A 66,267-nucleotide genomic window follows, 5' to 3' on the forward strand; every position below is an offset into this window, starting at 1 on the left:
GGTCATCCGGAGATATTGCGACGCTCCTCCAGCTTCTCGTAGGCCCTCGATAATGGTTTCCCCGCCTTTGTGTTTGCTCTTGTGGCCACTGGTCAACTATCGGCTCGGTGGCACAGTTTGCCACATCTTGGTCTGTTTCATTGAATAGCTCTCATCGGCCAAACGAGCGCGATCGCATTATCGGCGACAATACAGAGAGCTCCTTCGTTCTATCCTTATCCCCTATGTCTGGGAAGCACACTCCTGCCTAACGGAGCGCTCAATTTATCCTTTCCAGGGCCGGGCGATGAACTATCGGCTTGCGACAGCAGTCCCGTGTCTTCGAGACGAAGGCCGCGGAGTCCGCTGTGCTACACCGCACCTAGCGAGTCCCCACCCTCGCCCCCTGCAACGCCTTCAGGTTCCCCCAGCCATCATAATCAAGCTCACAACAAACAAAAGTTCAACTTCAAATCGAAGAAAATCGCTTCCATGATTTCGACGCTGAAGAAGTTCGCAACATCGCCCCGTAGAAAGTTCCACGACCGTTCCCTCCAGTCTACAGGTACGTGTGTTCGCTAGCAGCTGTCTCATCTCCTCTTCCGTAAGACCTACATGGGGGAAGCCTCAAGCTACCGAGCGCCGCTGATCGAGCAGCTGTAACCGACAGCGCAATTGGACTTAGTTCATCGCTAATCGGATTGTTGTTATGAGACCGGCGCGGCTGTAGCCAGTCATCTGTCAAAGCCCTCGCTCAGAGACTTCGACGATTTCGAACGGCGGTCGATTAGCCTAGTAAGAGCCCGCCCATTCGTCTTGATCCCATCGTCTCGGGTAGCAGATCTCGTCGTCACGGTCGGCGATTTCCCGCATCTGGAGAGATTTGCGAACGGAACGAGAGGAGGAAGAGTTCGCGTCTCACGATCGCTTAATGATCTCTGATGTGCGCTTCTAGAAACGACCTTTTGCGAGTCCCTCCCGAAAGGTTTCGTCAAAAATATGAGACACGCGATCGCATCCGCTATTGATCATATGTCCCCGAAAATGCAGGAACCCATCACGAATCAACTTTTTCTCCCCCATTCCTCCCGGGCCCCTACATACGAGCCAAATTCACAATTAATCCCTTCTGGGGAAGTCGAATATCCGATTGGGACAAAGGGCAGTTTACGTAAGATGATGAGATATTTCATGTGGAAAGCCTAAATGTGGTGTTTACCTTATCGAAACCGGTTCTAGAGACAGCACCGGCTAGAGACCTTCCGATCTGGAAGCCGCTTCCCCGATCGATGCACTCGCTCGGTGAGTTCGTCTGACCGACCGTCTGACCGGAAGGTGGTCCTGTCCTACCTACTCTAGGCGGTGAAGGGTTCTCCGCAGATCTCCTCTCCAACCCGTGGCTCCTTCACTTTTGTCTACCGACTATTCCCGCATTGTGGTGGTTGTGGCTGTGATCCCTCTTGGTGCTCCTCGACGACTCTTGGAGGGAACTTTCTATGTCCGATGGGTCACATTCGCTTTCAGCTGGGGAGGAATCGTCGTCGACAGACTCTGCCTCTCGACACGTTTCCCGGCTCTGCCGCTAACGCGAGATCTCGTATCACTTTCGCGCTATCGAACTCAGAGTCGAATGTTTCCGCAGGACGTCTCAGTCAAAGTCACCCGAACGTCTCGCGGAGCAACCTGGCGGCTCTCGCGGCTGGAGCCCAAGACGACAGTCAAATCGACTCGGCGGAAATCTGTGACAATCTCGCCTCGACGAACTCGCAATCGGACACGACGATACACCGGTGGAAATGGCGGAAGGAATCACGGACGAAAACAGAAATCATTCAAGAGCGAAAACTTGCTCACCTTCGAAGGGAACATCGGCTCTCGGTAGAAAGCACGGGCTCGACGCAGGCGCTAGCCGATGTGCAAGAGGTGAGCTCTTAAGCACTAGAGATCTCATTAAATCTTCCGGGCCAATGGCTCCGGGCGATGAGGTTGGAGAGTCTCGAACTCGACGAACGGGCCTATTTCGTGACTGAGCATATCAGCTTTCTCGGCCATCGCGACGAATGTGTGTTCCCACTTGAAATGCTCCGAGAAATCGAGTGCCGAAGGATCCTGGTCGGAGCGGAGGAGGAGTTCGAGCGGGGACAGCCTGTGTGTTTTCCGTAGACGTCAAGTTCACCCAAATGGAATCGGTGAGAATCGATCGTCGATACTCGTCTCGAGTCTAAATCGCTCCTCGTGATTTCAGGAACCTCATTTGAGCGGGCAGGACCTACGCATGTCTTCCACAGCGGCTAGCGGGAAACCGTTTTACGTGTTGGATGTTTGTTTGCGCTGCGGGAAGAACCTCATTGCCAAAGACCCTTGCGGTACGAGTGATCCCTACGTTAAATTTCGGATCGGCAGCCGGCAGATCTACCGCAGTCGGACGCTCACTAGAACGCTGGAACCTTTCTGGGATGAGTCCTTCAGTGTTCCTCTCGATGACATCTCGCTGCCCTTGCACGTGAAAGTTTACGATTATGACTTCGGGCTGCAAGATGACTTCATGGGTGCTGCAGAAATAGAGATCGATACGCTAGAGCTAGATAAGTGAGTACAGCACACTTGCCTGCCCAGCTCTACATTATCCGTCCGATGTCTCGGGAATAAATAATTATTGAGCATAATTTCGCTCGACTTTCCAGACCTACGGATTTATTGGTGAACCTAAGTGAGACGGGGAAGCAGGAAGATGCGAACGCTGCACAGGACCTCGGGTATTTAATGCTCATCCTCAGTCTGAGTCAGAAACCCTTCGAAGAACGAGCGCATGTGAGTTGGTTCTCGCTAAAATTGTCCGTTCGCTCATTATCATCGAATAGCCATCCCGCTCGCAGACGTAGAAATGCGTCGACTCGCCCGAATAAGAAACTAGAAACTAGTCGTAGAACTTGATAATCGCAGAACGAGCTTGAAAAATTCATGATGCACTCGCAGCGAATTCGTTCCGAATTATGATGGAGGAGACAGTACGTATCTGGCAGTTAGAGACCTGCGTGAGCATAGCGGCGGAAATTCCGCGAGATTTGAATTTGGTCGGCGAGAGGAGTTCCTCCCGAGATCCTCAGCGCCCTTTTTGCCTGTTCCGGAAGGGTGTACCGAGTGCGCTGCTATGGGAGAGAACGCAGCCGATCACCCTGTCGTGAATTGTCTCCATATCGATTGAGGGAATCTCTCGGGGAGCATCGAAAGGGATGCGACGTTACGCGGTCTTCACGTGCCGTCAACTCGTTCCTCCTACGCCGCTGCATCCCGAAGTTCTCGGAGCGGAGCTCAACTGCCTCGAAATCCCCGCGTTTCGCTGACGACAATGAGCCTTGAGCACGTGCGGGACACAAGGCTGCGATGTTCTCGCTGCATGGAAGCTTGGACTTACTCTCGTTCCCACGAGACGACGACGTCATTACGGAGCTCCACCGCAGAGGAGCGCTCGCCATGAAGAGCGTAGACGGTGAACGTGTGCATGCTTCACGTGATACGACCGGAGTCGAGCCAAGCGAGTGAATCATCTGGTTCATCTCGGAGAGATCGCTCTCCGACACTCGGGCTAATCTCCGTACTCCCGTACATCGATTGATCGAAAAAAACTCAATTTTAGACGGAAGAGTCTGATAGAGCTCTCGACGAATATTCCGCCTCGGATTCTGACGGCTGGTACAGCGGAAGGATGAGGAGACGACAAGAAAATCTAATTTGAATTCCCCATAGAACCCTTTCGGATCAATTTCTCGCTCGAGTCTCTCAGCGAACGATTCACAATCTTCGTCCTTCCCGGTTTTCTCTTGCCCTGTTTTCATGGTTCTCCTTTCACGGAACCCTTCTTGATCTTCCTCGCGAACCCCGAGAACGACGTGTCACAGAGACACGCCCCGTCGTTCGACGTCGACAGCGACGTGATAACAATGGAGCGGATGTTGCTGGAAACATCGGAACTGTTTACCGATCGAGTCACGCTGCTGCTCGGTCTCTTTTTCGTCTCTCTCGGACATTTTCTGTTTGCCTCTTAATTGCCGAATCTCCGCTGCCATGTTCCTTCGATCACTCGCTGGGTACCGCGCGGCGTTAAGCCCCGTTCGCATGAGTGTCAACAAACAATATCCGAAGCTCGACTGTCTCTGTCAACATCTGTGTACTTGGCTCCCCTTGGGAACAATTTTATTTCACTCGAGCCAACACGCCTTGTCTGAGTGAGTTCTGTTAGCTTCGGAAACAAACTCTTCGCTCTGACGGCGCTGCGTCGCGTCGCCGGAATCTCGCGGCGCGATGAAAGCGTGTTATGTCTCCGAAGTTTCGGGGGGAGCTACAGCATCGATTGCTGAGCATGCGGATGCGTATCGCCAGCAGCCGAAGATGAGTTCGCTTCTTCAGTTCGATGTTCGTCAGCGGGAACTCGAACTTCGATAGACGCTCGAGGATATAAGTCCGCTACAAGTCTCGCCGCGACGGCTACTGCTCTGTCGGGAATAGAGAGCGATTTGAGACAATGATTCCGACCTTCCCTGTGCGAGTTGTGTTGTGATCGTAGAATACGCAGTTTAAGGAATATTTTGACACTCGCTCGGACTGTCCCCGAAGCGATCGTCACAATCGAATACCGGGGTTGGCGAGCGCTCAGTCGAATAAGTCGCTGTCGGGCGAACCTGGAAGAAGAACTTCTTTTCTGAAGAGGGACTCCGAGGAGGAATAGCAATCGATGGCTCAGCTGATCCGATCTCGTCATTGAATAATTTTTCATATTCCGTCTCTGCGATCGCTCATAAGTATATGCTTCTCCGTAATGTCGACCAGTGGCGGGGCATCTCGAGGCTTCGCCGTGAATGGACATGGACGGATCCTTCCCATGGGCGTTGTCACCCTGAATGAATTCCGAAAACTCACAGGACTTATCTGTTTTCCAGTATTTCACGAAGAATAGTAACCCTCTCAAGTTGGGAAGCTCTCAAGACTCCTCTGTGATCGCTGGACCGGTGAATCGGAAGCAGAAAATACAGATGTGGGACTCTGTCGTAAATATTGTTCTGGTCGAGGGTAAGAATTTGTTGCCCATGGACGAAAACGGACTCAGCGACCCTTTTGTGAAGTTCCGACTAGGCAACGAAAAGTATAAGAGCAAGGTAAGGACGAATATCGCAGCCATATCCAGGAGCTGAGCATCCCTTGCTGGGCTTCGAAGACATTTTCTCGGACGGTCAGGATACAAATATTGTGGAGCGAGCTGGGCCTGTCCATTTTCCGACCTCTGAATCTGTTCGATATAAAATCATTGCCAACGAGACCAGGATGCAAATCGTTATTCAGATGGGCGAAGCCTCGCTTCTTCGCACATGCTCAGACAGAGCATGTTGGTTCGAGAAGAAGATTTATGACGCGAAGTATAGCGCATCGGGCGAGCCCTCATTAGGAAAGCGTTCCATCAGGTGTTTCGAACCGAGCTCGTCACACTCGAGGTTCGGAAGACCTTGGCCTGTTTCGAGCTTTTTGCTCGAACGCGATGCTCGTTATGAGAGCTCTCATCCCGAGTCAACAATCTTGCTCCGCTAGTCAGATGTCGGAATCATAACTCTTTGCACTGGTGAATAAAGCTCTCCTATTCTTTGCAGTTTTGCTTGAAAACATTGAATCCTCAATGGCTAGAACAGTTCGATTTGCACATGTATCAAGATCAGCCAAAAGTTCTCGATATCGCGGTTTGGGACAAAGATTTCGGAGGTCGTAATGATTTCATGGGAAGGTCAGTATCGAGTCTGCGGCGCAGAAGCACCATCTGAGTTCTGGGCTCTAGGTAGAGGTAGTTACGTCCCACGTCTCATGCAGATTCAATGTTGCGGACGGACCTCGATTTCTCGAGAAGATATCGAGCGAATGAATTCGTTTATCAGCGATCGGAAGCGGATCGGGAGCTCCGAGAGCATTAATTATTCTTGGGGGAGACGATGCGGCATGGGAAAACGAGATACCTATCAGCTTCGTCCCCAACTTACAGATGCAGTATCGATCTGAAGTCTCTAGAGCCTGAGACGACTCACCCAATTTGGCAGGAATTAGAAAATGGCGCAGGTCGCATATTTCTTCTCATTACGATATCAGGCACGCAGGGCTCATCATCAGTGTCGGATCTGGCTACCTACGAGCCCTCGGCAGCGCAGAGAGATGCCATCGCTTCAAAATACGTGAGTCGTCAATCAGGTTCTCTACATCGATACGTTGGGTTGGAGAGTGGGAAAAAATGCGCGCCCTACGAGATCGACCTTCCGAAACTGGCCTTGGAAGAGCTTCGTTCCACGACAGCGGTGGAGTTGGAACTCATTCCTGCTCCCGCAGGACCTTGTTCGTCTGCGCTTCCGAGGCAATGAATCCATTTTCTAGGACGGGACGGTTCCCTCACAAAACGATCCCAAGGGGACGCCCGGTTCCCTCCATACGGAGAAACACAAACGAATGCGCTCCCGACTGAGGTCTCGGATATCCAGGGGTCCAGCGATGAGCTGAAAATGATCTCCAATGGAGTTATCTGAGGCCCGATAATTTGTTCCGTTTCAGAATTTCAAAAACAGTCTACATAATGTGAACGATGTCGGATTCCTCGTGGTCAAAGGTGAGCAGTTCCCCATGAGTCAAGCTTCGTACCTCCTCGTGTTGATTTCAAAGCATCGATGAGCGTCGCGCCTTGATGTAGCCAGAGGAGCCGCCGCTGCGTTTTCCGTCCGAGGACGAATGAGCTGGGAGATATGTAGCCGCTATAAAGATTCTGTGACTCCAAGCTCTGCTGGAGCAATGAAGAAGAGTGCTCGATATAAACGCGCTGAGCTTTTACGCGGAGTTTGTCTCGGTCATTCTTCGTCCGCACGAGTAATTTTATGGCCGCCACAAGAGAAATCAGATCCTGGTCGTTTCTCACGCGCTCCCCTCTCGAACCGAAAGCTCAGCGAGAGCTTGGGAGTGGCGCAAGCATCGACATTATCTTCCATGGACCGGAGCCCACTCGCGTTCATTTTAAAACCCCTGTCCCCAACCCTGGGATGTCCCACCCAGTTTCTGATGAGCGCGAGACTAATTATTGTCATTCCATTGTCTGAACGAACTCATCTGCAGTCGTAACCGGGTGGAGACTTGGAGGAAACTCCGAGGAACTCGTGGATTCCGCTCCTAATGGAGAACCACGCGACAGAAACTTGTTTCTTTCTGTATCTCTCTGTCAAGAATCCTCGAATGTTGACTCTTGGTGATTTGGCGCTTAACGACCGACTCGGCTTAGCGGCAACCGAGCTCGCTCCGTTAGTGGACGTCACGTCCGATCTTCCTTCGGTTGGCAGCAAAGCCTGGCACCTTAACGGAGAGATTGCTCTCTGGGCTCTACTGATGGCACGCCCGACATTCCATCTGCCTTCTTTTCTCAAAAAGTGATTTTTCCAGTTTTCAAAGCGATGGGTCTAACAGCAGCGGACCTCGGAGGCAAGAGTGATCCGTTCTGCGTGCTCGAGCTTGTCAACGCTCGACTCCAAACTCACACTGAGTACAAGACTCTCTGTCCCGAATGGAATAAGATCTTCACGTTGTGAGTATCTTCATCCTTCAGGAAAATGAGAAAAACGGCGACTTCTCTAATTTGAGGGCTAACCCTCCGCTGGTCGAAAAACTAGTACACGGACATTTGGCGAATTCATCAGGTCTGAGGCAAAAATAAATTTTGGCGTTTCTCTCGCAGTAAAGTTCGGGACATCCACTCGGTGTTGGAGCTGACCGTCTACGACGAGGATCGCGACAAGAAAGTTGAATTTCTCGGAAAATTGGCAGTCCCTCTGATAGGGATTAAGAATGGAGAGAAGAAATGGTATCAACTCAAGGATCGTGATTTGAAGAAACGCGCAAAGGGCCAGATCCTGCTCGAATTCGAAGTTGTCTACAACCCGGTATGGATTCAGACATTCCGGGGGATTCGCGATCCCTCACATTCATTCGTCCGAGGAATGGAAGTTTTGCGATCCAGCTCGCGGAAGACCAATAATCTTCTGTATCCCTTGCAGATCAAAGCGTGCATCCAAACGTTCAATCCCAAAGAGGTCAAATATATGCAGTTGGATCAAAAGTTTAGGCGGGTGGTGAGTGGCTCAAGCTTACGCGGTAAGACGTCCAGACATGCCGGGGAATCGATCCTCGCGAAGCGATCTCTCACTCTCAATCGCTCCCGTCCCCAGATATTCATGCGTAACGTCAACCGTGTCAAGAGTCTTGTGATGCACATCGTCGAGGCTGGAAGGTTTATTAATTCCTGCTTTCAGTGGGAATCAGTACCACGTTCCATCATAGCCTTCGCGGTGAGCTGCCGGTTGCGAAATCGAGCGTTTTTCCCTAATTCATTCGATGCCCCACCCTTTTGTGGAACTCGAGCTTTCTGCGCAGAGATCTTGCGTCCTAAAAACGCTTCTTATCGTTTGCAGCTGTTCCTGATCATAACCTGGACTGCGGAACTGTACATGTTCCCATTGGCATTGCTGCTCATCTTTGCAAAAAATTATCTCCTCTTCCAGATGACAGGGTCTACCGGCGAAGAAGAGGTGAGTTCTGCGCCGTCATCACATTCAGTTTTAAGCTAAAAATATTTCGTAGCGATCGCGGGATCCACGCCTTTGTGCTCCTGTGTGCAATGCTCGCGATTTCCGCGACCCCATATGTTGGTCCTACGTAGATCGAATCTTCCCCGAAATCACCCAAAGTACCCGGCGATCGCGGAATTGAGTTCCGGGACAGCCGACGGAACCGAGTGAGCTCCGTGTATCGATGCAGCTCAGCGAGACGCTGTCGATGCTCAAGTTCCACCGCGAGCTATAAATACTTCGTTGAATGAGTAGCTGCTAGGAGGGAAACAATCGGCAAGCACCTCACATCGTATTCCGCGGTTTTTTAAAGCAATTCATAATTTATTGCTGAGATTCAGCCTGATTCAATCGATTCGTGGCCGCAGGAGGCCGCTCTGCAAATGATGCATGACCTCTGAAGTATGATTCGAATGCGAGAAGATGGTCATGCCCTCCGCGTCATATTTTGCGATTAGCGTAAGACCTTCGAATCGTCGGTGATGATGATCAATTTTCGAACTTGAGCGACGCTTTGATGGAATTTTCGCCTCTCTCAGGAACGTCCGGTGTTCCTGCAGATTGTCTGACTGTCTAGATTAAATGTTCATCCAGGATCCTGAGTATTGCCAAGTAGTCAATGGTTCTAGGAGTGGTCTCCCATCCGAGGAAACTGTACAGCTTCTGAGGGGAAAATTATTTTCCGAAACTTCTGAGAATTCAATCCACAAGGAACGGCTCAATCTAAGCAGCGAGAGGGAGCTTCCTCGGAGGGTTCCAGAGATCCTGGTCCCGAAACGAATGATTATCCCGCGGAAGTAATGCGGCTCTCCGCACACGGTAGAGCATCCCCTTTGGATCATGAAGATTCAAAACTGGGTCGTGCTGAGATGGGAAATGTTGATACGAGCCAGCGAGGCGGGCAGCATAGTCTTTCGTCCTGTGATAACTTCACGATCGACGAATCTCGGAGCGACAACTCGATTGTTTGATCTTGCTGACGATTGAGGATACATGAATTCGCTCGGACTTGCTGTCGGAACGGTTCGATCTCCGAGAATCGATTCACGCATGCCAGGAAGTCTTGATGTTCCAAGAGTCAAGTCATTAACCTTAGAAGAAGCTCGTAGAGTGTCATTTTCCTGAAGATCATCTAAGGAACAAAGTACTCATGAGGCCGAAAAATTCTCAATCTCCTTCGCTGAATTCTCCTGGAAGCTCTCCTCGAATTGACCGGAACCAGATCCTTCCTGAGGATGCCTAGCCGATCCGGATCGATCCAATACTGGTCGGTTCGATTCATAATGGATGGTCCAGCAGCACGTGGCTTCCCTCGAACGTTTTGTTCCTCTAGAAGAGGGAAGCGGAGACGGGATTGGGGAAGACCAAGGGGGGAACGTCGGGCCCCTTCTCGGCCTGCCGCCGACGAGGAAACCATGAATATGGTTTAAGAGGGAATTCAACCGTGCTTTTGCCTGGCCTTCAGGAACGCACGATCTCCCACTTTCGAAAAAAAGCCGGTCAGGCGATCACTTAAGGTTTCTCATTCCAATTTCCAGCTTTATGACTACCAAGACGATGATGATGATGAGGAACGAGACCGTCCGGTGAGTGGAGCGAACAGCTCATGCTAAAATAATCTATAGCGTTCAATATTAGCGTCTAGAGCAGGGACTCCCAACTACTCGCGCAAGGTTTCGGGTTATATTTCTGCATTTTCGTTCCACTGTACGGCGAAACCATTGAGTGCTAATGCATCAAATACGGTGGATGGATCAGAATGATCAGAATACCTACAACAATTCGATCTGATCAGGCAGAGGAATGGGAAGTCAGAATGGCCCAAAAGAGGCTCGCGGAACCCTAGGCGTCCGTGAAACTCCAGGCGGGGACCACTGGTCTGAAATATCGGTCGATTCCTCACGTTTGATTATGCTTTCCTTGGCCTGAAACCCCGCACGCAATGCAGGATCCCCGTCGACGACAGCGACTCATCACATTCGAGCCTTTCTTACTCTCAGCTTCGTTTCTTTTTTTAAAAAGCGAATTTTGCTTGGTTTTCACATCATCGTTTTCCGTTCCAACAGAAACGACCTAAACCTCCAGTGAGTAAAATCTAATTATTCTTATGTTCAGTCATTCACACTTGAATGGCCGTCTCCATTAAGAGTCTCGCCATGAGCTAGTGCGAAGGCTCTCCGCTTCTGTGAGGCCTATGCACTAGAGCGATGGGGTTACGCGGTCTTTCGTTGTTCCCGTAATTCTCCGTCGCGCTTGTACTCGTCCTCCAACGTAGGACGTGGATGTACTTAGGGCATGCTGTTTGTTTGTTCATCGTTGTCGTTTCGTCTGTCTACCGTCTGAGCGAGGACGCCTTCCATGGCCGTATGGGGAAATTCACCACCCTGGAGACGCTCCCTCCATGAGACGAACCGCTAGCCAGAAAATTAAATTCTCTGCAATTTAATTCTCATCCTTATTGCAGGAGGAGAAGAAGACGTTGAAAGAACGGCTCCAGGCGGTTCAAGAGATAACTGCCATGATCCAAAATGTTCTAGGTCAGGCGGCATCTCTGGGCGAAAGAGTCAAGAAGTGAGTTCCAAAAACATATATACATATGTATATCGGGGGGAGAGTCCCGCTCCAAATAGGGCCGGTCAGCGGGATTTCGAGAGCGTCGACTGGACGAGCATCCAGGGAAGCTTGTACTCATGCCCGAGCTCTGTTTTAGCGGCGGATCATTACCTTGCTATTACTGTTCTCCTTCCAGCACCTTCAACTTTAGCGTAACTTTCCTCTCCTGGCTAGCTGTGATCGCGCTCTGTGTGGCTTCATTGCTCCTGTATCTCGTGCCTCTGCGGTATATCATACTCGCATGGGGCATAAACAAATTCACCAAGAAGCTCCGAAACCCCGACGTGATCCCGAATAATGAACTCCTGGATTTCCTCTCTAGAGTCCCTGACAACGAGGAGCGGGTACGTATGCTCCATTATTCACGATCTTCCTCCACGGAGTCCCGAAAATATTCTCTAGCTGCTCGTGCCCGGGACACGTTGATGTCCCGTCTGAATTTACGAGGAGTAGATTCTGACAAAAAGACTGGTCGTTGATCGTCTACTCGGCTTCGATTCCGATTCTAAAATTCGAGATCCCTTTTCCTTCCAGATAAACAATCGAGAATTGAAACCGGTACAAACCGCTCAGGGCGAACCTGAGCGCAAACTGCGGAAACGAAAATGAACCTGGACGGCTCCAAATTGAGTCTGAGGTGGATTCTAAGTGATCGAGCTCTGCGCGCCGCTACCGCCGCAGTGTTCCCAAGAGTATCTCTCAGTTCATCCGCCGTCCGCGGACAGATCTTGGCTTCTGGTTTCTGAGAAGGAACTCTCGAATATCAAAACCCGCAGCTCTGCATGAAACCTCAGAATCTCAAACGGAGGATGTTCAGAGGAGGTTTTAGGAATCGAGGCGAGAAATTTCGTGTCTCACGTTTACACGCCAAGGAGGAGCCTTTTGAAACTCTCGAACTACTATCTATCTCTTAGCTGAAATCTCCCATATCTCTCTTCGGGACTCGCTACCGGATACGCGACTCCTGCCCATGCATTTCTCTATCTGCCATTAAGATAGCGAACCTCTTCTAGTCAGTGCCTTGATCGCAACTCTTTGCCTATGCTCTGTTCTCACCGTCGCGAGCAGAGACTATCGAAGCTCGAACCTCGGTTGCGAAAGCGTGCGAAAGCAAGACTGGCCCCTCGGTCTCCTCGGTATCGGAACGATTGGTTCTCCGTCGTCTCCGAACCATCGTTTGAGCGAATCAAACGCGAACCGTCCATGTCTGGCGCGATGCGCGACGATGAATTTATGTGGAAACACACATGACGGTTCGCTCGAGTACGAGAATCGAGGGTCAGTCTGAGAAACCAGCTTTAACTTGTGAATGTTACCAACATTTTGCCACAGCAACAATTAACACATCATTTACAAAGGAATGACATTTGCAACAATCCTTGGAGAGCCTCTTGTTCGGCTGATCGGCCGAATCTTTTTTGAAGCGATCAATCAATCTACAGTCCTCTGGCAATCGAAGCACCTGTATAAAAAAAAATCAATGGACGCGAAAGTGATTGAGAAAGGCTGCGCCGAGTTCCGTTCTCACACCGTTATTACGATCTATCGTTGCGTTTGTAAAGGAATTGTGGGAAAGTTTTCATAGACTCCCCCCATAGAGCGAGGTTACTGGGGGGAGAACGCCCAAAACAATTCTTGTCTGTCATTGTGATGCCACTCAGAGGTCGACGAAAGTGGCCTTCGGTTAAGTGAGATTTCTGTTGGCCGATTTTTCTTCGAGCATGCAGATATATTTTACCCGAATGCTCACGAGCGAACGCCGATGTCACATCGGTTCATATCCCATGTACATATTCGGGACGATTCAAGCAATCGTATCGATTACTGTTTTTTCAACCTCAAAGTTCTACTAGTCCTAGGTTGATAGGAGCTCTGCTCGGGCGATTGTCTGGCTCGACATGGACACTCCAGCAACTCATTCTATTTGCTTCTATGAACGGTGCTGTGTTGTTATATAATGAATTCTCAAAATATGATAACTTAACAATCAATAAACACCTTGTCAATTTTCAATCTTGCTCAATTGACTTCTCATTCTGAAATAGGACGGTGCCTCGAGTGACTTCTCCGAGGGGACACGGGTGGTATGCTCGTTTCGAACCTTATCCCTAAGAACCCATTCTGAATTGAATCCCTTATGTTTCCTTCTCGAGTCACGCGGGAGATGTACAGTCCCGGTCGTACACTGACACGGTCTCGAAGAAGTTCTAGCTCATCGTCTTGTCGCGTTGCTATTATCTAATCCATATCCGTTTCCCCCGGGTATATCGGCCAGATAGGAAACGAGCAAATGCCTGGAAGGGGTGACTCCAATTTTCTTTGGAGACGCAAGACTCCGGGACTATCAATCTGCGGATTCGAGCATCCGTCGTTTCCCTGATCGTCTCAGAGATCCAGCACTGGCCACTGTCTGAGAAGCGGCTTCAAATTCAGAGGTACTTTTTCCCACGAACGGGGATTCTCGCAGCTGGGGAGTCGTCACTCAGCTAAGCTGAGGGATCGATATCACCCGTAGGAGAAAGGAGTGTCTTCGCCGGAGTCACAGAGCTGCAAGAAACGCTTGTTGCACATAGAAATTCCACAAAGACCATTGACTATTCTCCGTAGGCAAATCCCGTCTTGGGGGAAGGTTTACATGTATCCTGCTCCACCTGGAGCGTTGTCAATGTTGATTCCTCCCTGCCCAGCGGAATTCTCCGAATGATATCACGCAATATCAGGTCCTTGTGAATTGAGAGACCAGTTGGAGCCGCACGCATGTTCGCTCACTTCAGGAATTGATCAGTGGAAACGCGAGAACAACTCTGTCAGGCTTCCTTGCGAGCGCCGTGACCGATGTAGTGCACCGGCGGGATTCCGAATCCGTTGAAGCCACACTGGAAAGCTCTGCGAGATTGAAGCTCATCTTAGAACATTCCTTGGTAGATAGCCCGGAACTCGAAGATTATGAATCTTTTCGTACTATCGCTCTCACCCTGATACTTGTTCCGGTCTGCATCTGTTTGGAGAGTCTGAGAATCATCCAAAAAGCGATTCGGGGAACTGACCTGGAGTAAGTGCCCATGTTGTCGATGAGGATCCACTCGTTGCACTTGAAGTCGACGAGGTGACCCCACTCGAGAATGTGATCGATGGGGTTGCACGTTGCTCCCCACAGAACGGTCTTCGAATCAGTCCCACCGTCGCCAATGTCGGGAATTTCCTCGTCTTTGCCCACTCGGTAAAAGTGGAGGTCGAGGTACGGTAGAGCCGCCCTAGGAATAACGTTGGACCGGCTTTCGTTCAGGAACACGTTTCTCGCGAGCACAACTGCTTCGAAAAATCAAATATCGAAAAGAACGGACCTTCTCCGAAACTTCAATGAGCCCCATGTTCGTGATTCACTTCTGCGGCGGCTCACCGTGATGCTCTTTTGCGACAATCCCCCCAACCGCGGCATCGGCCACTTCCTCTTGTGAGTGGGATTCTCCGAGCTTGTTGAGCTTGAGGTGTCTTCGCTGCATGCGTGACAGCCTGGCTCTGAGATCGCTCGCGGCACCAGGGTTATGGGTTTTGTCGATCGAAGTGTCTTTCACAGCTACAACTTTAGTACATAATATCCATGCCGAAGTAGAGAAGAACTGTCCTGGTTCGGCGATAACCGTCACTCCGCAACCTGTCGGGAAATTCCGTTCCAAGGATCGCTGAACGACAGCGGCCACTTCTGAGAACTGCTTCCGACGTCGCACTCCGCCAGGAAAGGAGCCTCCAATGTTGAGGATGTTCATGGTGAAGCCCATTTCTTTCGCTATGTCGAAAACCGCTCTGGAGAGCTCAATCGATTCGTCATAGATCAAAGGCGACACGAAACCCAGACCGACGTGGAAGCTGGAATGATACGCTGATGAGTAATATCTTCCAATTCCTCACGGCTCCCCGGGTGAGAGTGGAAATCGAACGGAGAGTATTGAACTCAGACCCGATGGATAAACACGCCAAGAATTCGTACTGACTGCGTTCCGACTACGTTGAGGTCCAACTCCTTGCACTTAATCAAGATCTTCAAGATGGTATCATTGTCGGCACCGAATTTCCTATTGAACGTGATTTCACTCGTACGTTCACTGCTTTGCAAGCGGATCAGAATCCTGGAATGAGACCTCAGCGTGAATAACGAACACAGATGCTGGTCGCTTCCGGTTGAGGCCCTCTTGTCCCTCCAGGCGTCTAGGCTCCAGTCGTTGTGATCGTAGCCGTTCACATACCCCGGGTTTTTCAGACCAGCACCCTGACCTGGTCCTGAGGAAAAATGCCGAGATATCGAATGAGCAATCCACGCCATCGTGAAGGGGGCGGGAGCAAGAAGCGCAAAGACGCATTCTGAATGTCTATAGGTTCCGTAGAGCTCAGAATGACCAAGAATGCCTCAGAAATTACTCATGTGATAGCAACCTCCCCGAGCGATCCCTCTGAAGTTCCCCCAACACGCGAGAAGCTTCCTAAAATGGGGGGAACTCACCTTGCTCTTTCTCTGAAAGGTACGATTTTCACTAGCTCTTCGACGGAGTCTACCGTCATGAGAGTGGCTCCTATCTCGAAACTGAAAGCAATATCCTTCACGCATTTTGCAGTGTTGGAAATCACCATATCCGAGCCCTTGGCCCCGGGAACGTTCTCCAGGACGAACTTGATTTCTCTCTGGGGAACAGGAATGGAGGTGTCAACAGAATCTACTCGTGGAGTTCGGATGGAGCGGAGTTGACGGAAAGAGGGAAATCCGAGGACGCGAAGAAGGGCGTCGGAGGCATCCACTCACTTGGTTGGAGCAGTCGAATTTCACTCCATTCGTGAAGAGGACTCGACAGAGGAGAGGATCTGGATTGGACTTCACGGCGTAATATGGAACTATGCCAGGCATACTCTGCCGCCAGAGCCTGCACTTGTACTCGACATCGTGGAGGTCACATATGAAGAACGCCTCGTCGAATTGCTGTGGGAAGGAATCCGTCAGGGTTGAGGGTTCCCCGGCGCATCGTGGTCGCCGGCTGAATTCGTTCGCGCTCATTGAGCAGCCGGCAGCGATTATCGAGATTCAAGAGCTTCCCCTTGTTTCAATGTATAGGTGATATGTTCTTCGATCACTTGGCTTACGAGGAATACTCGAGGCGCTATGAGCTCTTGTGGCACTCCAGCCGCGCAGTTTCTCCCCGATTCATACAAGTCTAGACCTTATGATCAACTCACTGTTTGTCGACCTATCATTTCCGTCGCGAGCTTCCGGCAATCGGCGAGAGTTGAAGACTCCCAGGGATCTACATCAGTCGCAGTCATCCTCTGAGCTGGGACACTTTCGTCTCTTCGACTGGAAAAAAATAGGAATCCGTCAAGACGGAACTCCCAGTGGAGAGAGATCAATGTCCTGGTTCTGCGGCGACTGCCGCAGTTTTCGAATCTTCCCAGATACGCCCTGACTTCGCCACGGCGAGATTGACACGACGATGCTGTCTGCAGGATGTCTCGGTCACAACGTCACAACTCGGAAATACCCCCAGGCCCGGGGTGAGAATTGAGAGAGTGGGCTCTCAATGCCCAGAGCAGTTAATCAAGAATAGGCTCCGAGCCGCGGGGACAGCGCCGATTTCTAGATGGAATGGTCCGCCCATGCCTATGGAAGAGGGAACGTACTGGGACAATGAACGGATCTCTCGAGCCTGCCGCACCTCAGCATGGGCTTTAAGCGCAGGCTGGTTCGGCATAGAGCTGTTGTACGGGTCGATAGCTCACCGAGTAAGTAGCAGTTTCCCTTACTCGAAGGTGAGAAGCAGCGTTGTGGCTGAGATTAGGTGATTTCCAGGGAGGAGGTCTGTCCTTGCGGCGCGTCGCTCTCAGGCAGTAAATTCGTTCCCGTCAGTATACGATGCTCTCTTTGAGGGAGGAGAGGACGAGTTGTCAAAGTTCAGAGAGGAATGACCAGGATCTTCGAGGCTGAATAACTTTGGAGAATTGTGTATGATATATATGTCTATGATAATATCACACTCTTCCTCTCGTGATTTTTCTTTTTTCCAGTCCTGGTCCGGATTCGCTCTCTCCGAAAACATCTGACTGCAACGTTCGTGTGAAGGACTAGATTCAGCGACGAGTTCAAATCGCATGATTTTGAAAACCCGGGAATAAGCCCCTCGGAAGAAAGCAATAAATGCGTAGGTGACGATATTCAAGGCAAATCGCGGGTAAACAAGATGAACGTTATGAGCTCCCGAGACCAAAGTCGAGTGCCTGGAGTGAGTCACCGGTCGCGGAGCGAGAACAGTCTCAATTTAGATCGAAATTACGAAGTTCTGAAGAGTTCTCCGCTGAAGCACCATTATAATGTCTGTTCTGGTCGTCGGTCGGTCTCAGTCTTTCGATGGAGATAACAGCGGCCACTCCAGGCCACGAAAACTTCGGAGGTCGATTTGGACGAGCCAGACATGAATCAGGTTCGCTTCAACGGATTCATCGTTGCGGGAACGTTCATCGGGGCGATATCCAGGGCGAGCTTTCTTCTCGGATCTCTTCCAAGGGACCGGAAAAAACTTTCTCGTACTGGACTTGACAGCCGAGGTTCCATCTCCCGGGTACTGTTGCTTAGAGAATCGGTACCAATAAGTTCCATGATCCCATAATTCGCCGACTCAACTGACCGGCGCCGATCCAAGCTGATTCGTACCGGGCTGTTTTCTGGGCTAGATAAGCACTAATGGCAGGGTGGTGGGCTTCCTCCTGCCGTCGCCACGACCGAATTTAGAGGACTTTGAGTGCTCTAATGTTCAGAGTTCAATAAGCCCCATAACTAATAGTTGACAGGGCTGTAAATTTTTCGAAGACCGCAGTATCTCTTGGCGATACCCCGTAGAGTTATATTCTTATCCAGTCCTAGGGGAGGGAGTAGGAGTGTTCGCCTTCTCCCTCCAATGAAAGGCCCGATTAAATTCTTCCTTGCGTTTCTCGCTTGGGGGAAGCCTCGGAACATGAAGTTCCGTCGAGACGCTACATGCATTCATCCCGGGAATCTTTCACGTCGTCACTGTAGGTGTAAGGAGCAAAGCGTTTTCTATGCCCAACGGGGAATGAATAATGGAAGCGATGCACAGTGTGTGCGAATTCGTTACAAGGTGAGTCGATGCTTAGCATCTGTAGATTTGTTCGCTTAAATACAGTTTCAACAAGTGACACCATCCGAAGCTAGGGTTCTGTACCACCACACGCTCATTTTCCGGATCATTTTCGGGCATGAGGCCCCCTAGCGGGACAATATTCAGTTAACAATCTCATCCCGAGGCCGTTTGCGTCGCGGTACGTGAGGAGAAGCCTATTCAGAGAGGACGACAGCCCAAGCTGGGATCGGACTTCTTCGAGAGACCGGCGAACAGAATACGTCGTCCATGGGATGATTCGGATCAATATTCATTCCTGGAGCCAGAACGATTCCGGAAGTGGATTCCGTGGTCGGGGTCCTCCGATGATGGGCTAGGGAGACGGAAACACCGGCTTGTGGTATAAGCGACGAGGCTTCTTATGTTGTCCATAGAAAATGCATCTGCGGCGAAATTCCGTAAGCAGTCGGTACAATCTACTGTTTCGAGATGTCGTCTCACGGGCAGAATCATGCGTAGTTTTATTGTCAGAGACCCGACATTTTATATTCATCTCTATAAGTCGCTTATGCTCCCGCGCCTCACATCCTGTTGCGAAATCCGGAGGCCCCAACTCAAGAAGGAGATGAAGGCACTCGATCGGCTGCAAAAGAATTTCATTCGACGAGTGGCAAATCGTTGTGATGTGGATAGGGAGACCATTGCACTTGGGAGTTTGTCTGATGTTTTCGATGCTGCTGATCGCAGAATGTTCCGTAGACTCCGCTCCTCTAGATACTTTGCGGAAAGTTTCATTGCACACGAATCAAACCTCCGCGAGGCACTGCTATCCGTCCGAAGGTCGACGCGCGAACAAAAAGCACTGCAAACATGTTCGCCTGGCGCTCGTGCCGACTGAACCTAAATTGTGTTCCCCCTTTTTCGAAATAACGGGGTTCGAAATCAATCAATCAATTCTTCAACAACCGTAAGCTCGATGAGATTTGTTACTCTTTGGTAAATTGAGTGAGTCAGGATCTGTATGATAGGAAGGCTCAAGGTGGAAGATCAATCTTGAGTAGGGAAAGGAAACACAAAATTCTCCTGATTCGGTGATCTGTTCCACCGTTGTGAGGGTGCATTGTTTTATTGATTTAAACAAAATATAGCCTTGTAAATAATCGCTCCAATGAGCCTTTCTCGAAACGATAGAGATTGTACATGATGGATCATCATCGATGATGTATCTTGATGCTCCTACAGCGGTGCGACGTTTTCGGATTGCGACGGCATACGAACATTCAAATTCGATCAGTAGAGCAGCATAAAACTGCTCTGTTCTCCAGCAGTGGTTTACCTCGGGAAAACTACTATGTATCTACCTTTTCAATTAGTTTCTACTGATTGGGCGCTATGCTCGATTCACATACATAAATGCTATTCCTATGACTAGACAGCTCCAGAATCGTAATTGGTTCGATTCAGGATTGGGGGACGAGACTGGAGTTCGGAGTATGAAAGAAATATTGAGAGATCAAGCTCAGTGGAGATCATCTGCTCTAGATTATCATGTCATCAGCAGTCTGGACTAAAAATTAAGTGCTAAATGCTATTGAGATCAGCCCTGAGCTCTGTTCTTAGGTTCTGTTATTGTTGCTGCTGCGATAATTGTCATAATTGTCGTCTTGTAAGTACTATAGTTTTGGCTAGCTCCTGGGAGACTTAGATGTTCTTCAGGAGATGTTCATTTGTGAAGAATGTACCCTGCAAGCCGATTTCGGGTGAAAACGGGGGATCCTCTGCTTCGAGAAAGTACGTCACCATCGTGCCCTTGCCCTGCAAAATCAACCTCGCTTGCATTTAGCTCTCGGACTATCGGAGGGGAGGTCATTACCACCTTTTTGCTCATCGAATGGAAATAAACGAAGTACCGCATGATGTCAAGACCCTTTCCTCACCTTGACTTGAATCTCGCCCCTAGATGTGGTCTTGAAAGTGTTGAACGTGTCGAGTATTCGCTTGGTGTCGCCGGTGATATGTATCTTCATGGCTGAGGATGCACAATCAATCAGTCACGGTTCGTCGACGGGTTCTTGATAGGAATTCCCGAAGTCTCGGATGAGGCCAAGTCAACCAGAAAAATGATAGAACTAACCTTCCCCATAGCTCTCCATGCGAGACGCGGTATTCACTGAATCTCCGAACAAGCAATACCGCGGACGTTTCAAGCCCACAACGGCAGCTGCACAGGGGCCTACATCGGATTCGTTTAATTGAAGCGAGAATCACGGAGGATATGCAAAAAGCATCATCAGGTGATACTCTTTTGAATGATGCCGGACATTGATTATATTGATGATGACGACGAGTACCTGAGTGCATGCCTATGCGAAGCTGCAATTTCTTCGTTGGATGGTGTCGTACCCTGAACTGCGTGATGGCTTTCAGGAGACTCAACGTCATTCGGGCGATTTCCCTAGAGGAGGAGAGGGCACGATCAATTTCTGAGACCGCTAGCGGGCAAAAGAGCTCCGACTGATTCGCAGAGGAACTCATTAGGGGTCTGAACGATCGGTCTGAACTCACCTGGCGTGTTCATTCCCATTGCGGACGGGCAATCCACTTACAACCATGTAAGCGTCCCCTATAGTCTCTACTTTGAACACGTCATAGTTCTGAATGATGGCGTCGAAGCACGAGTAAAGGTCGTTCAGAAGGTCCACGACCTGGAATGATAATTCACAAATCAATCATCTCATCCATTTCCTCCGGAAGCTCCCGGAGGAGTTCGGGTTCTCAGGACCACACCTTGGAATGTTCAGGATCTCAGGTGAGAGGCTCGAAAAGAATTCCACTGACCTGCATCGGCGTGGAGTTGGCACAGATTTGGGTGAATCCTACAATATCGCTGAAGCATATAGTGACCTTTTCAAATGCTTCGGGCTTGACGTACTCTCCTCGCTTCAGTTGTTCAGCCACGTACCTGGAGTTCAGAAAGTGTCATGAAGCCACTATGCGGAGGCCTCGATGACGGTGCTTGTATCGGAATATCTGACAGGCTGTTGCACAAAGTCTCCATGGCGAAAAACGATCAGTGGCTTCTCTCTCTGGATGCGGGAGGCGTGGGAATTGATGCCTGAATCAACAATCCGGTCAACTCGCCTTGGCAAAACCTCGTAGAGCAGTTCGTCGCTCTTCCGCTTCTCCTCGACCAGCAACGCGGTTTTATCTTCAACGAGTTGTTCTAAATTATTGGCGTATTGTTCCATTCGCTTCAGGAGATTATCGAGCAAGTTGCTGCTGCCCATTGATCTGGAGCACAGAAATCGAATTCAAGAATGACTTTATTACCATATCGTAATTGTCAAGGAATTAATTTGAAATGTTTCACGAGTGCCCTCTACTCTCCTCGAGGAATGACACAGCTGGCGGCAATATGCCGAGACCTACTTGGTGTATTTTTTCATGAGCTGCTTGACGATACTGAATGATGGTCGAAGAGCTGGACTCTCGTTCCAGCAGAGTTTCATTAAGGAGAGCAGCTCCTTCGGGCAATCCTCCGGTGTGACATCTGGACGGAAGGGAGGATTGGAACCGAGCTTGACGCGGAAGAGAATCTCTTCCGGGGGCAGGAAATGCCGTGAATACTTCTCGAGGTTCTCGAATGGTCCCGATCGCGTTATGATCTCTTGCATTATGATGGCAAAACTGTATACGTCGCCTTTTTGAGAGCCTCGTCTGAGAGGCAGTTCGTCCCGAAGGTGCTCGGGTGCACACCAGAGCAAGTCCCCTGATAAGAAAAGGAAAACATATTCCGGTGACCCTGTGATCGAGAACGGGCCGGGCCGATGGTATATCCTGACGGGTGACACTCTGAGACTCACGAGGGTCTTCTATCTCTGGAAGGGCGACCTGTCTCCGGAGCTCTCGGAGTCCAAAGTTGGAGATTTTTACCACGAATCGTGCGTCTATGAGACAGGTTGTCGAACGAAGTCTACCGTGCCATCCAATAAAGCTCGAATGGAGGAACCACATTCCCTGTGGGGGAATGATGCATTTTATATCTTTCATGTCTATGGATGTTGGTGCGGCAGATGACAAGAACTCGGCATCCGACCCAACTCGCTTGGGGGGAGATTTTGGCACTCGCTAAGATATTAATTTGGTGCAAGAATAATTTTCCCCTCATTCCCCTGTTCCCTCATGCTGAGCCGTTATTATGCGGCGACGTATAAAATCGTTGAACACGCTCCGTCGGAGTACAAAAGCATAAACCGCGGAATGTCAAGAGCTTGAAGAGGCTCATAAATGTCCAACCTTCCACTCGAGCGGTAACCTACTAATCTCATCAGTTTTTATGTATGTAGCATATATTCAGCAGGCACCAGACGCAATATAACTCGAGTGTCGAACCGCGGATCGAAATTAATCACGGAACTCTAGTTTGCAGGCTCCGGAAGAGAGCTGACCTTCCGTGTGAATGTTCTGCTATCGCGCCCTGCGAAACACCTCCTACCTCAACGATATCATTGATGATGGAGTATCGGAATGTCCAATCCAGACGGAGTGATTCATTTTCTAGGAGATCCTGCAAGATATTTCTCATTTCAGTCGATTCAGGCCTGCATTAGATACTTACAGTGCGGAAGGGGAGACGACGCCCCCTCCCTGGGCGGGAAGCATCAGACGGTTATACAGGATGATAAAAGGATCCCAGACGCACCCTTAAGCTTCCACGTGGAGAAAACTCCATGACGACTCCTACTTGAGGATCTTCCGCTGTTAATCCTATCAGTCGGATGAGGTTTTCGTGTGTCAGATCGCGCATCTGTTTCAGCTCGAGAAGAACTGAGCGGGTTGTTGTGAATTTCGAAATGCGCATGATCCTCACAGCCACCCTCATGCCTTTGTAGATCCCGATATTCACATTACCGAACCGTCCGATGGCCAGACTGTTCTCCACTGATAAACCGGCACCAAATCGCTTTGAAGAAAAAAATGAAAATGTCCATTATGCCACTGGTCGATTCCTATTCCATGTACCGGGGGAAGACATCGCGTGCCATGCAGTTCCACTTTAATTCTCTCGGCACAGAGAGGGATAGATCGAAAATTGTCTCTACGCACTGGTGAGGGTTTCTGTTCCGTTTCCCCGTTGACAGATATCGAGGTTGCAGATTTCCGCTGTTTGTCCGGATAACAGATTTCATCCCATTTTATGTGCCACCAGAGATTAGCCAGTTGCGTCTCCAACTTCATTTTTCTGTGGAAGAGACATTGATGTCATCCGATCGAGAACATTACGAATCGTGCGATTTGAGTCGTGCACTTCCACAGTTACGTAATCCATCGCTAAAGCTCGTAATGAGATTCCCTCGTACCTGTAGAATATGAAAGCAATAACTGCGGCTGCCAGGAAGCCCGCTAACGTGACCACTGTGGTAATGATGAGAAACGTTGAGGACTCTGTAGATGAATCATGAAAGATACTAAAGCACGCTTATCCTCATAACCGGAAGGATGTTCGTATCCGTAATGCACGGGTACCCAGATTGAGTCCAATCGCGCAGCTTTTTTCCGCATTTGCATATTTTTGATTTCGAATACGAAAGGAGCATGAGCGTACCGATCTTGCGACACGAGTTAGATTCGCCGAGGAATCCGCATGGAGGAACGTCCAGGGGCGCGAAGCCCGATATCCAGGAGAATGAGGCGTTTTCTAAAATGCTCACGGTTTTGTCCGACGGACTGTAGACGGCAACCATCTGGAAGAGAAGTCACACTATCTATCAGGATTGTGCGGGGGATGTAGCGCCTCTAATCGGATCTGTAAGCGATGGCGTTCGTGGAGCATCGTAAATTGTGTTAGAAGCGATTGACTCGAGCGGCGGACTCTTTTCGGGCTTGGACTCCCCGAGACATCTCCCCACGTTCTCCCAAGGTCGGTCTACTTGTACCCTGCTCCCCTTCGGACACGCGGTGACCTCTGAGGCATCGGTCACGCGTGAGTCTGGAGCCCGCAAGCCCTGTCTTGTTCTTGTGGAGCTCCTGCTTTACCGGACCTCTCTTCGGAAGATCGAGTTTCTCCAGATTCGGTTCTGCTCGAGCGTATAGAGAGGAGGTCCGGAGATACTTTGAGCCCATGTTTTAAACCAATATTCCCGCTCCTGTCGGGTCATTCGAACATTGCGTGAGAAAATTACGGTGGGCCTAAGCTGCTCGATGAGTTCGACAAGGCAAGTCAGAGTCAATATTCATCCAAGCGAAGGTCGGGAAAATCTGACGGGGGTCCGACTGGGTTCCTATGAAACCCCATTGCCCCCGCAAAGAATAAACATTATATCCTGATCTCGGAGCCGACTTAGTGGCGTCTAGATCTGTCGTCCCTGTCGACGGGAGTTCCTCCTCGCGACTCCGCTTCGTTTCTTCCCCTGGTGACCACCCAAGATAATCTCGAATCCGATTGCCGGCTCAGCGACTCTCTGAAGCCTCTCGAACGTTTGAGACCTTTGCGACGTAGGGAACTCACCTCCATCTCTCCCGTGTCGGGATTGAGGTCGTTGATTGCGTACTCCGCCATTCGATCACCGTTTTTATTGAAATGAAGCATTCCAGTGAGCCCTTGGGAAATGAATAAGACCGCGGTCAATCCCCGAGGATCCCGAGGCGGACAGCCAGCACTCTTCGAAAGGTTTCCGTTCAAACTCACCTTTTCGAGTCGAGTTGAGAATTTCATTGATAAGGTGTCTCCCGTCAAGAGGATCTTTTCGCTCAGTCAAGGTTCTGTTCACGGCCCATGCATAGAGCTGCACGCAATCATAAAAGCCCGCCAGTAGGACGTTGATCTGAAATACGGAAAGAAGTCAACACGCCAACCGATCACATCAGGAAAAAACTGAAGAACATTCCATTCTCTTCAGGCCTCATTCTACATAATATACCTAATCGCTTCTCCTGACAACGGGGCAGCTGAGCAGACATTTGGTGTCGTCGGCTAGGGGATAGGAGATATGTATATTTTTCCGGGAGTTAGAGAATTCTTATCGTTTTGTCGGATAACTTATATTCTCGATAGGATCTCGGGTGAGGGACGCGATTCGTTCAACTCTACCTAAAACCTGAGCACTATTGAAGCACGCGGAGTCGCGAGCTCCAAGCCCGGGTAGGATCATGGGACTCGGGCAGAGGTCCCAGAGAGTATTTCTTCCGTGCACGGTGATATATTAAAGTCGATTCCGTTACTTCCGTTCCCCGATGCAAAAATGCAATTTCGAGCGCATCGCGTTGACAGCGATCATTGCCCGGCGCCAAGTTATATAACCGGTCTCAGGAGTCCACAGGCTGATATTGGGAGTTCGGAGGATTATGAGAAACTGTCTACTCGGATCTGTTTGATCGCCAGTCCTTCGACGCATTTTAGATGGAGATGCGCTTGATATACGAATGAGCATACGGTCAAGCCGGAGGAGATGTTAGTGCTATTTCGTCGGGAATCCGTCGAACCCGGAGCTCGACCTCATGCCTCACGCGGGAAGAGTACTTGGGGGATTTCCCAAGGTTCTGTCAAAGTGATTTTGCGTGGGAATGCTCATGTCATCGGACAGGACGTAGGAGAGCCGAGGACACGCGCAGCCCCGGGGCGTCAAGAGCTGACTTGTCGATCTCCCTATTTCGTGATTCGTGACCCCTGTGGAGGTAGCAAACTCCCATGGGCGAGGAGTTTCAGGGAAATTCAAATCGGGTCGAGGGAGATGCGTCTGAATCGAATTTAGTCGGATTAAAAGTCACGATTCGGATGCATGACGGTATTTCCTGTCGACAACCCCAGTGATTGATGATAATCCTTCAGAGTCGATCTATCTATCTATGGCCGGGGCTTCATTATCACGTCTGGATAATGACTCAGTGATAATCAATCACGGAGCTTTCGAGCTGTTGCGTATCAAAGAGGACCCCAACGAACAGCGAGTATCCGCGAACCATCATTGGCGCGTGTGTCTACGAACGTTGGCGCCCATGGTCTCATACCCGACGTGCTCAGGCCTAGCAGAAGTATAGAAATCGTTATCGACGTCGACAGGGAGCTCATGGGCTGGAAAGCAGACCGCTCCGAAAGCATCACAGAATTGGGCTCGCACTCCTCTCTTGCGTCTGGGACCCTAATGCAGCTGGATTACTCACGATCGATTTATCAATACTGGCGTCTTGCTCGGCTTGACTCTTGAGCACGACTTTATCAACGAAGTTGACATACTCAGCGCTCGGAGAAATGTTCAATGAGATGACTAGAAGCTGCTCATACATCTTCCTCGCGTCCTGAAAAATACAACTCTTACTCGAGATATCGACTAAAGACAAAGAACTGAAGCTCGCCTCCCGCGGATGTTCTCCGACATGCAACGTGTTTCGGGAGATCTATGGGACGCACGGGCGCAGTCGATCATTGGGAGGAATACCTCAAGTCTCTCAATAGGAGCCCCTTCCGCCCCGGATTCTTGAAACCGGAGATTGAATAGTGCAAGTTGTATGAAATGAGTGGATACAGATTTCATCGAGATTGCTGCTATCGTGTTTTGGTCGCCGATCTTTGGATCGAGAGTTCGCTCTCAATGCCCGTCCCGCTATCTCATTTCAGCTTGTTTGCTGTCTTGATCGATTTTAAACCCCTCTCCAATAGAAACCCCTCCGCCGGGGGTTTTGAAGAAATATAAGTTCGGGCCTCTATTGGGTTATATACGGTAATCTTCGCTCTGGGATATTACCTCGTTTCTACTGTCGCCCGGGACGTTCCAAGCGAAATCACCGAAGTACCTCACGTTCTTGTAGGGCTTGGCCGCGATGAAGGCGTATTCACCGTTTCCCATGCCGAGATCGAACGCTCTCAGCATTATTTGTCGCAGAACGATGCCGTCCACTCCGAGGAGGAACACTTCCCGTAGCATGGGGGATAGAGATGAATCAGATAAGCCGATCAAGATTTTCGTGCATAATCGTTTATGAAGAAAGAGTTCGAGGCAGGCCGAGAGTTTCTTCTGGACTAGGGTCCACGCGAGGGAATCACAGAACTCAGCGTGGAGATCAGGATCCGGTAGGATTCGTCGGAAAGGACGGAGAAACCGCTCGAAAGGAACAACCTTTGTAGAAGAGAGGTCAACGATTTTTTGATGGTCACAATCCTGGATTAGTGAGTTCCGCTCGCAGCCATAAAGATTGCGAGCAAAGCGGATACCGAAAAGGAAGAAGGAATCTACCAGCTTAGAGGCCTAAAGAATACCTCGCTGTCGTCATATGTCGCTCGCGGGTCAGCGAGGAAACGATCTTCTGATCGGACGGAATACCTCTCCTCCTATAAACCATTGCCATCACAGCCGAGTCAAAACCCAAGCGACCGACGTTGCTGAGGTCGGTCGCTGAGTAGTTGGAGAGCTTGTGGTGTTGCATTTCATCCCTCGGTCCCAGCAGAAAAAGATGAAGAGACGACAATGGAGGACAACAAGAAGTGTTATCTTACCTCGACCATGGGCTCGTCCTTCGAGCAAGAGGTTCGTGTAGTCCGGCTGTTTCTTGGACTCGAACTCGCGGGTAAATCTTGTCAGATTGTATCCATCTCTTTGAAAGTTGCTCATTATCGGATTGAGAGCTTTGTGGAGCTGTCTGAAGAACGTTTGCGACGAATCGCTTAAAATCACGACATGGTGCCAATTGAAGAACTTGATCACCTGGGAAACGGAGAGAATAGAGCGTAATCTATTCCATCTCTCCTGCCGCTGCGGGAGCACGAGGATTCCAGGTCTGGACTTCAGGCTCAAGCTTATCCCCCGGCTCACTCCCGAGATCAGTCTATGTATTCGAATTCTTGGGGTTTTCGCTCGGGTGGGGGCCCCTCGCGTGGGCTGATTGCGCTGTTTCCCCGCGCTCCGAACCCCGGCCGACGGCGCGGCGCCGACGCGCTGACAGCTGGAGATTTCTGCTTGGAAACTCGCGATGCAGCAAGTTTCGACGATGAGCTCCGGAGCCGAGCCGTGCGTACCGGCGGAACGCCAGCTCTGAACGAGTCAAGGGGAGCACGCACGCTGGGTAAAGCCAGATAGCACGTAGATTGAGTATATACTTACGTGGGTAATAGCGTCCCCCAAGGTGTTTATGGTCAAGGCGAGCCTGAGCAGAGTCGAGTAAACCGTCCGGTCCTCGAACTGAGCGTTCACTCCAGCTGCCGTGCAAACCGGAATGTTCCAAAAGGACGCAAGGCGACCCACGATATCGACGGCGGCCGAGCAGCCTAGAACGAAATACCTGAGTCAGAACAGCCGAGTTGAGAACATTCGTAGCAGAGACTTCGGGTGATTCAGCAAGTCGATACCGGAGACGCGAAATCGCAGAATGGCTCTGAATGGAATGGACCGACTTCTCTCCATATTGGTTCGAGCGAGCCCCTAGGGTATTGCCTCCGGAAAACTGTCTCGAGTGCAGATTAGCAGTAGCGATACGTCCGGCTACGGGAACATACCTCCGAGTGGGATATTGGATGTGCGAGTTGTGCATATGCGCGGAATTTCAGACCCTGGGAAATATCCCTACATATATTGTTCGGTAGATCTTCGTGCTCTGAGCGCCAAAATAAGAGAGTCTGCTCGAGACAGCCAGCGGGACCGAAAGCTTGGCGATATGATTTCGTTCCTACGTGCAATACAAAGATCGAGGACCTAACTAGATTGTGTTCGGAATTCTGATCACTCGCATATCTTTCGCATTGTCCAAAAATCGCCGGCGGCTCGAGACACAGCGGCCCTGGCAACCATCAACGCGCTCGCAATAACGAGTAAAAAATAGAGCGAGCATCGCTGCATACGTTGTCTCGTCCGATCTAAACCGAAAAGCGTGAAGCTCATTATACCAATTTCGGTATGACGTTCTTGTAAAATAGGTATGGCAGAACCTTTTTTTTACAGGAGAACCTTGGAGGGCGTCTCCACGAGGGACGCGCGGGGAATTCGCTTTCAACTCGAGAGCGAGAGGTCGGAGGTTGAAGCCAAGGTCAACACGGGGTGAAGGCTCATTATTCACTCACTTCTTCCTAATGCTGTATTCACGCCCGTCGAATATTCGCTCATTTCAGTAAGTCCCTGGGTGTTGACTGATCCTTATTGTTTCAGAAAGTCTATTGTCGCCTCATATATTTTAAACAATGCTTCGGTTTTTCCATTTTCGATATTTTTCAACAGGACTTGAACGATCTCAGCATTCATCGTGGGCCAGAACAAATCTCTGTGAGAACCGCGAGACGCGAGACAGATGGACTGTATGGTACGTGATCGACCGAATCTTCTTTCTGATTCCGTTCGAAGTTCCATTGGCTTTTCGCCTGAACCACTGGCTGACGAACGTAGAAATCAGGCGTCTTCGCGAAGATTTCTGCGCAAGAAAGGAAAGCGCCGAGATGACGGTCGGCGGCCCAGTGTTTCGAAGATTTCCCAGATGCGCGATCCCCGCTCTGATATCAGAAGCGGATACGGGGGAAGCAGAATTGGTCGGGGCCTTGCGAAAAGATATGGCGAAAAATCTTCGCAGAGCGTCATAGGAAACGTTTAACGTATTGCGCTTGCTCAGCTGCATCCCATGAAAGACGAAAACCATTGCGATATTGAATACGCTGCGCCGTGCTTGAGCGTCGGCTCCGAGCCGACCCAAAGCGTCGTCGGGAATAACGAGGCTCGTTTTCGTAGTTCGTTTTCCTTATCTATCTATTCGACCTTGGTTTGATCGAATCAGCTACGCTCGCTGCGAAGCTAGCTTGTCGATCCGTTGTGATTGCCGGAACGATGGGGTCCATCATAGTACCCATCCGAATGTTAGAGAAGACGGCCCGCTCCTCACTCACCGGGTCCGATGAAAGCCGTAGCCCCGTCGTTTCCGTGATACTCTTCAGCTGCCATATTCCCCGCGTGGTTGGCCTGACATGACACGTAACCCCGACGGTGGGTGATTTGAAATCTGATGTTCTTGTATTTCTCGCTCACCTGCAAGAGAGGAGTTTCACTCATCGGCAGTCGCAGATAGTGTCGAAGAGAAAACCTCGACTTACGCCACGGAGGAAAGAACTACTGAAAGAGATAACTTCTTGTCAGAAATATCGCTCTTCTTGTCTACGGGTCGATTCGCTCTGTTTCCAGCGAGTTCCTCCACGAATTACCGGATGGGCTCAACGGTGGAATCCTATTCTTCGCACCGTGAAGTACTTCGCTAGCGGCTTGCGGACAGCCGCTCGAGACTAGGTCGGCTGGAATTTGGCTCCCACTGAGATTGTAGCCTCCCAGCGTCGTCTCGGTGTCAGTCGTCCGTCTCCAACAACTTCATCCAATCACCGAAAGCCGGCGTACAGCCTTCACCATCCATCTTGAGTCCCACCAGCCCTCGATCATTACTTTCTATTTATTTCCGCTCGAGAGAAAATGTCTCGAACGTCGGTCTTTTTTCTCGGTCAACAATGCATGCTCTCATGGAGAGGCTGCCGAGAGGCTCCCGTCCCGTGATCCCCTCAGTCGACCCACAAATATTTTCAGCATCTCAATTTCGGGGTCAGACGCTCGTCTGTGTTTTGCCGATATTTGTGAGATAACTCATTTAAGACCGAAGTCCACGGAACCAGGATGGGAATCACTTAGCCCAGCAACAAAACAAGTCCTCAAGCTTTCAAATATCAATAAAAACAACCTTACGACTGACCATCGTCGATTTCGCAATGACTCCGAAAGATTAGGAGATTTCGTTCACGTAACGATCGGACGTCCCGACGGGAATAGGCTACGCAGACGAAGGGAACACTTCGGCCCGACTTTTCCTATCTCAAACTCGATTTCTCAAGATGATGTTGATCGAAACGTTACTTCCTCTGTGACCGAATTGATTATTGAAATAGTTAGCGCCAATCCCAAAATCGATGGATGTCTGATACCACGATGTATTTTCCGAGCAGATACCGATTATCCATTTCTTAATGGAGCACGACCCATATATAGGTCACTCAGCCTGATTCTATTATTAAAACGCCCCGTTCAATCTCTTTCCGCAGCAAATTAGAAAATGGCCCGCGGCTCTGTGTAAAGGAACAAGAAAGAGTTTACTCTCGATATATCTCTCTCGAGCTGTCATCTGGCGAACAAAGCACCCCCGAACAATTTCGGGCGTCCAATTGATTTCAAAAATAGCTCCCAGAGCAGTCGATCCACGGAACAGTGAAGAACTTCTGGTGGTGTAGAAGGATCCTTGGTGAAAGACCCCCACATGCACGCCGTCGGGCACAGCCCCTAAACAACCCTCACCGTTAAGTCCGTGGCTCCAGCAGCGCGCATTTTAGCGACAGATCCAGCTGAGCAGTGAGTCGGACCTGTGTCTGGGTTTTCGGTGCTTCGATCAATCGCCTGACGTTACGTCTGCTCGTTCGCCCCCTCTGAAAGAGCTCTACGACAGAGGGGAGGACTCTCACAGTGGGGAGCTGTTCAGCGTAGTTTGAAGCACACTCTGATCCGCGTATGATCGAGTTCTCGGTTCAATCCCGGTGCGGCCTTTTTTGGAATAAACGGCAAACGTCAGCGTGAACGGACACTCCGCGCGAGGACTATCGACGATCAGAAAACATTGCTCTGAGGATACGCCGGGTGACAATCTTCCGAGGACGCCGGTCAATCCTGATCAGGAGGTTGGTGGGAACGAGTGGTCCCTTTTTCCTAGGATACCTCGTTGGGATACGTGCGAGTTTTCTTCCTGGAGCAAAAGCTCTGAGCCTGACGCGACGCGGGCTGTACTCACATGGAATTGGGAATCCCAGTTCCGAGTACGCAGGAAGCGAACAGAAAGGCCATCGATTGCAGTTTGCAATCGTGAGTGACATTTGTACTGAGCCGAGGCCCGCTCGTCAAGGCTCGCATTTCATTCGATACACGCGAATAGAAGATTTCGGGAACGCCTCTCCGATGCTTGAGAAACCGCCGGGGCAATAGTTGCTTCGGAATTCCCGTGGAAGATGCTGGAAAATCGCTGGATTCAGCTTGCATTCAGTAGCCTACATAAGGGGAACTGAACGATTGACGGTATGCGTCAACGCGTTTCCGTCCTTGTACTTGACTTCCTTTTCACTGTCTTCACTGCCATCGGAAACCGAGCAGGAGTAAATTAGATTTAGGTCCACGAGGAGCCGTCCAATTTGCACGGGAGCGACCCCGACGGCAATAATAAAGGGAGCAACAGCGTACGAAGCATTCTGAATAATTATTCATGATGACGTCGCCGACAAACTAATCCTTCGTGAAGAAAAATTACCGAAATGTGGTCTGGCCGAGTTTCATGCTCACGCGAGAAAAGAGTGGCGAATGACATTTCGAGACGAGGGAAAACAATTTTCGTATTTGCTCTATGCCAACGTGGTTCGCAAAGCGGCCCGACCGGTGCTCACCCCATTGATCAAAACTAGAAGGAACCGTGGGGAAAACCGTAAAAATTCGAAAACAATTTTCGGGCCATATTCGAACCAGTAGCTCGCGTGTCCGCGCCCCAGCGTTGTTGGCACTTCCTCTAGTAGCTTCAACGAGGTTGGGAAAGATTTTGTGAAGGGATTTCTCAGGGGGAGAAACGTCGTTTCACGATTGAATGAGCGAACAAGGGAGCGAACAGGAACGAAGAAACCTTCTACATCTGGGACTGTCGAAGACCCAGTGATCAAATAGCATTTATTTTTAACACAGTCGCTCGAAAGCAGAGAAAATTTCCGGACTGCTGAAGAATTCGGTGCGCGACCGGTCCGAAATCTCTCATTGAAATTCAACGACGTGATTCGTCACGAGCCACGTGACCGGCAGCGATTCCGTTCGAGCGAGCAATCACTTTCCGTTGCTGCTTTAATCTTGGAGTTCATTCATTGCGGAGAGGATCTCTGTGGATTGGTCAGGCTATATCCGACGCGTCTCATTTGCACCTATGAGTAATCGCGGAGATATTGACCTCCAGTCGCCGCTCATCGCGCAGAAGCGAGAGAGATCTGTCATAATCCGGACTGCCGAAGAACAGCTGTCAAATTCGATGAACGGTCAGGCTCCTTCCGGCGAATCCGAATTCCCTGGATCTACTTCCTGAAGTCTCAGATTTCGGCATCGCTCTATCGTGTGGCGAATCTACCAATCGACTGAATGATGCCATGAAACGATTCGCTTGATTTCACAGGAAAGTTCTAAACGTCAGAGACCCAAGCGAGCTGCTCGCTGGATGAACGCAACTTAGCATTTGTTTTCTTTCATTTGATCAGATAGACGGAGTTGCGCTGGCATTTCTTAGTGAACGCCACGTAAATAGCAAAACAATCGCATGAATGAATAATTCTCCCGATAAGGGAAAGTCAGCGATAAGAGGAACTTTCGTAGGTTTCGCTTGCAAGAACGATTGAAGTTCGCTGAGCAGTCATCAAATTCTGGCCGTATCTTCAGGGTGTGCCAATCAAGCTATCGGAGAAGTTCACGAGCTATCGAGCTATCAAGCCCGGAGACTGGTTTGAGAGGCAGGCGAAAACCGGAGAAAAACTGTGATTTATCCTGAAGGGAAGAGTCCGAATTCTCGAACAAAAAGATACAAAACGAGTCGACCGTCAAATATCTTGCACTGTAAATGTTTTCGTTTTCTCTATTCTCGAAAACCACAAGGGGCATTTCTGGGGCCATTTGTTCAGCTGAAACCATCTTCCAACCTTGCGTGATGAAAGGACATCGTCCGAAAATGAAATTCTGTGCGCGTCGGACAATGTCATCATTGTCGAGCTTACACTTCTGTGCAATGTGATGATCACGACATCAGAAATCAGTTTATTTCCGACAAAACACCGTCGCAGTGGCCGCAGCGATATCGTCGTATATCAACAATACCTAATGTTTTCGGCCTCGGCATTCCAATCGATCCTCTGAAAGAACTTGGTGTTTTCTTTGCATTGCAGATATCGCAGGCCAGAGTCCCGCAAGGCATCAAGAGTGGAGCCTCATAAGAGATGATTAAAGCTGGACGTTTGCGGTTGAGTGTCTGAGGCATAAATTGCGAGAGCACACACGAGCGCCAGGATGCACTTTCGGGAAGCGCAACAGAACCATCCGGTGAGGATCTCTAAGCTGATCCGATTTCAGGTTTGACAGACAAAGATCAATTTCGCGGATTTTCAGCTGCAGATCACTCACTGCGAAGAGCACAGACTCTCTTTATTTCGAGCAAATGAGCAAGCTCACTAATGTTCCTGTTTAATTTTCCTTCATAAGTCACCCGACAGCCACGGTGCTCTCTTGTATCAGTGGCTGGAAGGAGAATTTTCTGCACAGATAAAAATTCAGTCCCCGAAAAACTTTTCGACTGAGACCTTCTCACGCCGCAATCTTATCACTTATTAGGTGGAACTGGCGATGTATTGTAGTTTTTAATGCCCAGAGATCTGAAAACATCCACTGAAACGGTTTTCTGACAAAGTGGATCAAGGGAAACGATAAGATCGATCGTTTCGTGTGACATTGCCGTCTGCGAAAGTAGAGAGAGGGAGAAATCCGAGATCCGGGCCTTCGACTCTTATCCGCAGAAAAATTCCTCTCATCAGCTGATGAGTTCGTTCGGCGAGAAATGGGAGGAAATCTCCGTTAGGGCGAACGGATCAGAGGTCTGACGGCTCACAAGGGACGCTGCCCGATGGAACGGACTACTACTCCCTCCGAAAGGGATCCACCCCTCCTCAGATATCTTCCGTATCGAGTGACATTCGCTTCTCTGCATCAACTACTCTGATTCCACAATCCTTCTCAGGCGGACACTAGGAATTTTTTTCTTGACATAGCATCCAAGTCATGCCGATCAAGTCTCGCAACAAGTAGAATATCGGCGGAATGATTTTTTTTAGATTGTCGAGATTTCCTCGCGAAGCTGAGTTCAGCCGCATTTTTCGAATTGACTCGGCAGGGACCCGAAGCGCGGACCCTGTCATTTTCGCGAAATGGGAAGAAAGTTGTGGTGCCGTATTTCGGATCACCATCGTAGACAGTCGACCAATGCGAACGAAATGAGCCTGGAAGGATCTTGTAGAAGCGCGGACGATGTCGTCATCCCCATCGAAGCAATCACCGCTCCCTCCCCTTCCCCGTCTCCGAAATTAGCAGCCACAGCGGCTAGAACGGCGACGCCGCTGCAGCCATCATAGTTGCTGCAGCACTGCGTCAATGGTTGCCACCTCGCGGAAAACAACCTTTGTTTGACGGTAGCGAACGTACGATTACACAAGTTTCATTTTGTTTCATGACTTGTATCGTCGATACGCGATGAGCGCTGCTGCGTGAAGTCAAGCAATCAGACGATTCCACGCACGCTTTCGTGCGAGGCTGACTTTTTTGATTCAGTCAGGCGCTCGATAAGTCCGACTTAGATTTAGCATGGAGGAGCGTCTCTTCTCCACACACTTCGGACGCCGCGCCGGGGAGCCGCGAAAGCGACTCGCTCCAAATGAAGGGAGAACCTTGCCAGAAAATCCGCAAAATCCGCCAGCAGTCCCTTCGGTCAGTTGATACAGAACTTAACAAATTTAATCTCTTCCAGCCCATCGACTTCGAATCGTTCGAAGCTCGATTGGCCCTGACAGGAACACTCGTCATGGTGATTGTCGTCGGAATTTGGGCAGCAGTTGCTTTCTATTGTTTCATAAAGCACGAAAAGAAGAGACTCAAACTCGAGAAGCTCAACAAAACAACGCAGCTTTGAGGTGAATTTTCTGCCGAGATGCCTCTCCGTGAATAGAGGGGGAATGTTTTGAGGTTCGGAGGAGAGTAGGTACACAGAAAAAAATACTGAGGTATATCCAAGGCTTCACGTAACTTCAGTTTCTTTCAACGAGTGGCCTCTACTGTGAAAGATGACGCCAGAAAGAAAATGCCTCGGGAGAACGCCAAGCGTTCTGATACGATCGAGGAATACCTCGTATCTGATAAATTACTTCACAGTGTCGTCAATGGGACTCCGGCAAGCTTTGTACTACCACGTTCGCGCGTTCCAGACGTCGCGCAGCCGATGAGAATGTCCCTTCTTCCAGCGCAGTTCTGGTGGCATTGGGGTGGAATTGCAACGAATGCGAACCGCCGTACAGAATTCCGACAGAATCGTTACGGTGCGCCGTTACAAGAGCCCGGTACAAAAGATCTATGCCGACAGTGGCCTCGTGGAATCATATACGGTACCTGAAAATGACTTCGCCCAAGCGTTCGACAGAAATAAAACTTTCCCTATTTAGATTTTGCTACAGATGATTGAATGTCCGACTGAGTCCTGATCGGCGTCGGTCACCCACTCATTACAGCGCAGTTTCTAGACCTAGTGCCAAACAGTCCAATAAATCCGAAAATCACGATCAAGAGCTGACGTTGCTTGTTCTCATTCTCTGGTAAAGTGAGTGGGGTCTCCAATTCGACCCATCCGAAAATGAGCTGTTCTCATTCTTTCCCCTCTTCTAGAAATTTCCTGAGTAATGACTCATAAAATCAGAGACCAGATGGCTCTGACCAACTCCAGATGGGAGAGCAGCGACTGCCAGAGCTCTCGACTTCTCCCTCGGGATTCCTCCTCTCAGAGAAAGCAGGTGGAAGAAAATGTTTCGAAGCTCGCGGGCTCGAAAGCCGGGGAGATAAGGAGGAGCCAAGTGAGCAATCAGAGCGAATTCGGAGCAGAGCTGGGAAGCCGATCAAAGTCGGTTTCGGCTTAAGCTTCGAGATTCGGTCGCCCAGCGAACACCCTGCCCGCAACAGGACGCGCGGTTCCGTTGTGACCGACATGCGACAGGCTCCAGATCGTCAGTCGCGTCATCGTCGTCCACAGGAAAAACGTTGCCACCACCTTGGTTGGGGATTCGCAACGCGCTCCTGACTGAGCCTCAGGCATCGGGTTTTTTTCGGCGCGAAGTGGATTTCAGGTGCGGGAAAACATGTGGTAAGAAAGAAATTCACCGAGCCAAGAGCGGTCACCATGACGTAAAACTCTCGCAACGGTGAAACGAATCGATGAGAAGACTAATTATTATTTAAAGCTCATGAACATGGCGGCGGATACGATAACGACGAAGCGGGATCGGATCGCATGCTGCTTCTGCGTTCTGCTCCCATTCTCACTGCATCTTCGCTCCCGAACTTTTCGCGGTTACGGCTCGGATATTCGTGCTTCCTTCTCCGAGTCTTAAATCGTCCGGAGTGTTGTGTTCTGTAAGAACAGCAGAACTCGGCTCGCCAGAGGCAATAATGCTTCGCTGACTGAGTGTTTCTTCTATCTCACGTGAAGAAAAACAGAAAAACTGATTGGACAAGGGTGTTCACTGCTCAGGTCTGAACATGTTTTTGACCACGTACCGATTTCAAGCATAAAAATTGGCGTTCTGAACGGTTTTCAGAAAGCGATGCCCAGAAAATACTGCAGGTCGAGACGTCCGATCGAGGGGAGCCGTAGCGCTTGATTCCGAAGTTTAAAGAATGAGTACGGGGCGGATGGCCGCTTTTCTTCCCCCATGAAGTGGAACAGAGTGGGTCTCATTATTCTTCCGAGAGGTCAGCAGTCCTTGTCAACGCTATCAGATTCGAAATCGAATCCGGGATGACATGCCCAACGGAAACATCGCGCTGGAATTCCCCACTTGACGATTTGCCCGAGATGTTGTCACCCGTCAGACCAAAACATAGGCGGCGGACGGATCCAGGGAGCAAATTTATCCGGGCGTATAGGAGCCAGGAATGCACGGGAATGTCGCTCCTGATTCGACCATCGTTGCTTCTTTGAGTGAAGTCTACAGAATTGAATGCCTCTTCCCCTAATGAACGCCGGACGCGCGAAACCTCGATTTCGCTTCCCAGAATTCAGCTGGCCCGTTCTCCAGCTCCCTATAAGCTCACGAGGTTTTCTGTGCCGTTCTGGGAAAGATACCGAGATTCTAAACAGCTGACCGCTTCGCAGTGCGCGGTCCTTCAGCAGCTCCCTCTCTCCTATCGAAGAATCCCAAACACGCACGAGGAGGCGAACACTGTGTCCTGGTTAGGCGATTCATAACAGTCGAACTCGCGCGTCCACAGCGTGAGAGCGCAAACCCAAGAAAAAGGTGATTCTAGCTTTAAACTTCGTCCATTAGCAAGTCAGGATGCGGAATATCATTGAAGAGTTCCTCCGACCACAATCACCTGTGTGGCCGGAGGTCAAGCTTTTTTTGAGTTTGTGTAAGACCGGTGCCCAAACGCTTCCCATGGAAGTGCAAGTGGCGAATATTATGAACGTCCGCAGAGGATTGAAGAGGTTGAGTCGTATACGCGGTGACGATGATCCTCTGGAGGTCCAAGCTTTATTTCAATGGATAAACGATCGATGTGAAATCGCTGGCGCGTTTTGTCTCCAGAGATTGAAGATCGGACATCAGGTATGTTGAACGAACTCTTTAGAACGAACCCCATGCCGAGAGGAGCTGGTGTCCATCCGGGGATTGGAGAAAACTCGCGGGAGAGCTTCGCTCCCTGGTCGGGGTACCGAGATGAAGCTCGAACAGTCGGCTGACCGGTCTGATTTCCAGGTCAGCTGGATATGTGCCTTGTTGGCAAGTATCGCTCGTATCCGACAATTTTTCTTTGAAGTCCTAGAGAAGATGAAGAGCAGAAGCGCGAAGCGAAAGCTGGACTCTGTAGATACGGGAACCCCTCTGGACAGAAGCGCCTTCAACAAAATTCGGAAAACCTCCGATGACCGAGTCCGTGAGTATTGGGTCGGAGTTTCCTTGGCGGAAGAGGAGCGACGGAGCCGGACCGATCCGCTCGACCTTGAGCACTGAGTGATTCAGTCAGCGTTTTGTAACGTGTCGTTCGCGGGGTCCATCCGAGATCAATCGTGAACAGAACGCGGATCCTCCATGTACTGTACTGTACTGTAGGCCGAAATCTTGGATCCGAGATCGCCGCGCCGGTTCTTTTGGCCCTTCGTGCTTTGCAAGAACTGTGCCGACTATCCCGATGCGGGCTGTCTACCACGCCCATACATTTCACTCCGGGAAGGTCCCCCTGTCCCTCCATTATGAGCCGGGATTCCCCGTTGCGGGCGACCTCGATGAAGGCCGGGGAGGAACAAAAGCCCCGCCGTATTTCGTTTGCTCACCGCATGAAATCAGCGTTCTGATCATGAGACTTCGGAGGCATTAGAGCTCGTCAAAATCGACTCCTGGTTTCGCACTAAATGACTGGCCCTTCAACCGCAGCTCCGACGGCCCCCTCAACTCCCACGGACTCGCTAAAAATCGAAGCTTCATGTACCCAGAGGACGACATGCGAAGCCGCGAGAAAACACACATCAGCATTAGCGGCGCAATCGAGTGAGCCGTTGGATTCACGGCGTCGCGAATCGAAAACAGGAGATGGATCCGAGAGAACCAACGACATCGCAGCCGTGAAAAAACACCCACTAATGGTCAAACTGAAAACCGACATCAAGAACTTGATAGACGCTCATACGGATGCTGACAAAAAAGCCTCACTGAAGAAAGTTTACGGTATCGCACTCAAGAGATCTCTAGCTCTGCCTGTGACAGATGAGAGCATCAAGAAAATTTATAAACTCGCCATGAGAAAAGCAAGATCGTATTGCGAGTGAAGATACCACCTCACCGGATTCCAGTCAGAACGCACTGGAACCGATTGTCCTCGCCAGGGGTTCCCCGTCGGGGATTGTTCGAATAGTTCATTGTTAAGGCTGGGAATAATTCACGGCATTTTTCCCGAAAATTCACGGCAATTCTCACCCCCCATTGACTTCCTATGGAGGATCGCCTGAGAATACCGTGAAAATTCACGGCTTTTGGCGCGATCGCGTCAACTTCCCAGCCCTATTCATTGTATCTGCATCCAAATTACTTGTTGATTATCGCTTGCCATGGAGTCGGTGGAAGGGCTATGCGATAGCGAATAAAGTCAGGCAGAGGTCACTATGCTCGACGAGGTTCAAGTTCTCCCAGTGATAATTGAAAGGAGGAGTCGGCGCCGCGATTCTCTCCTCCCGGAGTCGGGAGGACTCTTTCTTGAGGGAAAGCAGAATTCAGTGCAAAATCAAGCAAACCCTGATTAGGTAGCGACTCTTTCGATGTAAAGTGTACATTATATGTATGTAGATACTATCTACAGATAGCGTGGTATCGCACAAGCCTAGGTGTTGTTTTGGAATCGAAAAGAGCGACCTCTTTGTCGATTTCTCTGGTGGTAGAAGAATAAATGAGTCCGTCGCCAAGGAAGCGCTCTCAAGGTTTCCCTTTCGATTTTTGAATGCGAGAAATACGGAGGAGGCCAACGTTTCACGTGGGAGCTGAAGATTCTTTCTCCCTTGAAGGTCGTGCGACTCGAACATGGGTCTCTTTCTGGAGAGAATCGTCCCAGTGATCGGCATCCTGGGCATACCCATGGCTTGGTATGGGTTCCAAAAGGTAGGAAATGGTCAAGGCTCCTCCCAAATCTACCGGCTAATCAATCGAGACTCATTCGAGAGTTTTGGAATTAACAACAGCCTCGCTTTTTCCGCGCCCCATCTGATGCTTTTCTCTTTTCTGAGCTCAGGCGTTTGTACCAGGAGAGGCGCACCCGATGGTGGAGACAATGGACGCTTTCTTCATGAAACTGGGGATCATCCAGGCGGACGAAAGCAAAAAAGAAGACAAGACCTCGCAGACCCGAAATTAGCTTGCCATAGGAATTCAATAAAGACTATATTTCAACAGCGATCATTCTCTGCCAAAGGAGTGGGAATCAATCAGATTGATACCCGTTCGTACTCCCTCTGTGACGCAACTTCCTTTCTCTGCGGAGTGGGAAAAATTTTCGCCGCCCTAAGGGATGGGGTCTCTGCATATTCGATATGCGCGATGCACCTCTAGGTATTACACATTCTCAGGAGGGTCCGGGCATTTACGGGGAATGTATCACAGTGCGTTTGAAACGAATGAATTCCCGATCGCTGCTCGCCGGGACCCTACAAAGGAGCGGATGATGCATATATTGAGCGTTTAATGAGAGAGAGGTCCGGTGTGTCAGAAGTTTACATCGAGAGGATCTCTTAGCTGGCTTAAGCACGTTCGCCTTCTCCCAACAAATTCCGTACATTACTCGGTAACTGTCGGTCTGGTGAGGAGCGTGCGCAGCATGCCTCACTCGGGAGCTCCGTCCATTATTTTTTTTCGAAGCGGGATCTGTCGAGAGCGCACTCGCTCCGAATGCTCGATCGGATGGAAAAGCTGACCTGTCATCGAAGCTGAGGATTTTCATGACGGAAGAAGGTAAGAATGGGATCGACGAGGGAGAACGTTCTTGACAGTTCTGATCTCCTGCATGGAGTCAGGAGCTCGAGATCTACATGGAGTTGGTAATTCTCCGCCGCGTGTAGTCAGGACGGAATCGCAAATTTATATGCCAGGACCGAGAGGACTCAAGTCGAACATGAAAGGACCGTAGAGACTCGAGATCGCGAGCTATTCAACTGATGATCGAGCTTCCCGAGTCGTGAGCTTCCTCATCAAGCTCAAGTTACGAACCTCCTCAGGGACTGTTCCCATTTCGACCCTAATAGCCCTCAGACGATGCTCTATTGGAAAGGAGAGACCCCGAGGATCAGATTCGTGGGGATTTCGAGCGGCGTTCTTCTCTGTATGAGAGCCTTGGTCACTCGCTCATGAATAGATTGTATGACCCTTATGAGACTTCCCGGCTTCGTACGAAAGTCTAACAATGTTTTCTGGAGAGCAACCCGTGCCCCTCATGATCGGAGACAAATCCTTTTATAACGATGGACGAAACTGTTCGCGTGCCATTTCCAGCCACTCGATAGATATTCCGAACTCGAGTCCTCTCCAGGGGATTCCCAGGAAGCTCAGCCAGACCGTCGAGGCTCCTTCGCCCTTCATTACTCCCGCTGGCATTCACTACGAGCTCGTCGATGCACACGTAATCTCGCCTTGAAGGTTGTTTTGGAACGTCGATTGCCTGTGCAGCTCCAAGCCTCTCGAACAATTACGGTCCTTGCTGAGCTTTCATGATGGATGTATTCACCGTGAACATCCGGTACATCTTGGAGGATATCCTTTCGAATGAGAGGAAGTTTTTCTCCATGAACAATATTCCTGATACGGAGAGGAGGCTCCCATGCCATAATTCTACTCTTCCTTTGGCCACATGAAGTGTGAGGCTGAATTCGCAGATTTTTGGGGAGGAAATCTGTGTCGGCGATTAGGAGTGCTGCAAACGAGTTTCGGCCTATGGAAGCGGTTGGAAGTGGAGAGGCTAGGTAGAGAGGCAGGATGCGTGGGCTTCTCTACGGAACAATGGTTTTGACTGATTTTCCTCAGGTGCCGGGGAATTCTCGAGCTTCTCCTCACTTCCACCAGTCTGGATATTTACTGTCGAGCCTATCTAACCCGGGCGCCCCATCCGAGACGGAGAAGCGAAAGGAGGAATGCCTAGGAGCAGAACCGAAGATTCAGACTGTGAGAGTTTCGTAGAGAGCTTCTTGTTGATTTTGATTTTCCCAATAACTGCGACGGCGGATCGCAGCGCGCGGAAAAAGCGGAATGGAAAACTTCGCCACGATCAACGCGATGCTTGCGAGCTGAACACGGTGCCGGAGAGCGACCAATCAGCGACTATGCGATTTTCATCAATATTGATGGCTGAGTCCACAGTACATCCAATTTGATTTTCGCTTCTAAAGTGCCGGAGAGTGTCGACTCCATACCCTCGATGCTAACAGATTGAGCTATCTGCGAAAGCGTGAATGTTGCGCCCGGGCTCGCCTCGATCGCAGCGAAATCTAACAGGTCTACCCTGGGCGTCGACGGAAACTATTACGTCGGAATCATCGGAGTTTCGTCGACCAGATCCCTGCCGACTCGAACGCTCTCGTCTTGAATTCGATGGATTGCTATATGTCTAGGTACAGTTCACTCTTCGCGCTACAGCAGTCGAGTTCTCCGAGGCTTTTAAGCTCTACGAACATTCAAGTCGAGGATCTGAGGGCTTGAACTCCTGTCTGGTGCTTACGACAGCGGTTTCGGATCGCCCGCGATTTATCCCGACTCTCGAACGTTGCCGACCGACGAAGTCAAGCTCCCCGTCTTTTTGTCCGGAATAATTACTATACGATGAGAAATTGGAACCCGCTCAATCGACCACCCTTGGAACCTATTCTTAGAGAAGGATTAAAAGCTTCAGCTTTCCCGATCTCGGACGCTGCAATGTGCGCGCCACTCGACTACTTAGGCGGTCGCATTTTCTATGCGGGATGAGGGAAGTTGACCGAGGAGTAAAGCGAGTAGTACCGGCTCAATTACAAAGACGGTATCCTTGAATGCGCTTGAGATTCTCATTCGTGGCAATAACCGGCCGAAAGACTTGCTCGAGAGACTTGCTCAAATGATCTTGAGCTCTCTTCCGGAGGATTATTCACATGATGACGCGAGTAGACTGCGTCCGAATAATGAATGAATCGATGGATGATTGACTACTCGCTCCTCCGTAATCATCGGGCGCTTGGACAGTGTTCCACTCGGCATCAGTGTGAGTGAGACCTTGTAATCGGCCCTCCGAGCAAGTCCCGGGACCGACTCAGTAATCGATATCGGCAGCGACGGCGAGGGGTTCTTCGGGATTGAGCCGGAGAAGCCGAGCACAATCGACGACCATCATTCGAACTGGGGACGAGTAACCCAATCGAGCCCCTCTATACCGAAAACTGGAATCTCCGATTCCGAAAAGAATGTACACAGGAGGATGTGTTGTATTCACAATAATCAATCGACACTTGTTCGACGCGGTATCGTTTCTTCCTTGATTGAAGAGGTACATATCACTGTCAATCTCAGTGGGCCGCTGCGGAGGATCCTTGGAGTCGACCATGCCTTTCGAGTGGACCCTCGTAAGTGCGAGCTGACACAAGTCGCGCCCAGACAATGTATCAAGTCGCGCTGTGTCGCATAACTTTCCCCGTAAGTAGGGTCGGTCAGTCAAGCAGCTAGCGAGGGCTATTCCTCTGCCTGAGAGACGAGAGGAGCTACACACGGCTATCAACATGCAGCAGGAAGAGGGGCGGGGAGGAGGAGAATCGTATCTGCCTTTCAGAACGATGTGACAAAATGTCACGCCAATTGATTGACTGGGATCTCGTTTATTATCCGAATGCCATGCTGGGCATTTATTCGTTTTCCCCAAGCCCGCTTGCCGGGCCTTCGCTCTCGCGTTGCTGGGGCCGCACGCCACGGAGACGAGCGGAACATGATATCCGTGCTCCTTGGGGCCTGTGATCCTGGGAGACACGGGAAGGTTCCTTCCCGAGCTTCAAGATCGACGGAATCTTCTTTCTACGTTCCGGGTCGAGTCTGCTTATCTCAGAAGCAAGCGGAGGCGTGATTACGGAACACGCTTTCGGAAATATTTCGAGAATCGGATCTTTTGTGAGTCCCTCCGGTCGGTCGCCTATGTCCGGGCTGGTCAGGGTCACGACAAAGCCACAGGAAGAAATATTGTCCCTCAAAACTCAGTTGCCGTCCTGGTGACTCCAAGTGTTGATATACGACCTTTCTTCCTGAGATTTTGGTCCTCAGCCAACAGTCACCGCGACCGTTCCTGTGCTCAGCATCAGCATCGCCGTCCACCGCTGAAGAAAATGAGCCGTGCCCCGATGGGTGCCTATTTGTCCGAAACCCCACCATTCGTTCGATCAGGGCTCTTGAGGTAAGACGATTCACAGATAGCACAGTTGTATTTTCTATTTTCTCATCGCCGATCCGAATGTTACACACCGTAACACCGACTTCTGGCGACCAGCATGACTTTGTACTTTCCTCTTTCCTCCTTTGTTCTCCTGGAACCCTTACGCTCTTTAATGGATATCGCGAGAGTACCCTCATCATCGGGTAGCATCATCGAATACAGATGAGAATGGGAGCATTCACCAGAGAATCCCATCCGCAGAGTAGAATCTCATCGGGTATACGTGGAGGACCTCCTACGTTTTCGTGGTAAGCGATCAGAAGCGACATCGATGATCGAAGCCATTCGAGAGCAACGGTATCGAAATTGAGAAATAAACCAGACCGAGATGTCGCGTCAGTCTACTTTAATTGAGAACCCAATACGACCCGACTCTCTCAAGTGCATGAATCGTAAGTATTCTCATGGAATAGGGGGCTCGAGCACTCTCTTAGGCGAGAAATTCGGACTCACGATCGAGGATCAATTTTTCCGGGCGTTTTTCGCTGAGAATTTTCCTCGATTGAGGTAATTCCAGAAGGACACAGCTGACAGCGCAAATTCCGAATTCTCTCTGCAGAAGATTATGGTTCATTTGTGCATTCTGTCTCTATGATGTGTCCGGATAGAGGTCACTCATGTGTATGCGACGCGGCACACTTCTAGTCATGAGATGAGTGGCCAGCCGTGCTAGAAAACGGGGGAAACCTCTGCGGCCGTCCCGCGGAAAAGAAAATTGGAGATGACGGCTCTTCTCCCAATGAGTGGCTTAAAGAGTTATTTCTGGCGTGCGGTTAGCTCCTCACGATCTAGGAAACCAGGTCTATTCCATAGCGGGAGGAAATCTGGTCCCGATGGGCCTTCTGAGTGCGCCAGTTCGACGGGGATGACTAGGGCACAAGTCAAGAAGATGCCGACATTAATTGAAGGGTTTGAACATCTGCTTGCGGGTCTCTGAGGCTTGGGAGAGACGCTCTCGAATCGTCCATTCATCTGATTGGGTAGGTGGTCGGAGCCAGAAGCGCGCGACGCGAATTCGCGTTCAGGAGGAAAATCTGACTGGCGGTGCGTGGCGAATCCCTTTTTTAAGTCCTGCATACGGACGCGAGGGAATGTTCATTCGGAGTGGGGCCGCCGAGAGGGAGGTCTCCGTGCAGAGTAGCATCCGGGTTCCGGAGGACTGAACTCAGTCATTCGAAGGTCTCCTTCAATTTCGGGTTCAGCGTCATTCGACACCGCGGGCCAATGATGAGAGCTCAGCGGAACCAGCCCCACGCGATCGCTCATTGATAGCGATTGCGAAAAGCTTATTCAAGAGTTTGGCCGAGTTTCCACTCTCCACCGACTCTCCGGTCAGAGACCCGGGCTGAGACGGTGGTGCTTGAATCGCATTGTGCTTCCGTGCGGGCGGATGATCAGTTGTTGTTCCCTCACACACTCTTTCGCTCGTTCATCCCGTAGTTCGTGCGATTGTTCTCTGTGAATCAGTTTCAAGCAGGATGTCGGAATTATTCAGACATAGGCATTTGTACTTGTTCCACAATTTCTGGGGTAAGTGAATTCTGAAGGAAGAAGCCCGCTCAGGATCTCACCAGCAGGAGCCCTAGAACTAGCCCTGAGTGGATATCGAGCTCACGCCCGCAATTCACTGCGAAGAGCAGTGCTCGGGATTGATTCTTTGCTTTGCGAAATTCCGTCGTTCCCTCGGTTCGGCAGAGAAGTCGATGCGGAATGTGCGAGAGAAAAATCCCTCCGTCAGGGTATAACTCCTCGTTCAGTTTCCGCTGAGCAAATCTCCGCCGAGTGTAATCCGATAGGGGCTTACGGCATGGTGTATATCTTGCTAAACCAACTTGTACGGAGCTTTTTCTGCGTGCTCTTCACTGAAGGATTCCGATATTCAGTCAAGACGACAGCGGGAGAGACAGCGAACAAGTTGCCATTCACCGAGCCACTTTCCTATCCTTCCGAGAAGACTCTGTACTCGGTCGGCTTCTGGTTGGGACGAACGCGCTAGAGCTCTCCTAGGTTTACCAGATCGTCAACATCGAGACTGCTACTACTAGATGTGTGCGCTATGCCCCGGCCGCTTCGTTCGCCTTTCGCTGTATGTTCATATCAGCAATAATCGCCCTTTGAATGAATTTCTTGTTCCCCATCTCGATACCTCGGCAAACCGATAATCGCCAGATAATTCTCCCGCGGAGATAATCGGGATTTTCATCGATTCGAATGGTCGAGAAATTCAGGGAATGCCCAAAATCTAGAGCAGTAGATCAATTAATAGGTCGATCTGTGACCCAGACCGTAAGCATCGAGACTGGAGAATTATTGCGAAAACACGAGAGCTCTGCGTGGTTGAGCGCATCCGCCGTTGGTGGAAGAGACGAGTCAGCGTATTGTGCCCGAGACCGGGCTATTCTGTTTCCCTATTTCCTGCCTAACAAGTCCCCCCGCAGCTCTTCCTTACACATATACGCACATTCATATGTAGGTAGACAAAACAAAGGAAATGACGTGTAGACGTATTGCGAGGCCCCCATAAAGTCCTCAATAAGGTTGACAGCTTGTAAACGCTTGTCGTCTGTTCCCCCGGTCATCTCAATCTCTTTCTTGCCCATCTACAGCAGGGCCGAGAGAAAAACAGCCTGCGGCTGATCAATCGAAACAGGCACTCTCTGCCTGTATATCATCGATCCTACGCCCTGAGAACGAGATATCCGCGCCGATGGAACTGATTTATCGTGAGCTTATCGGGAAATATCCTCTCTACAGATCAGAACAAAGATGGCATCTTGTCCTGGGAAGATTTCAACACACTGGCGGAATACTACACCATGGTTCAAAGGAAGGGGAAGCTAGAGAAGGATGTCTACGAGCGATGGAAGTCCATTCTCGAGAAGTGGTGGAATGAACTCACCATGCACGCCGATTACAACAAGGTAGAAGAGTGCACTTGCACCGGATGATTATTTCGAGAATTTGTCTTCGTGTAGGTACGGAAACTTTCCGATTGCTCTTAGTCGAGAAAACCTGGTGCCCGGCCCGGGGAATTCCTTCGAGGGAGGAGCCGACACGAGCATCCGTCTTGCTCGCTCAAAATATTTGGGAGAACAATAAAAACATTCGTCGTCGCCGCCGAAGTAGAATCTTCGCGTAGTTTGTCGCGAGTACCCAACACCAGCTGACATTCAGGAAGAGTGTTTCCCGCGGACCTCTGTAATGAGGTCAAATGCCAACAGCTGACCGCTCGTCTGATATATGAACCCACTCTAGAGTCACACTCGTTGAGTGACTGACGGAGCTGAAGCCGACGCGGCCAACACCGCAGATATCGTCCCGAGTCACAGCAACACTATGCATTCGTGTAATCAGACGAGGCCGCAGAAATTCATCCGATATCGAAAAACTGCAAATTAAGCCGAACGTTTCCGTCCGGGATCCCTCTCTGCCTCACTATCGGACAATCGCGACGACGACGACAGACAGCGTCTGGGTCCGTATGTTGCGATCCCTGGACCCGAGTTTTGTTGAATATTTTGCATCGGCGACGCTGTCCGGAATAATCAATGCCGTAAGAACATGAGCCCATTCGCGAGAACGGCGGCACTCTTGGGAGGACGTCGAATTTCAAATCCTCGGTAAAGACTCTCCGGGGAGTGGAGAGGTCCGCTGTTCGCATCGCGTGTTCGCAGAATCCGTCTTGCTCTCGCCGGCGGGGATGAGCTGACGACGGCGCGGCGTCGCCACCACTGAGAATCGGCGAAATCCGCTCGTCTCCTTCTTCTCACCTCTCCGCAGATAAACGAGAGGAACCTGGCGCTGTACTGGAGCAACTATCTCTAAATGCCTGACATCATTCTGTGTTTCCGCAGGATACCGTGGTCGAATTCGATGAATGGATCCGATTCTTCAAGACCATGGGCGAGACCACGAAGGAGTTCAAGGAATTGCCGGATTTTCTGCAGAAGTACACTCATCTACTATTCATGATCATGGATGCCAACAAGGATGGCCTATTCTGCGTGAAGGATTACAAAAAGTACCTGAAAGGTCTTGGGTTGAGCGTCGATCACGCCGACGAGCAGTTCGAATCGATGTTAGACGTAAGTGCATGGATCACGCTCCTTTTTTCCTCCCTGACCTTCGGACGGGTTCGAATGAATGGTGGAGGGAAAATAATGCTCCCGGGCTTTGTCTCATCAAGTCGGAACCTCTGGTTTCCGCGTCGATGGAGCCCTCCGGCGAACTTGTCATGTATCGGCATCGCTTTGCTGGACACAAATGCAGCCTGAAGCCTCAGAATCAGACAGCCGAAGTCGGATAACGTAACGATAGATTGGATTGTACTGATGTAGCATACATGTCCGACCGGTCAGGCTTGATTCGTGCGACTTGCTGTCACTCATTCCTTATTCGACGTTCAGGGCCACGGGAGGAAACGTATTCTTCTTTTCCAGCAAAGTGTACACATATATCCAGTCGGGAGAGAGGTGTCGGAGGCCTTCTTCTCATGAGTGGCTTCCTTTTGTAGGAGCTCGACAAAGCGAATGATAAAGCCATGCCCATTGAGAGCTTCCGGACCCGTGTTTACGAATACTGGACCAAAGATGATCCGAACGTGAAGGGCAAATTCATGTTCGGACCCTTCCAATCTGAGGATCTGCAGGCATTGGAGGCAAAAACCAAGAAGAAATGAAGAAACCACGATTGTTCCTATCTGTATATTGGGTTCGCAGTCCAGACCATCAGCTTACAGTCATTCACTAGTCTAGAGGGAAATTCCCATCGTTCATGATGTCTTCATAATCAGTGGAATAAATCGAGCGCCTTAGAGTATCTGATCTCTGCTAATAATTCACTGAGACAGATCAAGGGTTCGCCAGATACGAATACTTGCGCGGAGCATTTTTCATGTCATAGAGCCGATCGTCGATCTTCAAGGCTTCTGAGATGTATTTATGCATAAATGTTTTGTTGAAAAATTATCCTCTTCCGGATCCGATATCTGGGGATTTTTCGATCGGAGGACAGATATTGTATTTTGTTGGGCTTTTTTCCATTATTCCTCATCTCTACGCCGAGTTTCGACTCGTCTCTGATCTCTCCAGATATCTTGGGTACCCCTCTTTATATCGAGCGAATACTCGTGTGAAGACGAATCGCACATTGAGCGATAGCCGTTGGACCTCCGGGAGACCGGAGCTACCCATCAGACTCGCGCAGGAAGAAAATTATCCGCCTGGGAATAGGGGGCGAGTCTTCGAATATGAGATACCCAGGAGCCAGAGTAATTCTCTGAGCTAGGTCTTCAGAGGACGAATGTCGGTACGGCTCAAACTCCGGTTACGCCATTCCGGCAAGGAGACGATATTGACACCCTTGCTACTATTTCCCGTAGATAATTTCGCTTATGCACGCTTGATAACACACGATGCGGGGAATTCTCGATCGACAATGTCGGATCCGAAGAGCCTCCCCTACTTCTTTTCGTTCCACTCACGGAGAAATTGATATGTCTAAGTCTTCCTTCATCCCTCTTTCGCCCGGAGCTGACTTAAGCTGGTCAGATATTGTTATAAGCCTCTCCATAAATCCGTACGTCAGGCTTTCCGGCCAACTCGCCGATATCCCTCGGGAAGAACTTTCGACGCGTCGAATATAAACTCAGATCGAGGGAGGGAGGTTACCGCGGACATAATCCCCTCGTCATTCCGCGAGCGTATAGATCGGAACCTACGATTCCTCTGCGGTCTCGACGAAGTTTCAAGACATGAGAGCACTCGGGAGGCCCCCCGAGCGGAAGAGACCGATGTTCCCGCCTCCTCGGGTACCGCGAGGGTCTCAATGACGACACTTCAACACTAATCTGTCCGTGCCTCGATTCCCCGTGGAGTCAAGGTGCTAATTGAGCCCCTGGAAAACAAATTTTCTAATGACTTACGTCGCTGACCGCCAGCTCCAAAGCCGGCTTCGCGATGCGGTAGTCGAAGCTTCTCTTGAGACCTTTGCTCATGATGAAAATTGAAACAATTTTCGCGACGAAGCGTCCGTCGCGGGGGTCGTGGAAGCGCACGTCCTCTCTCCAATTCAACATGTGTCTAATGTCCTTGACAAATGTCGAATTTTCCAACGATGTTTCGTCCATGGGATCGCTGTCATTCGTCGACCTCGGATCCAGCTGGAACAAAAAGATATCGAGCCTCATTATAGTGAGATATCGAGCCGGCGTTCCAATGCCACTCGCAGCTTCAGGTTCGAGATTCGTCGGAGCCGCTTTAAACTAGTCGCTGGTTCAGCGAGACTCGGGGCGACAGGGAGCCTAAATTCGGATTCTCCTCGCTTAAGGAACCACGCGGTCCGTGGTGGGCTGCAGTCAACGATAGGCCAGCGCGCCCACGATGGCTCCGAGATATGAGACGGGGCAAACATGCCGCTAGCAGAGTTTGCGATCATTCGGCTAAGCGACAGGAAAGCATATGCCTCTATTGACTCCGTGTCTGTTTGCATCAATGAGACCCCAATCTAGATCTGACGGAATCTTCCCCGCAACCTGATCGGACTGGAAGTTTCGGAATATACAGTCTGGAGGAGTCTCCGAGGATCCTGGAAGCAGTGAGGAATGCTTAAACAGAACAGGGATTCTGAAAGTTTTCAAGAATTGTGCATCCGGAGTGGTACATTGGACTGCAAGCGGCTCGGATGGAATCGTTCTGGGTTCCTACCCGATATTAGACTGACAAGTCAATCCCGATTTCTTCCCCCTTCGAGAATCGAATTTCCTCCTTGAATATTCACCAATCAATGAGCGAATTCCGGCCGTCAGGAGGAACAGTCAGGGGTTTTTCAACTTCAAGGCTCCGTCCTCGCTCGACGACTTCCGCCGAGAATCCTCCAGAGAGCCTCGAATCTTTTTGCGAGATCTGGCAGAGGAAATGGATGTACGAATTTGGCTTTGCCTCACATCCATTCATCGGCTGGGTCCGGAGCAATCTTCGAGGTCCGCCGGAGATCTTCTGACATGAGATGTCATATTCTCTCGATATCAGCCCGGGTTCCGCGGGGTCATCCCGAAGGTTCCGATCAATATAATGAGTTTGAAAAACATTCAGCTCCGTTCTGAAAACGTCCAAGTCGTTCCCTACTCGCCTCGCAAGGATTCCGTCATTGATTCTCGAATGCACGAGTCTTTAGAGCATACAAGTTTTCACAGCGTTCCATGGATTTCCGCGCAGATTGGGAGCGAGCCCGGGAGTGACCAATTCGGATTCAATCGGCTGCTGGATGAACCCCATCGAAGCCGTGTAAAGCAGTGCTGATAGTCATCGTACTCGACCAATATATAATACACCCCTTCTCTTAGGCCGAGATCATGTCGCGTCTCCGTCGCTATTTTACTTTGGAGAAGTTTAAGACTATGTAGGACACAGAGGGAAAGTGATATGATCAAGTTCTCGAAGTGACTGCGAGCGAAGATTCCGATCAGGCTTCCCGGGCCGGGTATGAGGGAGCTGTGCATTTCCCCTCAGGGTTCCGCGAGCGCAGGAGTTGAGAATTGCTGCCTCGAACGCCACAGGATCTGCGGAGAGAAAAACTCCGATCGCTACCTCAGTCAAAGTAAGTTTAGTTCGGAGCGAAAATGAAACTTTCAGGACGTCCCAGGATTTTCTCAGAGGGAAACGAGAGACTCGACGGAAATCCCTTCGGGACCACTTTGCGCTTTCGGAATCGACTGCGATTTAATTGGCGTGTAACGGGACCTCGTCGCCCATCCGTATAGAACTCCCCGACTTTCTCGACTTCGATGCAGAATTGACGCGATTCTTGTTGATCCCAAAACGAAATACTCAATTACGCGGACGACTCGCTGATGGAGCGTATTATAGCCCAAAGGCGGTAACATTTGCCAATATGATCCATATGTTCGCGGACAACAAGTTCGAGGAAGAATGCATATCTCAGAGGCGGCATGTTGTGGACACCGCACCGGCTCGACTTCGAAACAACAAAATCAGCGACGGACTTAATTGGTTCCTCCCTCATCACAGAAATGCACAGTACGCGCTCGATCGTTTCGAACATCGAATCACTCGCGAAATTCTCGAGTTCTAGGAGGCTTCATCGAGAATCAGGTGATGTAATTTACGCTGCGTCGTTGGATTCCCCGAAGATCTCGATCCAAGCGGTGAAGCAGTCTGGGCACGGAGTTGACGGACTCGCCGGAGGTATCTCAGGGTGATTAGGGATACCAAGTTTACGATTGCGGGGATCTCGGTATCTGTCGGCAACCCATTTTTGATCCCATCAACCTCGGTATGAAAACCTGAAGAAGGCGGACGACCCCCGCGCGAGTTTCGGGAAACCTTAAGTCACGTCCACGCTTGAGAACAGATTCGACTCGAGTAAAGCGCTGGCATACGGATTTCGATTTTGAAAGGAAGAATTCCGGCGATATGACGAGGACTAATCTTTGAATATTCTTTACCGTTGAGGCGGATGTCATCGACTCATTTAGATCCAGAGCGAGCGACTTGGTGTTCTTCCCATCGCTGTGGATCACGAACACCGTAGAGGAATGAGAACACCGTGCTCGCCCCTGATTTGTAAACGGAACTGTAGGCGACTCGCCCCGAGGATGACTGCATTCCGGAAAATTCTCATGCGTGAGAGACAGACGGAGAGCTCCGAAGTCCAGCTCCAATGCAACCTCGCTGGTCAACGAGCTTCGTCTGGAGCGTTCTAAGTGGCACGAGAGTCGCAAACAACAATTCGCCTGCTTTTCGTGCAAATTATTCCCAGTTCAGTGAGAATCGCTGTTTTTAGCTCCTGGCTTAAGCATTGTATGGCGTTCGTCGCAGTTAATAATTCCAATTCTCTTTGTCATCTACTCGTCGTCACTGAACTCGCGGAGCGCGACCGAGTGTTCGAAAGGAAAGCGACTGGTCTGACTCCAGGAAACGGAACAAAGCGAATGGGGAGCAGGGGCCTGTTCCATTTGCTTCTCGGAGAGCATTCGGGTGAACTCGTTTCTAGTCGCTGTATTTCTGTACCCTCCCGAATGCTCATTCAAGACTGCTACAAAGAAGTCTGATTGACGCGAGCGGAGTAGTCTCCGACGCATGGGAAAAAGAAACCACAGGACCCAGATAGAGGAATGGATCCACACAGGAAATTCGTTATGCATCCGAATCTGGGAGAAGAGGGTTCGGGACGAATCCCTGCTCCCATTGTAGTAGAATATAGGACGTTGCATTGCTCACAGCGCGTGTCCTGCGAACAGTCGCGCCGGGGATGTTTTTCGTGATGCATCACGCAAACAATCGCGTTCGAGTGACGAGCCGATTTGCATCGTTTAGTTCTCGCGAACAATGAGATTGACGAGTATCCTACGGGACTCAGAGGCAGACAGGAGAGCTGTTTTCTTTTTTCCTGGAGAACTCCGAATCCTAGAATGTTTCCGAGGGTCTCGCTCACGCTCCGTGAAAACACGCCCGCGATAGGGGGTCTCTTTCGGGCCCTTACTCACGGCCTCCGATTAAGTTTCCCGTTGAGTTGAGATTGTTGTTGAATTAGAGGTTCGTGTTCTGATTTTCGTCCAGAGAAACTCGATCCCGGCTGTCAGGTAAATGTGCATTTTCTAGCTCTGATCCTCCGGGGGCGCGTTTGCCCTCTGGGATCGGTCAGCGACAAGAATGCCAGTGACTCAGCTCAGAAAAAAAAAGATGGGGAACCGGGAGAGAGGGAAGAGCACGATTTTCGTGAGGTCCGTAGGGACATTAAGCCCGGAGTCCGCCGCAGGCATCGCCGTGTCTTGCTAAGCCACGAGTACGGCTTTAGATTCTGAGAATCAGAGGGAATTAAATTATCTAAATCCCCACAGTTACCTGAAACCCGCGTGTAACGGCAAAGCTTCGCGATCTCGTGTTTCACACTCTGTACAATGTTCGAATGCGTTTCCGGAGCCAAGTCTCCTCCAGATGTCAAGCAACGTAGTATTCCTCACCACAGATATAATACTCGATAACGGCGAGGTGTCCCGACGCTGAGGGAAGAGCTGGGAAAGAGCTAGCCAGGGAGCCACAGGCAGCGTCTCGGGTCGGCTAATTACGAGAGAAGCAAAATCACGCTACGAGTTCAACAGGAGTCTTTCACGTTATGAGAACTAAATCAAGAGCCGGGGGTTGCCTGCTGTTCCCGACTCGCTCGTGGCGGGCTTTCCGAAGTATTTGTGTCCAGGCGCCGCACAGTTAATTGCAGCTCTGGCAGCCGCGAACCAAGTCGTTTCACGGCCACGGAGGACGTGGTTCGGTGTCCTCGGGCTAGTTTGTGGAGTCTGTATTAATTGTGCTATTTGGAATCACCGTCGAGCAGTGCGGGGCACTTACTCTGAAGCGCTCCTGTCGCATCGAAGGAAATAAAGTTTCCAAGCCACACGCCGGAAGCAGCCGTAATGCTTGGAAGGTTCTGCTGAACCGAAAAGAATCACGCCAGAGATTGCCACTCTCGAGGAGCTCTCATGATTTGTGCTCGAGGGCTTGAACAAGGACAATCGCTGCCGTGAACGCCCTTTTTACCGAAGTCTTCACTCAAGTACTCCGCACGTCCGCAATCACAGACAGTGCTTGTTGTTCGGATTCCTCGGGGGATGCAACTGCCTCCCGCATAGAGTTGCACGGTTCAAAATCCACGTTCGCTAGAAGTGAAGGGTAGGGCACAAGTGAATTCGAAGAGCCGCGCCGTCCTCAATTATTGTTCTCGGTGAGTACGCTGCACGCCTTAGAAGAAAGTTTCGCTGGCTGCAAATTGGTCTTGTCTCCAACCGATCAAAAACTTCTCTGGCTTCACTCCGAGCTATTCCTGATCGGATCTCCCATCTGCCGGCTGCTTCGCCAATGCTTCAGGGATTCCCAAGACAAGCGAGGAACGCAACAATCGGCGAGAACAGGTCGAAATGAGCGTGACGCCTATTGCGCGAGACTGTCCTTGTGACGGAGGTCTCATACAGTGTCACGAGCGGGAGAAATACGTCATTCAACGGAATGTGCTCCGGAGCTCGTCAGTGGCGACTCCCGACACTGATTTGGATTTTCGATGTATTTGCGTGAAAGGAAACGCTCTCTTGCGAGAGCTTTATCGAACAAAAATGTTTTCACTTCATTTTCACGTTTTCACCCTTCCATGAAAGATGCGAGAGAAATAGGCCGTTGCTGCGAGGGAGGGTGTAAGAGCCGACCTCTCCGATTCGGGCAGGAGTAAGGCTACGGTCCCGCCGAGAGTCCGATTTCCAGTCGACGAAGATTACGAGGGCGTCTGGTGCCGAGTGCCGATTAGGAATTTATGAGGGTGGGGTGATTCAACATTCGGATAAACTCCAGCCTCTTCCGGAACAATCATTAGGATGCAGCTTGTCCAGGTCGGTGCTCGAAGACTAGCAAGCAATCATTCGTCCCCTGTACTCGGCATGATTGGAAACTCGTCGGGATGCCCCAGGTACATGACGAGCCAATTTCCGAGGGGACTGATTGCTATCCTTACCGGAAGATATATCCCGGCCCTGAATCCCAGTTCATGCACTTGCCGAAAAGTTGGTCGGAGCTCTACAAAGAACCAGAACCCCAATCGTAGGAGAGCCGTCCGATTCCCTTGATGCACGTCGATTAGGCAACACGGTGTGAACTCCACGAAAAGCGGGGACGCTCATTCAAGTTCAGGTCAAGCGTAAACACGAGTTGCTCAACGCTTCACTCAACACTTGCGAGGCACTTGTATTTACGCCCTCGAGCCTCATGATGCGAGCGAGCCGAACTAGCCTCCGGATGCGTGGCTTTGACCTTCCTCTCGCCGTCGGCGTCGGTCGCCACGAATCGGGCCGCTGAATTTGCGAGTCGAGTAAATATTTACACGATTTTCACTCACTTTCGAAACGATCGGCGTTTCGGTGTCGACGTCCTCGGTGTCGTTGAGACGATGTCCATCTGGATAAGGATCCTCATCGTCGTCGGTGTTCGTCTCGTTGGCTCCATCGAGTTTTTCGGAGTCACCGGCTCCGTCCTCATCCTGTCTAGCGTTCGGCCACGGATTCGCTCTCGAGACAAGCACAATCAGTACCAGTAGGCACGTACCAATCTGCCGTCGCGGACGCATCCTGGCGCAGACCTCAACTACAGCTGCGGACTCGGGTCCGCGCCTACAGGTGGCTAGGGCGAGGGCTCTGAGAAAGGACGGACGACGGAAGACGGGAAGTGTAACAGTGAGGGAGAGGTTCAGTGCCGACGTTTCCTGACTCAGTTCATCGTCTTTCATCCATAAATCTCTGCCGTTCGCTCCATTTAACCTCAGCAGGTCTTCGATAAATTGTTCATGAGTCCATTGACGAGTGACGGCACACGTAGGTACTTTCCATCGAAGAACAGAATACTTCCCAACAGGATGCGAGAGCCTCACCGAAGAAAGAAATTAATGAAAGGTCTCGCTCCCCTTCGCTCGAGAGAACGGAAAACAAACATCGAGCTCCTCCTCGAGGAAAACAGAGAGTCTTCGATCAAATGTTTTAGTGCCCGCTCGGGCGTGCGTGTGTCCCTCTCGCCCATGTGAACCTGAGGCCATATGTTCGAGAACAGGGCGAGACGATCGAATTACCTGATGCTCCCGATGATCCATCCTGCTCCGCATCAGAAAGTTTTCGTCGTCTACACCTACTCCTTTATTGGATACCAGACTAATGGGCCGAGATCAGAAACCGCAATGAGATGCAACAAATCCTTCGAACGGAGTGGAGCGTCCTCAGGACGCACGGCTTCCACGGCTGGGAAAAGAAGCGCCTCTCGCGAAAATATCGTTGCTGTCGATTGATGTGGTGCTCGCACATTTCAGGTCAACTCGTCTACGCCTTGACTCCGAACGGCTGCAATGCAGTGCGGAGCTATACGCCCACTATGGGGATCAGTCCTAGACGTAGATGTTCCTCAATCCCCCTAGAGGGGGGCTGGGAGAAACGCCGGTATCGCGTGCCAAAAGCAACAGAAGTCGAGGTCAGCTAGGAGAGCGTCTGACGGTTACTGCTGTGATAGCGGACCGCCATCCCGAGAACTCGCAAGGTTAATTCGGCGCCGCTGTCTACAACATACTTCCTTGTCAGGCTCATGCACTCCCTCACCCGACGACCCCTCATCCCCTGCCCCTGAATCTGTGCCCGAATCGGAATCTCTCTTGGGATTCGATCAGATATCGACGTGCTCCGCACATCCGACATAGTATCGGCGGTCTGACGAGCCCCTATTTAGTCGGAATCAGGCAAAGGTACCATTCTGTTCACAGATCCATTCTGAAGGCGCAAAATATCTCTTGCTAACAGCGAAGATTTTCTTTGTCGCTACTTATCCATTTCCATCCTGAGCAGGGTTTCGACAAGCAGTTTGTGCCAGTCATGGACCCATGCGTTGGCCGGGAATTCGCGCGGAGGGCTCCCATCTGAGAATTTTCGGAAGGGCTCTCATTAAGTTCGGGAATGATTTCAGCATCTGATTTTCGGCTGGTGGGGGAGGGAATTCTCCCTGCAGCATGCGTCGCGCTCCTGCGGTACCGGGACAGCGTGAACGCCGTGGATAGAAGGCAGCCAGAATAAGCCCGGCGCCATCTTCAGGGCGGACAATTTCTGTGTAAATGAACAAGTCCTTATTGCATCATCACAATACACTCAAGTGTTTTAAAATCCTCATGATGTAGTCCACTGGCCGCTCCTTCAATGAGGGGAACACACGGCGAAAGCAACTGAGGTTCGACGATTTCGGGACGAATTCCATGTATTTGGATCGCTCGAGCGATAGTAGAGTATATGATACCGTACCACGCGAACGTTCCTCTATACAACCATCGATCATCCTGATTCTAAACAATGCTTGATCTGTCCGGGGATATTCGTCGTAAGGGACCCGACCCGGAGTTGCTCGCAGGCTCATTGTGACGAGCTCTCCGTGCTCATTCTGATCGGGCGCATGGCGCCGAGAAACGGGCGACTTCGGTTCGTGGATTGTTCCGGGACTCTTAGGGGAAGCGACGGGTGTTCGTTGTTGTTCCCCCCGTCTGGGCTCTGGGGAAACATCTTCCCCACGAGAAATTGAAAAAAGTTCCCAGACGATCCTAACTTCCGACAAAAGATCTGATCTTATCCATGTACTGAGATGAGTCTACGGCATTTCAAGGGCCCTCGAAGGCTGCACAGAGCCCCTCCGACGCCGACTTCCGCAACCTGACAGGATCAAAATCTCCCAACCAGAAATTATCGGCCCGCGACGGCTATCGAATTCAGAACCTCCGTGACGATGGCGGCTTCCGCATGGCGCGCGGCGGCATGGGCGTCGCATTCTGAGCGATCGGCCACCACGCCAGTGTTTCACACAAAACAGAAGAGTATACTATGTGCGATGATCAAGCTCACGGTAGGGCTCGATTTCATTAACAAGCTCCAATTATTTCTCCGTGTTTCGTGAAAATCTAAGAGAGGGAAACTTCGTCTAGGATTCCATCTCATCAAGAGATGCCGACTCCGGGGATCTCGGGATCAGCATAAAAGTAGGAGTAGAGAAAAATCATCCTATTCAAACGCGTACCGGAGATGGCTGGTGACAGGTGGGCGAAACGAATGCTGACTATGATCAGCATCAATAATGCCAAAATCAGGGCCGTTTAGAGGATGAAAACGCTCTCATTAACATACGACGAAAATATAGAAGTGGAACGCTCGGAGCCAGGCGAAGCCTACCGGGATACATTCAGAGAGAGCGTAGGGAGGAGAATCGGAAATAGTATCCTCCGAGAATGAATAGAAGGAATGAGCAAGAGGCCCAGTCTCACGAGGTATTGGAGGCATGAGTTAAAATATGGTTCTGTCGACCTCATATATGTGACAATATGACAGGAAGCGTATTACTCGGACAAGCGAGAGCTGGCTTGCTCGGAATCAAGAATTCATATCGAGATTCGATGAGACTGATTCCTGAGTAATGATACCAAGAGAATACTCAAGAGATGGGAAAAAAGGAGAGCGAAGTCTCTCACGAACCAGGCGTGAAGCGTCGCTCAGTCCCCAGCGATCACGCCCTCGCATTTGGGGTTTCTTCAAGCAATGGCGCCTAAAGAGTCGATAAAGAGTTCAGCCTGCCGACCTCCGGCTAAAAGCGCGGTGGGAACTTGTCCTTTGGAAAGGCTGAGAAACATGTCCATTCTGTAGTCGACATTTCATTCAAACGTGGATCCGGAGATGGATGTAGAGTTTTCGCGGCTGAATATCCTCACGGGGCTGCTCGCAAGGAGAGATCTAGCAATAGGTGTCCATTTCCATCATCTCATGAAGGGTTTGTTATTGAGAACCGACTCGGATAAGTCGCTCTCATAATGCCAGCGGAGGTCTCTCTTCGCGAGAATAGCCAACCTCCACCATCGCCTCGTAGACACGGCCCCGTTCTTTACCGACAGTTCTCAGCGCTTGCTCGCGCAGTCTCGAATCGGCCGTTCAATGGTTTCGAAGAAGTCAGGGAATGGGCGCAATCATGGAGCAGATGGGAAGCTTCCATAACCACGTTCGAAAGCTGTCCGAGAGGTGGCAGGCCCGTGTTGCTTTAAAGTTGAGAACACTTTGAATGGAGGGGCAGATACTGAGGGCTTGGAATAAGAAAGGATAATTTCTCAAAAAAATGTACTCCCGTAGGTACACACCAAATTTGTTTGTGGTTCCTGTGTTCTGCACTGCGGTCTGCCTCTCCACTTCTCCGGTGCAATATCCACATACCATGAAGTTCTAATAGAGGGGAAGTCTCTGATAAACGGGTAGTCTCTAATGAACGTACTGGTGTCGCAGAATATATGAATGAGACGGGCAATTTGCAATAATCGGACACTTTCGACGATAGAAATCTAGGGACTCGAGTCGCGACGATTGCGTATATTTACTCGTGGCTCGTTTGTGCATGAACGCGGTATGGCCGGCTCTACATTTGCTGAAAAATGAGGATAACTGGAAAAACTTGTAAATCAAGCGGGAAACATGCGGTCTGACTGAGCAGCCTGGGGTGTATATCTGAAACTCACTGAGGCTATCGGGCATCAATTGGCAGAAGCGTGGAGTCCGTCCGGAGAAGGGGAGCGGCGAAAATTGGTCCGGTGACGGACGGACAGGGCGTTTTTTTCTTACAGAGGGGAATCTCACGGTAATGATTCGGTCGATTCAATGTAGTATAGCAGCATGAGTATTCGGACTCGATTCTTTATTTGTGGACACGAGGAATAGTCTGATTCGTACTGAATGTCTAAGTTTTTCACTAATCTATGCGTTCCAACACGCGTAGGTAAGCTTCTTAAGCCTGGAATTCCATGAGGGGCACCGTCTCGAGCACCGACATCCCCTGAAGCTCGCTGATTGGCCTCGACTGCGCTCTGCACACCTCGCGCAGGACGGCTCGTGACTGGCTCTGGGAGAAACCGGTCCAGAGAACCGTTTAAGGCACCATCACATAGCTAACATGGCCAAGTCAGTGAAGTCAATGAAAACGACTATGAAGCTGACCCGTCCCTCAGATGGACCGCGGAGAGCCTTAAATTCATCAAACCTTAAATGGCACCATCACATAGCTAACATGGCCAAGTCAGCTTCCCAGAAGTTAGGATTCCTCTTCAGAGCCAAACGTTATTTTTCTCCATCTCACCTTCTTTTGCTCTATAAAACCCAAATCCGTCCCTCTCTTGAGTACTGCTCGCATATCTGGGGTGAAGCCGCTCCTTCATCCCTCTCTATCCTGGACTCTATTCAGAAACGTGCTATCCGTCTCATCGGTGATTCAGCCATATCCTCTTCTCTTGAATCTTTATCCTCACGTCGTAACGTTACCGACCTCTGCCTATTTTATCGATACTTCCATGGAGAATGCTCAGATGAAATCTCTTCCCTCGTTCCCCCTTCCGGTCCCCGCCCGTGTAACCAGAGAGAGTACCAAGCAGCATCCCTACTCTGTCCAACTTTCCTCCAATCGTACTGCTCAATTCGCCTCCACCTTTTCCCCCGTACATCCCGTCTATGGAATGCCTTCCCCCTCATGCCTTCCCTCCAACGTACGATCCGAAACTCTTCAAATCCTACACTATCCGCTCTCTCCCTTCAGGTAAAGAGCCATAGGTTTTTTTAGTGGGTATTATGTACATGAGCCCCACACTCCGGTTGAATTTTCCACTCTTCTGGGTAGTGCGTCAATGCATTTTTTCCTATGGCTCTTTCACCTTTTCCTCCTAGCTTCCCCCCAGTCCCCCTCCCCCTTACCGCATTCGCAGTTCCTTTTGAGAATTATAGGGTTATCCCTTTGCGCGCTGCTACACCAAAAAAAAAAATAGGTGGAATCCGGCTCCCCGAATCGTCAGATCTCCTCCTGAGATCTAGCAGACCTCCTTTCTGCTCTGGGAATTCGATTTTCTGGCGTTTGATTTCATGAGAAGTGCTTCGGGAACTTCGACGAGTGCTTGGAGCAAGATCTCACCGCTGTAGACCGCAGAACGATTCATGAGCATTGTAATACTCGGATGCGGAGAAAATTTTCAGATACCCATTTGTTTTCCGCGCTAGCTGAGTTAGCCTGCGTTCCGTTTCATGGGAGCTTAGATCAGGGCTCCCGCATGTCAAGACGGAGGAGCAGAAGTTCTTCTGCGGGAATCAGCAAACATTCCGTTGCATCTCCACGACTTCCTATCGTGATTATTTTCCCACGGACCCAGGTTGAATCCGCACGGATGCGTTTACAAATCCTCAGCTCCCAGACTGAAGTCGAGAGGAGCTACGTTCAACTTGACGCTCCGGTGCCACAACACTCTCTCAGCGAGAAGCAAAATCCCCCGCCGGTCCCTGGCTCGCGCTCGACAACCTTGAACTCTGCGTAGGCCGCGGAAATTCAACTCGGAGGTTCCGCTTAGGGAGCGCATTCCGACTAGTTTGCCCGGACGGTGCCTTATTTCAAAGACGTCAGAGGTTACCCCGCATAGGATAGCAGGAAAATCATGGGAATCACTCGACTCGGTATTCTTTCTGAGCCACGGGAGGTAACGCCCTGCATGCGCTGGAAAAAAATCATGGCCCGCTGTTCGACTTCATCGGTCTATTAATCGGGAGGAATAAGATTCTGCGTAGCCCTGATAGCCGTTATGAGGTCTCGAAGATGCAGGGGGAGATGGAGGGAATTATGCTCATCCGGGCAGAAATGCAGAAAACAAAGTCACTGGAGTAAGGAACGATTTCATGGAAAACAAATGCCATAAAATTCCACAATCCATGAAGCAGGAAATTCCACAAAGACGAGGCGGTTCCGAAAGATTCTGGTGGAATGTACCTTGGGGTGAGTTCCGAAAAGTCATACTCGTGGGGTACCCACGCTGCCATCGTCGAGGTATCCCCCGATTCCGAAGGCATCCAATATTCAATGTGGGCGAGGGAGGAAACAAAGCGAGGAGATCAATGAGCGAACGAGGCGGAATTGCCTGGACACCCAGATCATTTTGACAATGGATCGAGCGAATGGTTTTGCACGACACAATATACTACTCGGCGCCGTTGACCGCCGTGATGGACCTCCACTGAGGGATGTATCGGGGAACAGGCTCCGCATTGAGCAGAACTCACCTTTATTGAAGTTTAGTCCCCAAGGCTTTGAAGAATTCCCGCTAGGAACGAGAGAGAGGAGTTGACATTGGATGATAGAACATTCGATTGATCCGACAGAGCTTTTTGTAGGGCTTACGCGTCCTGATAGCTCAACGGAAACCTTGCTCAACCGAGCAATCTGCATCGGCGATTTCATCCCCGACCTGGGGGTTGGCGGGAAGTTCCTTCGTTGTGATGCAACTCCCGAGACGGCCTCATAAGCTACGCGCGGAGCGAAACTACAGATTCGATCGTTCCCACTGGCAAAATAAGTTCTACATACATAGATTCATGCAAATCAATGGAGTCGATCCACTATTTCCAAGAGCCGGCATTCTTTGACCGACAGTCTTAGGAGGAACCTTCAGGTTTTGTAGGGGAGACAATTCTGCAAAGAGGATACGATGAAGTTCTAGCGAATGATTCTGATCGTGTGAGTATTAGTATCATACATACCCTGAATCCTTCGACATAGGGACGCACCGGAGGCTGTCGCTCGACGAACTACTCTCCGTTTCCCGATCCACCCCGAGCGGAAAAAGTTCTGAGGCAAGCGAGGGGATCCGACCCCCGATCTCGAAGCATGATCCAAGCTTGCTCCTCGACACCTTCGGTCACGAATCAGTGCATCATGATGGAGCGGGGGCAAGGAAGAGGGAAACGGGCGAGATGCTCCGCGAGAGAGAGCTCGGATACCCTTTTTGCACGAGAATGTAACCCTGGAATTCACTAGTCAACATGATATGCATATGTGCCCGGAGAGGGAGCGCCGGAAAACCGGTGCCATGGAATAGGGCATGGGCGGAGAGTTCCCGAGTCCACCAACGGGACGCGCCTACACCGGACGACGTTCCGGACAATTCTGCAGTCGCGAAGTATTTACGATGGCAGCGAGCGAGTTCTCCGTCGACGGGTCCCACAATATCGGCGTCACCTGGGATTCGGTCAGAATGGACCTAGGAACGGGGGAAACGAGCAAATCTACGAAAAAAAAGGTGGACCGTCGTATCAGATACCGATGTGGTCGATGTATCGAACGAATAGTTTCGCGCAACACAATATGCAAGTCAGCGGCGCGGCGTTGACCGTTTGGGATAGACCTCGAGCAAATAGCAACTCGGGGGAGCAGTCCCGCATTGAGCGAAGCTCACCTTTATTGAAAAACGTCCCCGAAGAAAAGAGCGCGACAGCGAGCTTCGCAACGGGACACGAGGAATTGATCCAAAATCCGCATTCCGGTCACCCCCTCTGCCATACGATACAGAGATTAGGCGAAACATTACGACAGAATGGGGCCGAGGAATTCCAATCGGGAGAACAGACATTGGAACATTTCGAGAGGGCTTTCCAGTGCGGCTCTCGCGTCCTGATAGGAGCCTTGTAGATCGTGGGATTCGCCCTGACGAGCTCCGCCGAAGGAGGGCTGCGAGGGGTGATTAAACGTTGTGATGCAATTTCCGGTCGGCCGCATGATAAGCCTACGCTGAAAGCTGACCTCAGGGTTCGACGTTCCTCGGAGGGTAGTTCTCTCGGAGCCGGTCGACGTGAAACCGCATACACCGTATCGAGGCATCCTCATCGAATGATTGTCTAAAGCCAGAGAGCCGTCATTCCCGAGGAGAGCATACAGGCATCCAATCTCTCGCGGTCGAGAGAACAATGACCAAGCTTGATCTCGTCCCGACTCGTTACGATGCCGAGGTCGAAGGCTCAGGTCCTTTATACCACAATCCAGAGAGATAACCTTACACGCCATTGCCCCATTCTCTTGAATTCATTCAGTGCCTCGAATGCCGGATCTGTCGACGAGACCCTCCGAGAGTCGCTCTCAACGGTTGAGAATTCCCTCTTAATGACAAGCAGCCCCAATCCTGAACGAAGGAGAAGCCGTACGACGCTTGGGCTCTTCCTCGCACAGCCGCGAGGCCTCCTCTGGGAAAACTCTCAAGGAGCCGGGATCACGACCTCCGTCGCCGCGCTCTCCTTGACGCCTCCGGGATCTACTGCTGTGAACGAGAAGGCCGCCTCTAATTCATCGCTCGATGCCAGAACGGTAGAATCCGATTACGATATTACCCAGTGCTTCGCTGGAAAGGGCAGGCATTAGTCGATTCCTGTTCGGATGATTTCTTCCGAAGACTCTGTCCGTGGCGTCATGTGCCAAGCGACTTCACGGAGGCCCGTAGATCTTCCCTTATCGGGCTGGGATAAGGCGATGTCTCCGAAACGTGAGATGGTGGTCGGCAGTCTCTAAATTATGTGACAGTTTGTTGAATGCGATCCAAGCAGGTACTCGATGATATAACGAAGAACGCGGATCTAGACAAGGGAATCGAAAATTGAGAGGAGAATAAATTCATTAGAGTGGTCCGCATGCGGAGGCAAGTCGAAAGCCTCGAAGAACACATTGAGCGAATGGAGAAAATCATAGAAAGCTCTACGATCTACGAAAGACAACCGAAGGGGGTGGCGTA

General features: G+C 50.5%; 5 protein-coding genes across 5 annotated transcripts; 3 read left to right on the top strand and 2 right to left on the bottom strand.

The window, feature by feature from the left end:
* Positions 1-2,324: 2,324 nt before the first annotated feature.
* Positions 2,325-12,097, top strand: Mctp (multiple C2 domain and transmembrane region protein). The gene is made up of 15 exons (XM_029112880.1): positions 2,325-2,568; positions 2,664-2,790; positions 4,917-5,132; positions 5,619-5,749; positions 6,002-6,188; positions 6,559-6,613; positions 7,432-7,573; positions 7,724-7,928; positions 8,043-8,117; positions 8,214-8,333; positions 8,457-8,573; positions 10,151-10,198; positions 11,077-11,183; positions 11,362-11,569; positions 11,760-12,097. The coding sequence occupies exons 1-15, from the start codon at positions 2,525-2,527 to the stop codon at positions 11,832-11,834; spliced, it is 1,857 nt and encodes a 618-aa protein (XP_028968713.1). The 5' UTR covers positions 2,325-2,524; the 3' UTR covers positions 11,835-12,097.
* Positions 12,098-14,032: 1,935 nt separating this feature from the next.
* On the bottom strand, positions 14,033-16,535 carry LOC100900427 (ornithine decarboxylase). The gene is made up of 7 exons (XM_003748350.1): positions 16,449-16,535; positions 16,021-16,194; positions 15,724-15,902; positions 15,218-15,352; positions 14,626-15,092; positions 14,273-14,534; positions 14,033-14,111 (listed from the first exon to the last, which is right to left on the bottom strand). The coding sequence occupies exons 1-7, from the start codon at positions 16,533-16,535 to the stop codon at positions 14,033-14,035; spliced, it is 1,383 nt and encodes a 460-aa protein (XP_003748398.1).
* A 3,509-nt stretch (positions 16,536-20,044) lies between these two features.
* Positions 20,045-51,265, bottom strand: LOC100900567 (atrial natriuretic peptide receptor 1-like). Its single transcript, XM_029112875.1, has 22 exons — positions 51,062-51,265; positions 30,201-30,339; positions 28,438-28,601; positions 27,834-28,041; positions 27,085-27,251; positions 26,504-26,638; positions 25,032-25,167; positions 24,852-24,943; positions 23,949-24,087; positions 23,704-23,788; positions 23,450-23,585; positions 23,046-23,306; positions 22,839-22,910; positions 22,207-22,360; positions 21,773-22,112; positions 21,485-21,634; positions 21,182-21,305; positions 20,909-21,048; positions 20,695-20,798; positions 20,478-20,576; positions 20,281-20,372; positions 20,045-20,158 (listed from the first exon to the last, which is right to left on the bottom strand). Exons 1-22 carry the CDS (start codon positions 51,263-51,265, stop codon positions 20,045-20,047), a joined length of 3,255 nt encoding a protein of 1,084 aa, XP_028968708.1.
* LOC100899941 (uncharacterized) lies at positions 38,410-40,426 on the top strand. Its single transcript, XM_003748266.2, has 3 exons — positions 38,410-38,768; positions 38,919-39,096; positions 39,594-40,426. Exons 1-3 carry the CDS (start codon positions 38,496-38,498, stop codon positions 39,983-39,985), a joined length of 843 nt encoding a protein of 280 aa, XP_003748314.1. The 5' UTR covers positions 38,410-38,495; the 3' UTR covers positions 39,986-40,426.
* Positions 46,558-49,986, top strand: LOC100900084 (sarcoplasmic calcium-binding proteins I, III, and IV). The gene is made up of 4 exons (XM_003748267.2): positions 46,558-46,668; positions 47,893-48,059; positions 48,993-49,223; positions 49,652-49,986. The coding sequence occupies exons 1-4, from the start codon at positions 46,617-46,619 to the stop codon at positions 49,814-49,816; spliced, it is 615 nt and encodes a 204-aa protein (XP_003748315.1). The 5' UTR covers positions 46,558-46,616; the 3' UTR covers positions 49,817-49,986.
* Positions 51,266-66,267: the final 15,002 nt, after the last annotated feature.

The sequence above is a fragment of the Galendromus occidentalis genome, unplaced genomic scaffold (assembly GCF_000255335.2).
Source record: "Galendromus occidentalis unplaced genomic scaffold, Mocc_1.1 scf7180000077530, whole genome shotgun sequence".
In the NCBI taxonomy this organism is placed as follows: Eukaryota; Metazoa; Arthropoda; class Arachnida; order Mesostigmata; family Phytoseiidae; genus Galendromus; species Galendromus occidentalis.

What these genes read in the sequence shown, in the direction of transcription:
- LOC100899941 (XM_003748266.2), top strand. Translation starts at nt 38,496, where the DNA reads ATGCGGAATATCATTGAAGAGTTCCTCCGACCACAATCACCTGTGTGG. An exon ending in GATTGAAGATCGGACATCAG is followed by an intron (nt 38,769 to 38,918) that starts GTATGTTGAACG and finishes TCTGATTTCCAG; the next exon opens with GTCAGCTGGATATGTGCCTT. An exon ending in AACCTCCGATGACCGAGTCC is followed by an intron (nt 39,097 to 39,593) that starts GTGAGTATTGGG and finishes CTTCAACCGCAG; the next exon opens with CTCCGACGGCCCCCTCAACT.
- LOC100900084 (XM_003748267.2), top strand. Translation starts at nt 46,617, where the DNA reads ATGTCGGAATTATTCAGACATAGGCATTTGTACTTGTTCCACAATTTC. An exon ending in CTTGTTCCACAATTTCTGGG is followed by an intron (nt 46,669 to 47,892) that starts GTAAGTGAATTC and finishes TCCTCTCTACAG; the next exon opens with ATCAGAACAAAGATGGCATC. An exon ending in TGCACGCCGATTACAACAAG is followed by an intron (nt 48,060 to 48,992) that starts GTAGAAGAGTGC and finishes GTGTTTCCGCAG; the next exon opens with GATACCGTGGTCGAATTCGA.
- LOC100900427 (XM_003748350.1), bottom strand. Translation starts at nt 16,535, where the DNA reads ATGACTGCGACTGATGTAGATCCCTGGGAGTCTTCAACTCTCGCCGAT. An exon ending in AAATGATAGGTCGACAAACA is followed by an intron (nt 16,195 to 16,448) that starts GTGAGTTGATCA and finishes TCCTTCCCACAG; the next exon opens with CAATTCGACGAGGCGTTCTT. An exon ending in AACATGGGCACTTACTCCAG is followed by an intron (nt 14,112 to 14,272) that starts GTCAGTTCCCCG and finishes TCAATCTCGCAG; the next exon opens with AGCTTTCCAGTGTGGCTTCA.
- Mctp (XM_029112880.1), top strand. Translation starts at nt 2,525, where the DNA reads ATGGGTGCTGCAGAAATAGAGATCGATACGCTAGAGCTAGATAA. An exon ending in ACGAAAAGTATAAGAGCAAG is followed by an intron (nt 5,133 to 5,618) that starts GTAAGGACGAAT and finishes TATTCTTTGCAG; the next exon opens with TTTTGCTTGAAAACATTGAA. An exon ending in TCCCTGACAACGAGGAGCGG is followed by an intron (nt 11,570 to 11,759) that starts GTACGTATGCTC and finishes TTTTCCTTCCAG; the next exon opens with ATAAACAATCGAGAATTGAA.
- LOC100900567 (XM_029112875.1), bottom strand. Translation starts at nt 51,265, where the DNA reads ATGGACGAAACATCGTTGGAAAATTCGACATTTGTCAAGGACATTAGA. An exon ending in CTCATGAAAAAATACACCAA is followed by an intron (nt 21,635 to 21,772) that starts GTAGGTCTCGGC and finishes TCTGTGCTCCAG; the next exon opens with ATCAATGGGCAGCAGCAACT. An exon ending in CCAACTCCACGCCGATGCAG is followed by an intron (nt 21,049 to 21,181) that starts GTCAGTGGAATT and finishes TTATCATTCCAG; the next exon opens with GTCGTGGACCTTCTGAACGA.